Source organism: Furipterus horrens, unplaced genomic scaffold, assembly GCF_987537825.1.
Source record: "Furipterus horrens unplaced genomic scaffold, mFurHor1.1.pri manual_scaffold_5, whole genome shotgun sequence".
In the NCBI taxonomy this organism is placed as follows: domain Eukaryota; kingdom Metazoa; phylum Chordata; class Mammalia; order Chiroptera; family Furipteridae; genus Furipterus; species Furipterus horrens.
Window position 1 is genome coordinate 97,467,864 of NW_028327175.1, and position 70,919 is coordinate 97,538,782.

At 50.3% G+C, this 70,919-nt stretch overlaps 1 protein-coding gene across 3 annotated transcripts; it reads right to left on the reverse strand.

Moving 5' to 3' along the window:
* Nucleotides 1-6,141: 6,141 nt before the first annotated feature.
* On the reverse strand, nt 6,142-49,595 carry CASTOR2 (cytosolic arginine sensor for mTORC1 subunit 2). Of its 3 annotated transcripts, none has more exons than XM_090276905.1 (9): nt 49,301-49,595; nt 19,013-19,083; nt 13,137-13,330; nt 12,306-12,438; nt 11,289-11,412; nt 10,439-10,561; nt 10,007-10,089; nt 6,451-6,545; nt 6,142-6,370 (listed from the first exon to the last, which is right to left on the reverse strand). In XM_090276905.1, the coding sequence occupies exons 1-9, from the start codon at nt 49,411-49,413 to the stop codon at nt 6,305-6,307; spliced, it is 1,002 nt and encodes a 333-aa protein (XP_090133031.1). In that variant the 5' UTR covers nt 49,414-49,595; the 3' UTR covers nt 6,142-6,304. The 3 variants fall into 3 exon arrangements, with proteins under 3 accessions (XP_090133031.1, XP_090133030.1, XP_090133032.1); XM_090276904.1 differs by having other exon boundaries at nt 10,439-10,564; XM_090276906.1 differs by having other exon boundaries at nt 10,439-10,549; nt 49,301-49,515.
* Between the last annotated feature and the right edge of the window lie 21,324 nt (nt 49,596-70,919).

Consider the following 70,919-nt stretch of genomic DNA (forward strand, 5'->3'; position numbering starts at 1 on the left):
AAACATCAGCGAGGGGCCAGGGTGAAAGGTGTCCAAGATCCAGGACCTGCCGGTCTTGGGCCTCTCTCTTACCTGGGTGGTCCCAGTGCCCACCTGCCGAGAGGGCAAGAGCCAAAGGTCAGAGCACTTGTGGGACAGATGCTGATCCTCCCAATCACCAGCAAGGCCCCCTCTGCCAGAGGCTTGAGGAGGGAGGATGCAGGTTGCAGCCAGTCTCCAAAATGGCCCCAATGACCTTGGCCTCTCGGTTTTCCCACCCTTGTGTGGTCTGCTCCTGTGTCAGATCGGCTGAGAGCATGGTGGGGATGGTGTGTGGACTCAGCCTAGGGGAAGGTTTTTGGCTTTGACCTTGGCCTCTGAATCCTGTGCTCTGAGGGAAGCCAGGATCCATGCTGTGAGGACACCCCATGTGGAGAGGGCTGCAGGCCCCCTGCCAACAGCAGCCATGTGGATGAACCATCTTGGACGTGGATCCTCCCGTCCCAGCCAAGACTTCAGATGATGACAACCTTGGGAGGGGCTCTGGGCCAGAACTGCCCAAATGGCTCCCGAATTCCCCACCCACGGACACCGTGACACGTAAACAATCATTTCAAGCCATAAGTTTTGGGGAAACTTCTTCCACAGCATCTGGTAACTGATACAGCCCCTCTCGCTCTGGGGGCTGTTTCCCTGACACTGGGTGTTGGGCTGGCAGGCTTTTCTGCCCCCCGCTCCCCCCAACCAGTGCTTCCCTGGCCACGGCATGGAGAAAGGGGGATGAGAGGGGATGCTGGACCTGAACAAAATCAGACAGCTGTCAGCCAACGTCATTTTTTCCTGCATTTTAATGAACACTTTACAAAGTACAAAATATACTGTCTTTTTGGGGGAACATTAGGTACTTTTTTCTCTCCGTCATACAGTACATGAATCTCGAGGGTTTTGTTTCTTCAACAAAGAAAGTAAGCATCAGGGGCCCGGGTGCAGGGCCGCCCAGTTCTCCCCTCACCCAGGGACAGATGTAGGTGCTGCTGCTACTGCTGGTGACCTGGGGTGTGCCAGGTGGGGGCTACACTCCCCGAGATGAGGCCCTGGGCCAGGCAGAGGCCCCTCAGAGCCCCACTGTGCATCCAATGTCCACTCACCCCCGTCTCAGGATAACGGAAATGATTTTGGCATAGAGTAAGAAGAGGGCTTAGGGATTTTGTGTTAGGTGCCCCCCACCCCAGTTTTGGAGCCAACCCTGCTCAGTTCTTCCTGGACCATTTTCTGAAGAGGTTAACGGAGGCAGTGGGCAGCAAACGCAGAGCTTGGTCTCTGTCTTAGGACCTGAATTTGGCCGTTTTTTTTGTCTTTTCCCTCCCCTGGCCCCCTGCTCCCCAACTTTGCTGGACATTCTTCCCAGAGGAGCCCCAGGAGGGGAGGGGCACGGCACCCACTGCCTCTCCCTGTGAACACTGACTTCAGGACTGGATGCCTCTGAGGAGTCGGCTCGCCAGGTCTAGCCTTTCAGGCTGGCTGTGCGGACAGAGTCCCTGCAGTGGACCCGTCTGCCCCAACCACAGAGCAGTTTTAGCAAAGTCAAGGGGGCCAGGGCAGTCCTTACACACCTGCCAGCCTCCTGCCCACCCTGGCCTCCACATGTGGCCCCCAAGTTAGAATGCTGCCAAGGCCTCAAAATACTAAGTCAGGCCCTTAGCTCAGATCTGGACTCCACACACATGTGCACTCACAGCCATTCCTGTGTATGACACAACACATACACACACTGTAGGTACAAACACATGTAGCGCCACACAGAACAGTGTCCTGACTCCCAGGGCAGAGGCCACCCTGCACTCCTGCCTCAGCCTCCCAACCCCTTGAACCAAGGGCCACAAACTCCCTCACCACCGGCTGCCCATGTGTGCCATGGGCTAGGCTGCAGGCCTCTGTCACCTGTACCTGGCCTCTCCTGCTGCCACCAGCCCCAAGCACAGCAGGCTGCTGCAGGCAGGAGGCCCCATCTTTGCCTTCCCAATACAGCAGACTTCATAGGAGTGTGCGAACATCCAAGCTGAAGGCCACAGCCCACCCTGTGGCTCTCCCACGATCTATGCAAAGGTTATGAGAGATAACTAAGGTTGCCCTTTGGTTGCCTCTAATTTGAAAATGAAAAAATAAAAAGCTGGGACGAGCTCTGAGATCCAGCTATCCCAGGGATTGACTCCCTACATGACACCGGGGCCACTCTTCCCAAGCCTGCCCGCCGGTGGCCACCTTGGTTGGCTCCCCTCCCAGGTGGCCTCTTTGAGTGAAGGGCTACTGCCCACTCCAGGCCTAGCCCCTTCCTTAGCACAGTAGCTGCGACCCCCCAAAGCTCCTCTCATGCCAACACCAGCCCCGTTTCTCAGTGGCAGTGACAGCAGTAGCTGGCTGCTCCCCAACCCTGTCTTACAGCGGCACAGATATATTGGGGTATTTCCTTCCTATCCCCCACCCAGTGTTCCTTCAGGAAGTGGCATCAATAATTTCTCAGGGCAGGAGATCCCCAAGGTCTCGTCTCTCAGCTGGGGCTGGGCAAGGCCCTCATCCCCACATCCAGATCCAGAGGCTCAGAAAGGTGGTACAGGGTGACTGTGGGGCCCCTAAAGGTCTGCCTGGGACGTGGGGCCAGGAGCAGGTGGTGGTAGGCAGGCGGGTTCATCTGATTACCGGGCAAATGGTCCCATTGGCTTGAAACAGGGGTCTGGCCCTTCCCAGCTCCTCAGACCTCCATGGCATCCTGTCACCTCAGAGAGGACAAACCTCACCAGACCATACCCCGTCTTTAGGAGACTGCGCTGGTCCCTGAGGCCAGGGCCCCTGGGGGGAGGCGGGGTAGGGGGGGGCAGCTCTGGGTCACGGGGCTCCCTTCCTGCCCGCCAGGGGCCTGCGGCCTGGAGGTGGTGGAACAGGGGATTGCTGGTGCTTGGGGGCTCCGGCCCCTGGAATCTTGGGGGGTGTGTGCACCCTGAGCTGAGGGCAGTGGCATGGGTGGTGCCTCTGACGGGGCTCAGAGACCCCTGGCAGGGGAGGGGGTGCAGAGCTGGCACTGCCTGTCTTGGCTGGGTCAGGAGCCCCTGGGAACCAGGGGAGCCCAGGCTGAGGACGGAGCCAAGGCAGGCTTGTACATGGGGGGTGAGGGAGAGGGGGTGGTCATGGCCCCCCCTTTTTTGAGCTCTCCCCAGGGTGAGCAAGGGGCGAGGGTGGCCTTGAGACAGTTGGGCTTTTCTGCCCAGGGAGTGGCACTGAGGCAAAGACACAGGCCTGCCCGAGGACCCAGTTCCCTCCCCTGCCGTGTGCCCCCCAGCCAAGCAGAGGGACCCTCGGCCCCGATGGGCACATTCCTGGGCCGCCTTTCTGCTGGGTCTGGGCACGTACTCCCTCCAAGCACAGCCTGGGGTGTGGAGACCTCCACCCCCAGCAAACCTGCAGACAAGGGGCAGCTGCTGACTGGGAAAAGCACTCCCTCCCTGCCCCGCGAATGCTGGGGGAAGCACAGGCAGGCACAGACTGAGAGGGCGCGCCTGCCTGGCCTCTTGGGCCGCCGCGTCCCACAGCAGGACGGGGACAGTAACGGGCAGGGTTTCCTGGGTGGCAGCTGCCTCATCCCCTCCCTGGACACAAGACTCTTTCCTTAGACGGGGCCAGCCCCCCAGGAGGAGACCTGGGGAAAAGAACGCCAGGTTGCTAAGCTTGCAGGTGAAAACAATCAGGTAAGTCGTCAGCATAAAAACGGCCGGCAAGGGGAGCAGACCTGGATGGAGACTCAGGTGACGTCCAGCCGGCCTGGGGAACTGGGAAGGGGACTCGTCTGTTCAAAAGCAAGAGGTTCCAACTCCTCCTCTCTCTGACCTACCATCTTCCGAGCACGAGGGTATCAGGGGTCTTGGCCATGGAGATGGGGTGCAGGAGGGAGTGAATCCAGCTTTCCAGGGAGCCTGGGGAGAAGAGGGAGGGACCCTAGACACCCCGGCCCTGGGGCTCTGCTCCCAGGCTGCTGGTTCTGTTTTTCTCTCAGGTCAGGGCTGAGACAACCGGCCGGCTCCTCTCCAAGTCGTATTGCCTATATACTCGAATTAAAAACATACGGTGGCTCAAGTGCGCCTGTGTGCGCGGCAGACACGGCGGGCACGACCCTCACGCCCACACACACACAAGCGCACACAGAGTGGGGTCTGCATCCACATACCGCACACACACGCGTGTGCGTGCCCACACGGTATATATTAACATATATATTGCTCAAGTATATATGCTATTTACAGGATATATCTATATCAACATAAAACACAGGTATTTATACGTGTGTACAATAGATACGCCCTAGGGGCCTGGAGAGCACGCATTTCTGGGGTCAAGGGGCCACACACTTGCTCAGAAGGGAGAAAAGGCCCAGTAACATGACTGGGGGAACCAATAGGAAGGGGCCTGGAGAGGCACGCCCCAGAAAACCGAGGCCTTCCAAGGATAGAAAGGGGGCTCAGGGCTTCGAGTGCTGCCCTACCCACTTGGCCACCTCCATTTTGGAACCAGCAAACAATTGACACGTTTTGGTTGCTATGGAGTTTTGTGCAAAATGAATTAACTTAAGAAGAAAAAAAAAAAAAAGGTGGGTTCTTAATCAGTGTGTGGGCCCTGAGATCGGCAAGGGCCCAGATGCACAGTGCCTGAAATGGGGGCTTCCAGCAGAGTCCCCCACAGCTCCGAGAGGGCGCTCACGCAGGCCTCCAGCAGCCCAGGAGGACATCCCTTCTCCTCCGAGCTTCTCAGGGGCAGTGCGAGTCAGCAGGCGCCCGACAGAGAGCACACAAAGGGCAGGGGCCACTGCGGCCCGCGTGCTCAGAAAGCACCCCAGCTGGAGGGGAGGCGTGGGGCTCACCCCACTCTCCCTGAATCGCCTCTCGGGCAACAAGGCGCCTCAGCTGACCTGCCACCTGGCTGTCCAGCTCCCTGTGGCCCTCAGGTCCCCTCTGACACTCAGAACCACGGCTGCCTGGGTACCTGTCATCAGGCCTGGCGGGGCCACCCTGTGTGGGGCGCCCTGGGGCCCATCTAGTAACAGACCTCTGCTCCCAGTGTCCTGCTCCAAAGAGGGCCGAGGCCCCCAGTGCTCACACCTGTCCTCGGAGACACAGGGCGCCAGCTGGGTGATGCTGAGCTGCTGGGCCCCGAAAGAACCCAGTAGGCAGGCCTTGTTTCTTGAAACGGCTGCTGACCACAGCCTGGGCACAAGTACATTAAATAAGGAACTAAAACGAAGTACGGTTTTCTCTATTAAGGCTCAGATAAGCTGCCTCCCGGATCAAGTACTCATGAGTGCCACAGTCCCTGGACTGAGGGGCGGGCAGGCAGGGGAGTTGGGGGCAGAGGCCTTCCATGTCCCCCGAAGTGGAGCAAGGGAGGGGACAGGATGACAGCGGAGCCCTGTGCTGGTCTAGTCAACTGTTAGGGAGCTGGGGGTGACCTAAGAAACCTCAGGCCCAGAAGGCTGGCAATACCCCCACTTGGGGGAAGCCGAGGCTCCGCCTGCCTGAGGAAGGTCCAGGGAAAGCAGAGGGGACAGGAGCTCATGCCCTAGGCTGGTGGGAACGGCCCTCCCAGGAGTGAGAGCTTGTTTGTGGTGGGGAGGGTCTGAACAGGTCCCCCTTGGCAGTTTGCTGGGAGTTGGGGCACAGGCCCTGTGGTTGGCAGGCGAGGTTCTGGTGGCCCGGGTCATCCCCATCTTGGCGCCCCACCTGAGCTCTGTGGGAGCCTCACCAGCACACGCCCCGAGGGCCACCCACTGGCCTCCACTCTGGGAACCAGCCCCGAGCTGATGGAACCAGAGACCAGCAACCACAGTATGTAGCTCCCCACCCTCATGGGGCCTCCCCAGGCTCCATGAACTTAGTCCCATTTGGCCTGCCCCCCAAGAAAACATGTGACTTGGGACCCCAGTGTCTTGTAGGAGGTGCCAGCTTACTTCGGTGTCTGCCCCCAGCTGTGGGTAAGGCCAGATGAGGAGGTGGTTCAGCTCATATGTTCCCTGGGCCTTAGACATTTTCTGGAGTGGGGGCCAGGGGAAGAGATGGGGGTGTTCTCTGGAGGCCCTGGGGGCTTTGGGAAAGCAGGAGAGCATGGGGAGGCCCTGGTTTGGGACCCAGGCCTGGCAAAGTCAGCAAATGGGGATCTCTGAGGCCCTTTCTTTGGGGGACACAGGGACGGTTTTCCAGTCTGTTGAGAAATACTGCAAGAAGAATCTTCAGGTGGGGGCTGGGCCCAGGGCTGGGGTGTGGGCGGGGAGGAGAGAGAAACCCTTCTAATGCTTCTCTGCTTGGCTGACCTTCAGGGCACTGATGACGCCATTGATGTTTTCTTCTGGTACCTGCGAAGGGCAGGAGGCAGCAAACATATGAGCCCCAGGAACAGGCCTTCCTGCGCCAGGGGCCGGTGCCGGACACTCACCAGTGCGTGGTCGAACTTGAAAGTACTGATGTAGTAGGCGGGGATGTCTGCGGCTGCCAAGGGCTCGGAGATCTGGGCCACAATGCCACACTCATCTGGGGACAGAGGTGGGAACCGTGCTCAGCCTCCCTGTGGCCCCATTGCCCAGGTGCTGGCCAGTGCCCTCTGCCTCCCAGCCTTTCCCATCCCTCTGCCAACAGTGCCTGTCCTGCACCCACAATCTTCCCGGAGAGTCCTCACCCCTCCCTGTGAGGGCCGAGGGCAAAGGCTCCTCCACCTGGGAGCCTTCTCTGATGCCCTTAGCTGGCAATGAACTCTCCAGTCTTAGGGCTCCACCCAGTTCTGTGTAACTTTGATCACCCTCTGCCTGTTCCCATGCTCTGTAGCCCTAATTCATCTTCCCTGCCATCTTCCAAGTCCTCTAAGACAGAGCTGGAGGCAGTGTCAGCAATGGCACATTGGTTCTGGCCTGTTGTCACTGACTCTTCTCTGGCCAGATCACATCCTCTCTCTGAGCCTCAGTTTCCTCGCTGGAGTCCCCACTGGGTGATGGCCCCTGCCTGTCCTAATAGCACTGTTAGGTATTTGCTTGGGGCTGGGACGTGACTTTTTACTCGAACACTTGTAGCAGGGGTCTGTGGTGCTTTTGGGTCTCCCCAAAACCTCATCTGATAAGAAAACCTTGGGGTTGCCTGAGGCTTGTCTTAACCTCATCTGCAGTTTCCTCTCGGATTTAAATGTACCACTCAAGGCTTCCTCCTACAGGAAGACCTCCAGGATCTGAGGACTACTCTTCTTGAACACAATCCCGTGTGTTTTACTAAAAGTTACTGCTCTTATTTTGGTGACGATGCATTTCCCTAGCACTATCCCCATCGACTATGGGTGAGGTGGTGAGGGTGGAGTCCAGATCTGGTCACCAGCTTCCATGAAATTCTGGGGCTGAAACCTGAGAATTAACCTGGGCTGCACCCCCATTGCTACCACACTCAGCATACCCTCTGACTTTCTATTCCCTGGCCCTGGTCCTGCTTGCTGGCTGACCCCAGGGACCTGTGCAGCTACCCTGTAGGCCTCTCAGGTTCCTGTGTTCCCCTTGGTCTGCCGGGGCACCCGGCTGGACCCGGAGGCCCATTTGGTGGCTGTGCAGGCCTCAGGTCTACACTCCTGGGGCTGTCTTGGGCGGCTTTGGGATGGACACTGGCTGTGTCCTGAGACGGCTTCAGCTACACACACAGCTATTCCTATGAAAGGGGGAGGGGAGGAGACTGCGGGCTAGAATGGTGCATTTCAAATTCCAAGCTGTGACCCATCTGTGACATTAATTTAGAAGGCTGGTGAGCAGCGTTTATAAAATGACACAATGGGAAAGGACAGGTCAAACGCACAACATGTGGCTAGACAAGTGCAGTTTTGTGAAACTGTAGTTAACTGTTTGGGTGGGTGTGCACTGGGTTATGGCGTCAAATATATTTATTCCAACCGTGGTCAAACACACGTGGAATCCGTCAGTCTAGAACCTTTCCATGTCTAAGCTGTTTTTCTCGCAGGACTCTTTATAGCCAGAAGCGTGGCTCTAAAACCCTCTACCTCCTAGGAAGGCAGACCCAGCTGTTGCCTGCCTGGTTCACACTGGTGTCTCACACACCCCTCACCTCATCACAGCCCAGGAGGCTGAGCAAACCCTCTGAGGGCAACGTGCAGAGGTTTGCCAACACACAGGCAGTTGTTTCCTCTACTAGCCCACCGTTTTTTCTCCTTCATCCGGACTTTTTGGGTAATATTATTATACTGAGTGTATTTTGGTAAACTCAGAAGCAAAGCTGGGGATAAAAAGATAAGCAGGTGTATGTGTCTTCCTGCCTCTTTCTGTGTCTCCTCCTGGTGACTCGTGGCTGCTCCCCTCACCTGCTGAAGCTCTGCAGGAAGAAGGGTGGCAGACCCCTGGGTCTGGCATCTGGACCCTGCCCCTTTGCCTGGGATGACCTGGAAAGTTCCTTCTCCCCCCCTTTCTACCTCTGGACTCTGTCCCCAGGGCCCAGCTGCCTGGGGGACCTGGTGGGAGCAATGCTCGCACCTCCCTCCACTAGTACTGCCCTCTCTCCCTGCCAGCCCAGTGGCTACGCACTGGTCAGCTCCAGAGCCACCTCCTCCTAGAAGCCTTCCCTTCTTGAACCTTCTCCAAGCCACCTGGTCCCTAAGTGGCAGCAACTGCTGCTTGCTGAGCACACGTTGTACCTGATGCCTCATGTGGTGCTCAGAACCACCATGAGGCAGTGTCTGTCTTCATCCTTATTTTATAGATAAGGAAACTGAGGCTCAGAGGTTAAGCAACACCCCCCACAGGCACATCTCCAGCTTCCTTCCCTGGGCAGCAGATATGGGCAGGAGAAATGCTGGGGTTTGTGCAGGAGGAGGCCAGAGAGACTAGCGGGGCCCTGGGGTCAGACGAGGAGGCTTTAGTGTACATTTCCTGGCCCTCGAGAGAGGCATGCATGGTCCTGCCCCCAGGATGCCTCTGGCTTTGGCCTTGATGTGAGCAGTTAGGGGACAGTGTCCGGCCCTGCAGGTTACTGTCCATGTGTGAACTCAGGAGAAAGGTGGAGGCAGGTGGCAGAACCTGGCTTCCTCACAGACCCACTGCCCCCAGGTCAAAATGCCCTGCCACCTCCATGCCCTGTCCCAGGAGCACAGCCCTCAGGGCTGACCTGATGGCCTCCGGGGCAGTCCGAGTGTTCCTGGAAACATTCTGTACCCTGTTTGTGGGAAATGAGGGTTTGCCGGTCCCATGGGGCTTGCTGAGGATGCTCCCTGGAAATAACCACTCTGTGATTTGCCATGGGCACCTTCTGGGCTCAAGCTCTTGGGTCTAACAGTCTAGCCTGAAGAAATAATTTCTAATCAAGACAGAGCTCTAGTCCCAGGCACTCTGGAGTCGCTCTCAGAGGGGCCCGCAGCCTGCACCCAGTGTTGCTGGCGAAGTGCGTGTGGTGTGGCCCTTCTAACCGAGGGGTCTGAGGCCCGGGGCCCCATAGAAAACGCTCATGGAAAAAACTATGTATGGAGAATTGTTGAAACTGACGCTAGATGGAGTCTTAGAGATTTACTGTGAATTTTCTCCTGTGGGATTGGGTCATTGTGGTTTTAGAGGAGGAAGTGCTTCTTTCCTGAACAGAGAAGGTGAAGTGCTAGGATGTCTGAGACTTCTGGTGAGATGGTCAGTAAACACTTTTATTTATGGGAAGGAAACAGCCATTACTTGTGAGCAGTGGGACTAAGGAGTGATTTCATGTCCCTCTTCAATTTTTATCATGTCCCCAGTGTTCTAATAATAAGCAGGTATTAATTTTCTAGTGGGGGGGAAATGAGAGTGCTTTGGTTTAAGCCACTCCTCCTGCCTCCAGGGGCCTGTACCTACTGTCACTCACTGGTCAGGGACCCCAGGCTCGCATCTGTATCATCGGGTATGATGCACAGGCTGAGTGATTCCAGGTGACGTGAGGGCCCCAGCCAAGCCAGCCCCCCGCCACCCTCCAGTGCACCCCACAGGGCTTACCGAATCCTAGGGGCTGTCCTCCAATCCGCACCATCTTCCAGAGCTCTCCAGATGCGCTTGTGAACAACAAATTACTAGGAAACCTTAAAAGGGAGTGAGAGAAAAATCCCAGAGCGCTGATGTTAATGGTGCTCCCTGGCCAGCCCCCCATGGAACCTTCCCTGCCGGTGGGCGGGGCTCCACCTTCCACAGGATGGGCCCGAGGACCCACTCTCTCTGCCCCCTTCTCGCCTGGGGGTGGGGGGACAGGAAGGCAACGCTGGGACTGGGCTGTGGAGCAGCACAGGGGGCTGAGGGACAAAGGGCACTTGCATGACCTGGGGCCAGCTCACCTGCCATGAAGGGCTGCAGTGAGGATCATTAGGGACAAAGTGGGCGCTGTGCCCATCGTGGCCCACCCTGAGTCAGCCCCCACCCTGTGGCCCAGCTCACCTCTGCTGGGTCTGCACGTCCATCACCAGGGAGATGTAGCCCTCAATGAGGGAGAAGGAGAAGAAGCGGATGTGGCCACAGTCATCCCCGGCAGCCATTGGGTCCTTCACGCTGGGGACGGGGCTGCTGGTGAGGGGTGGGATGAGGGCCCACTGCACCCCGACCCCCACCTGGCTCTCTGGCCCTGCCCGCTAACCTCTGCATGAGGTGTGGGGAAGAGCACTGGCCTGGGTGAGCAGGGCCAGGTCCCAGCCCCTCCCCTGCCAGGCTGGGTTACCCTGCGCCGGCCGGCGGCATCTCCTTGGTGTTATCTGTGAGGTGCACAGGTTCCCACGGCATTCGTGGAGGTGAGCACAGCACTCCAGTGCGAGGGACCAGCTGGCCCCAGGCAGGCTATTCTTGGCCCTTTCCAGGCAGGGTTTCTCTACGCCTGTGTGGACCCACATCTCGGCACAATCTGTGGTCACTGCCAGCTCACTGGAACCTGCACCCACCCGACCTGGTGCTGGCCTAAATTTAAAATCTGTTCTGAGAAAAAATGCAAAGCCTGCCATCCTGCAAATGAAAAAAACCGAGTTCCTAGCTCCTCAAGGACTGAGCTTGCCCTTGGAGCGCAGGGAACAGTGGGTGCTGTTACACTTACACGTGCGCCTGGGCTTCACCAGGTTTTGAACGTCTCCCTTCTCAGAATGGAGCTTTTGGGTAGAGCCATGTCTCCATCCCCTAGACTAGCGTCCAGGGGGTAGCTGTGCCTCCCCCTTCGCATCAGCACCCAGGGCCGGCCTGTCACCCCTGAGACGGGGCTCCTAGGTACAGTCATGTCTCCTTTTAGCCCACCCTGTGGCCCTACCCGTTGGAGTAGAACATGACGTCCATGAGCAGTGTGGCAACAGCAGGCAGCGTGTCGGGGTCCAGGCTGGTGACACAGAACCTGTTGCTCGGGCTGGACAGTGGGTGGATGACAGGCCTCTGGACTGTGAGAGCACAAAGACGAGGGCTGCTGAGGCCGGTAAGAGAGGAGCCGCACAGGACAGGGGGAGGCCCTGGAGAGGGGTGGGGCTAGCCGGCTGGCGCACTGGGGAGGGCAGGCTACAGCCCCTGTGAGACCCGACCCCTGTCATTTCTTTAGCCTCCACCACCACCCCCAGGCCCTGGGCCTTTGCACATGCTGCATTAGCTGCCTGGAATGCTCTTTCCAACCTTCACCACCTGGCTTAGCTCCTACTTGTGTTCCAAGCTTTAGTTCAAGAGTCACTGCCCCCAGGAGGTTCGCCCCGGCCCCGCAGGCCAGGCTGGGAGTGGCCTCTGGCCATCGCTAGTTGTGTCCACATCCGTCACCCTTGCTAGACCTTGGGAACAGGGCCTAACTAGGGCTGCTGACCTGTGTTACACCTGGTGTTCAACTGATGCTCTGAGAATGGGCTATTCTGGGGCAGGACCTGGTAACTTCTTTTTTTAAAATTAGATTTGTTGGGCTGACCTTGGTTATTAAAATTATATAGGTTTCAAGTGTACAGATCTATAATACATCATCGTGCGTTTACCAGCCAAAGTCAAGTCTCCTTCCATCACCATTTACCCCCTCTTCACCCTCCCCCTCCTCCCCGTTCCCTCGGCAATCACCATACTGTTGTCTGTGCCTATTTTCTTTCTTAATCCTTTTACCTTTTCCACCCGCCCCGCAACTCCCCTCCTCTCTGACAGTCTGTTCTCTGTATCTACGAGTCTGTTTTTATTTTGTTAGTTTAATTTGTTCATTAGAGTCCACATGTAAGTGAAATCATATGGTACGTGTCTTTCTCTGACTGGCTTATTTCAAGGACATGGTACCTTCCTGAGGTCTCTTCTGAACAGACCCCTCACTCACCCATCTTGGGCTTCACAAAGCCATTGGTGATGCCAAGGCTCTCGGCTGCCACCGTCTCGCCATTGACGACCCGCAGAATGGTGAACTCTGAAGACAAGGTGTGGGTGACAAAGGGCAGGTCCCGCTCACGTACCTGGGGATGGGGAGTAGAGCACGTGAGGGTCCTGTGGTCCCTGGATCAAGTGGGCCTGGGGCAGTGACCCCTTTACTCTGAGATTCTGGCCCAGAACCAGCTTCCCTGTCCTCGCCTCCTGCCACCCCTTGGGGGACGGGAGCCTGGGCTCAGGGGCACACCTCTCCGGGGCAGCAGGAATGATGCAGCAGGAAGAGAACATCCCACTGAGGGCTGGGAGGTGCAAGTCTGCCCCCACCCCACCCCCTTGAATGCTGTGCCCGAATCTGTCCCTGCCCCTCCCCAGGCCCACTCTCCTGAGGGTGCCCATGCCCGGAGGGAGAAGAGGGTAAATGACATGGTGGCCAGGAGCTGGTGCTGGCCTGGTGACCAGACATAGATGCCATCTGGGGGAGGGGTGAGGGAGTGGGGAGAGAGGTGTCCCTGGGAGGGTATCCCACCCACACATGTGCCCTCCTTACCTCACTTCCTGGCCTCTAGGGAAAACCCAGCACGGCCCACACGAAAGGCGGTGGTGGGTGCGGGGGGACAGAGACCTAGAGCCCAGCCTGGTCACGCTAACACTTGACTGATGAGCACAAGGTGCCTGTGACCTCTCTCTGAGCTGACCAGAGAATGGGGACCACAGAGCTTCGCAGACAGTATCTGCAGGGGTTGCCCTTGCTGTCTGGGGCCCTGGGGCAGGGAGCTGTAGTTACCAGGATGAAGTCTGTCTGGTAGGTGGACAGCATGAACACAGAGATGTTCTGGTCGGCCAGTGGGGCGATGACTGACTTGGCGATTTTGGTCACCCCGATGGGCTGGGAGCTGGAAAAGCTGCCACCGCCTGACACTACATTGAGGGCCAGCCAGGTGGCATCTGCCACGCTCAGATGCTCCGAGGAGGGCAGCTCTGGAGGGCGACACAGAAGGCAGGCCTGTGACTGATGGTCCCCAGGTCCCCAGGGCAGAGAAGGTCGCCGAGGTGGGGACTGAGATGTGGGACCAGCTGTGTGACCTCAGGCAGACCCACCTTCTGGGCCTGAGTGCCCTCATCTGTCAGCAGGGGATGGGATCAGCCTCAGAGGTTCTGTCGTGGGAGGACGAGCCAGGAAGGCCCTCTGAGGACTTCAGACACGGTAGGTGGCTTAGTAGGGTGGGAAATACAGGGACATGAAGTTTATCTGTGTTGGGCCTCAGTTTCCTCAACTGTGAAATGACGAATACTCAGCAGTCAGTAACGATTTTGTTATTTTTAGACCTCACTACCCTCTGGGTGGCAGCTGCTGCCATTACCACCTCACACCACTGGAATGGGTCCTGTGGTTTTCAAACTGGGTCCCCACGAACCTCCCAGGAGGTTGGGGGCAGAGGGGAGTCCAGGAGGAGACAGGACGGGGGCCCTGGATTTCCTGCCTGCTTCAATCACACCTGCCTGTTGGGCTCCTGTGGAAGAACACACAGCTCCAGGTGGGCTCCTGAGGATGCCACCATCAGGTGGGCGGGGACTGTCACCCAAGTCCCTCCTGAGAGCCTTGGGGTTGGCAGGGGCAAGGTGGGGGAGGTTCAGAGCGACAGCAATTGCAGGGTCTCCCTGACTAGCTCATGAAGACCATTGGTTCAGATGATCCCCTTTACCCCGTCCTTCAGAGAGCCCCCAGAGGACCCTATGCACGGGATGTGGGTACACGTGTCTCCACGAACATGCAGCCACAAAGCCGGGCTCAGGACTCTCCACACATCACAGGCACCTGCTCAAACCTGCCCCACAAAGGGACTGTTAGTCCCACTGCAGATACCTCAAACCAGAGCTCTGAGAGGGCAGTGATTTGCTCAAGATCACTCAGGGAAGAATAGTGCCAGCATTCAAACCTATGTCTCATACCCTCATGCTCTGTCCTGGGCACCAAATGGGAAGAAGGGCCAGGTCCCCAGGAAGAATAGGGGCTAAGCAGAGGGGCCCAGACACATGATGATGATGATGATGATGATGATGATGATGATGATGATGCCCCAAGGAAGGCTGTGCTGGCCTCAGGCAAGATGGCTTCCAAAGAGGGGAGATTGAGTGAGGCCCCACCAGGCTCCTACCTGCCCAGCTCTGGTCGTCATGGCGACCACAGCCTAGCAAGCCCATTGGTCCTGCTGGCTGAGAAAGGCAAGTCCTTGGCCAGGCTGGCTGGAGAGGCAGGCAGCTTCCCAGAAAAGGAAAAAGGTTTGGGAGGGACAGTAGGAGAAAACATTTTAAAAGGTGCTGGATCTCAGGCAGCTGTGTCTAGTCTCTCAACTTGTTACTAAAGGGGTCAGAAAAAAAGATTTTTCAGCCCTACGACCGTCAGAGCAAACATGCTCCCCAGAGCTGGAGGTCCGGCTCAATTCTGAAATCCTCCCTGACTCTACCTCTGGCTCTAGCCCTGGACAGAAGCCCCCGAGGTTCTTCAAGCAGCAGGCCTTGAATGAGAGGGTGGTTAGCTCTGGACTAGCAGTCACCCTTCGGAGGCTTCCAGAAGAGTGAGCTCCGTCAGAGCGGCAAAAGCAGCTGGAGACCACAGCATCTGCTGCTTCTGGCCTCACGGACCCAAACGCAGCCCTGGGACTCAGACATACCCTGGGCCAGCCTCAGGGTGCCCAAGGGGCTGCTCTGGGGCAGAGCTGCCAGGAGGCGGCAAGCTGGCTCTTCCCTAGAGGGAAAGAGGAACCATTCCAAGGCTGAAACGGATGACCTCTGTCACTGTCTGTGGTCCAAGACCCTAAAAATAGCTCCTTAGAGCGGAGGATGCTCCTTGGTAGCGGAGGTACCAGTGTCTCTCCCACTCATGAAGTTGGGTGACTCTGATGCTGGGTGGAGCCCCGATCTGCCCCGGAGTCCCCAGTTCTGGCCGGGGACCTGCAGTTCCCTGTGCTACGTGGCCGCGTCCTCTGCACATAGCTTGTGTTTCTCGGGTTCCTCCTACCCTGCCTGCAGCAGGGCCAGGTGTCCTGGGGTAGGGCAGGTGGGTTTAATCTTGGCTGTACGACCTTGGGCCATTGCATTTTTTCATTTTCAAATGTGGGATGATGAGATCAGGATCTACAGGGGAAGACGCTTGGAGGATTAAATGAGATAATCCCACCAAGCGCTTGGCTGAGTGCCTGGCACCCATCCAGGTGCTCCTCCAATGCCAGAGGCTTTCTGTTATTACGTTGCTGGTGGCAGCCTTGCTGGTTCTGGATGGCAGTTGGGTAACATTATCAAGAGTTTTCAAAGTGTCCAACTTTACTGTAAAGCAGCACAGCGGACCCTTGACCAGCGTGGGTTTGAACTGCGCAGGTTCACGGAAGCGCCCTGTGTGCCGTGAGTGCGCCTCACAGAACTGAGAGGGAGGAGGTGACTGTATCTGGGAGGAGGCCAGAGGCCCCAGGGCGCTGAGCAGCTTGCCCAGAGTGATAAGCAGTGAGTAGCAGGGCTGGGTCTGAACCCGAATCTCCCATCTTAGCCCAGTGTGAAGCCAGGCACCTCTTAACAGCTTGCTCCTTCCACCTTTTGGCCAGGATGGTACAGATGCCATTGACGCAGGTGAGGGGACTATGATGGAAGGGAGCCAGTGAAGGGGTCCCAAATAGCACTGACCCCGCTTAACTGCAAACCTCAGATGCTGTCCACTACCCAGAGGTCAGGACAGGGGCTCATATTATTTTGGGTCCCTGAGAGCACCTAGCCTTGTACATGGTAAGTGCTCATTAAACATGTAAAAGATCAAATGACACACATGCACAGAAACCCCTTTTGTTTGCCACAGACACATAGCATCCATTTGAGCCAAGAGCCTTTAAAATTCCACATGACCCAGAGAGCTGTCTGGTTAATGTCACTGACAATTGGCTCACCCTCCCAGGAAAGGCTCCGCATTTTATGTTCATGTGAATGGCAGAGAGCTGCTAGTTCCTAACTGAGAAAGCCTCATGCTGACAATATTGCCAGCGAACAATAACCAAGGCACCCTGGTCAAGGGAGGCCCTTGGGTGAGAAGCAACATGTGCAGAACTGGGAGACAGGGCACCATCCGTCACCCAGCACGGCATACCCTGCCCCTGCCCCGCCCCACCCCACCGGGGCAGCCACAGACCAAACTCTCTTTCTGAAGAGGAGCCTCCTAAGAGAAACATCCCAGAGCTGAGGCAAGAAGCTAGAACTTGGTAGCCCCCACCCCAGATCCTGCCCTCTGTGGGCCTTCCCAAACTGTCCCAGCCACACACTGGCCCACCCTCCTCCCCAGCTGCTCCTGACCTTGGTCTGTGGGGAGCTACCACAGCATTTGCTGCACCAAATGGACCCCTGTCACTCAGGGACTCTGGGCACCTTAATGTCAGTCTTCCCTTTTACAAAACGATCTTTACTCTTTACCCTCGGGCCATTGGAATGATCCCAGGAGGTGATGCACTCTGCAGCTGGATATAGGTGAGTCTTATTTGGCATACCTTCCCCTGTGGCTCTACAACAGGAGTATGAGAGGTACTACTTCAAATGTACACAACTTTTTTTCTTGGGCAAAAACACTACCCAAGTAGCCTGCTTTGCTAGCCTGGAAGGGAGAAGTTACAGAGCCCAGAGGCTCCAGGGGTCAGAGATGGTCTCTTTCAATTCCAGCTCCATCTCCACAGCCCAGCAAGAGATGCTCAGTAAATTCTGCCTCCTGCAACCCTGGGGGCTGGCTCAGATAACCAGCCACTCCTCTATGGGGCATGTCCCTGGTTAGTGACAATTCCTGCACATACAGGCTTCTAGGGCCTGCGAAACCGGCTTACCAGGTCCCACGGCCTTCCTCTCTCCTTGATCATGGTGTTCACTCATTTGTTGCCTCGAGAGGAAGAGACTTTAGTCTTGGCTGGGGAGGAGGATTAGAGAGAATATCTGTTCCCAGAGAACAGCTACTCTGGAGTGTTCCTTTTCTGTCTGAGATGCCATGATTCTCAACAGTTCTGCATTAGAGGCATGAGTGCCCATAAGAAAAGAAAAAGGGCCCTAGCAGGTGTGGCTCAGTGGATTGAACGTCAGCCTGTGAACCAAAGGGTCACTGGTTCAATTCGTAGTCAGGGCACATGCCTGGGTTGCAAGCCAGGTCCTCAGTTGGGGGCATGTGAGAGGCAACCACACATTGATATTTCTCCCTCCCTTCCCCTCTCTCTAAAAATAAAATCTTTAAAAAAATAAATAAATAAACAAAGAAAGAAAAGGAAAAGGTGTATGGGTTGCCCGAGCATACAGACTTCATGTATCTGTGGCTTCTGTACTCAGAAAATGTCTGCTGAATAAATAAGTGAGTAACTCCATGGGTGCCTCCTATCCCTGTTCTGGCCACACAGACACCCCCTGAGAGATAGGGAAGGGCACTGTGTCCTTGAGACGTGGGGGCCGGGCCCACCCCCACACCGGCTTGGTGCCCTGGAGTGCCTGCGGGTAAGGATAACAGAACATAGCTGCAGAGATTGCTTCCCTGGGGGTTTCAACATGAATCAGAACCATAAAAACAGTCAACTTCTGACCCATATGCCATTGCTCAGACCTCATTTTAGGAATCAACCTGAATAAGAACAGATATTACACATTTAAAGAGTCTATAAATTTACCACTGGAGAAAAACTAAAGGAACTTCAGTTTTAACCTTCGGGCACTGGGCAAGGAAGTGGGGCTGCTGAGAGAGACTGTGATATCACGGGAAACTTTAGGCTGAACTGTTCAGTGAAAGAGTGTCTATATATAACATACTCATAAGTAAATCAGAAAGAGACAACTCGTGAACAGAGAAAAGTTGAAAAGAAAACACTAAAAATTTACTGGTTGTCTTTGGGGTGGGACTGTTTCTTACTAACGTCGAATTTGTGTTTTGAAGAACGTGGTTCAGACAGCAGCTTGGGAGGAGTCCAGCTCCATGCTGCTTGTGAGGCTGTGCACGTGGCTTCCCTCTGCCCTCAGCCGCTCATGGGCAAACCAGCCCCCCCATAAATTAACGTGCATTGGTCAGCATGAGTGAGTGTTCGTTGGTACTTTAGAGCAGGACACATATATAAAGTTCAATAATAAAACTATAAGAGCGTGGGGAGCAGGGAGAATAACTGCTAACGGGTAATGGGGTTTCTTTTAGGGGTGACAAAAATGTCCTGGAATCAGAATGGTGACAGCTGCGCGACCCTGTGGATGTCAAAACCCATGGAACTGCTGTGTATTTTCCAGGGGTGAATTTTATGGTATGTACACTGTATCTCAATTTAAAAAATGGAAAGCAGGTAAAGGAAAACCATGAAGGATGGGAACTGGGGCTTGCTCCCACGGGAACAAGGCACCTCGCTGACAACAGGCGCTCAGTGAAACGCATCCCTTCCTTCTCGGCTGCGTTACTTCTCGGCTAAGTAAGCTCTGCGTCTCACTGACCGGTTTAGCTCTGAGGCCTTTCTGGGGCAGGGGAGGGAGAGGTGTGCAGCCAGGACACAGGGAGAGACGACTCTCTGCCGCCTTTTTAACCCTCCAGCAGGAGGGGGCAGAAATGGGGAGCAGGCAGCTAGCACTGATCAGGGTGGGGCACAGTCCAGCTGAGTCCCAGATGAGAGAAGCACTCACCCAGGAAGCCCTCCTCATCAACGATGATGGTGTAATCCTCCGGGGTCTCAGTCAGACTGAAGAACTTGCACCTGCGGGGATGGACAGACAGACACAGGACAGTGTTAGTTCGCCTTAGTCCTGGCAGGACATTGTGGTGACCCAGCAGATGACTCTGTTTACCCAGTGCTTGGACCCTAGGCAGCTGGGGACCTCCAGGATGCTGCTTATCTCTCCCTCCATCCCCCACCTCCCCAGCTGTAACTCAGGAGGTCTCAGACAGGCCTGTTGAAGGTGATCAACCACTGTGCACCCCCAATCTTGGGGGAACCCTTAGTCAGCCAGCCTCTAGGATCCATATAGGCCTGTGGGTCTCAGATCCTACTTTTTTAGGGAGGAAGTGGCTGAAGGGCAGCTCTGGCAGGGGTCATGCAAATGAGCTGTCTTTTCCATGGGCTCCCCACATTCTGACCTCTAGGCCTCTGTCGCTCTCTCCCTACCCCAACCATCCTGGCCCCTCTCCTCACCAACTGGAGAGCTGCCCCTGTCATTTAAGGTCTAATTCACATCACCCAACTGACAGCCCAGCCTTCAGGTACATTTCTTCCCTGCATCAGAGGGGTGTGGCTGTCTCTGTGGTTTTGGGGTACAGATCCCTGAACTGCCAACTTTGGTAATACTGCTTAGCCTGGGGTGTACAATGCTCATCCCCCCACCCCTCACCCCAAAGACCATCAATTTCCCAAGGCCAGGGACTGGCAATCACTCTGGTCACTCTGGCCCTCTTCACCTCGTCCCGGCGGGTCTTGGATCTACGCACACTCTTGTGCCTGGCAGACACACCGGGCTCCGTGTCTAGGCTTTCCGTCATGGGGCGAGCGGGTCACCACCTCTCAATGCCTGTCTCTGTCCCCCATCCAGCCCAAATGGCCCCTGAACACTCTGCGGCACGCAGGAAATGTGGCCATTTTCCCGGCCTCACTGCTCTCAAGCATGAGCCCAGCATGGGCTCCATGCCCAACGTGTAAAACCCATCAGTCACGGGAGCCGAAACAGAAAGAGGCTCAATGAATGACCCCAACAAGGGCCTGAAGATCATTTCTACAATGATTAAAATGGAAAAGGAATCTCGAAAGGGGTGTGGTGGTGCAGGGTACTGGGAGGCCGGAATGTCCATGGACCTCTCTGCTCCTGGTCCCCATCTCCAGTCGGCCACCTGCAACACTGAGCCTTATCTATAGGACTGCTGCAGCACCTTTTACTTTATTCTTTAAATTGTTCCAAAGGAATGAGAAGAACTGGAATTGGTAGGAATGCAAAATGATGCAGCCATTTGGAAAACAGTTTGGTGGCTTCTTATAAAGTTAAACACACTCTGACCACATGAATCAGCAATCCCACTCCTGGGAATTTACTCGAGAGAATGAAAACACACGCACATGCAAAGACCTGCATGCAAAGGTTTACAGCCTTTATTTGTAATTACCCCAAACTGGAAACAACCCAAGTGTCCTCCCTTCAATTAGAGAATCAGATGACCTGCAGCACATTCATACCATGGGTACCGGTTGGCAATAAAAAGAAACGAATTAGTGATTTGTGCAATAATGTGGGTGAATCGCAAATGCGTTTTGCTAAGTTAAAGCCAGACTCAAAAGGTTCCAATGCTATATGATTCCATTTACATGACATGTGCAAGAAACATAACTGTAAGGACAAAGGACAAAGTCGTGGCTGCCAGAGGCTGGGCTGGGGTTGACTTTAGAGGGGAGCCTGGGAACTTTTGGGGGGTGGTGGGAGTGTTTAGTATCTCACTGTGGTGGTAGTTACAGGATCATATACATTTTTCAAAATTCAAAGAACTATACCCAAAAAAGGGTGAATTTTACAGCATGTGAATTATACCTCAGTGAACCTGGCCATAAAAGAAATGCTTTGCCAGCATGGTAAACAAGGTGTCGTTTCTTCTCTTCCCCTCTGACATTCTGCCCAACCCACAGCACACTCCTCCACTTCCTTCCAGATCTCTGGTTTTCAAATGACATCTCTGTCCCAGCCTGTCGCACATGTAATTTGCAACTATGGCCTGGACAAATGAAATCTATAATTGCTCAGGACAACGGCAAATTATCACCTTAGTAAGTGGCAATCATTGGTCTGGCCTAGCTCCTTCTTGGGGACTCCTGTGCACACAGAAAGACCTTGGAAGCCCCCTGTCACCGGCCTGCCAGGACCCGCTGGGTGGGGGGAGTGGCCACCCAGCATTTGAGTATGCCCTGTGAAGGCAAACAGATGTGGCATCTGCTCCCAATGCCCTCTTGGCTGTGAGGGACACTCCAGAAATAGACCACATAAATCATCTTGGAGGCACAAACACCAGCAAAAGGCAACACCGGCCTCTGTGTTAATGGGGTATAAACATGTCACTGATGTGACTGTCTCACCCTTCAAGATCCAGTATAAGCATCTTTCTTTCTTTTTTTTTAACAAAGATTTATTTATAGAGAGAGGGGAAAGAGAAAGAGAGGGAGAAAAACACCAATGTGCGAGAGAAACATTGATAGGTTGCCTCTTGCACGCCTGAACTAGGGACCTGGCCCTCAACCCGGGCATGTGTCCTGACTGGGAATCGAACCAGCGACCTTTTGGTTTGCGGGATGATGTCCAACCCATTGAGCCACACCAGCCAGGGCCCAGTATAAGCATCCTTTTTGGGGTAAAACCTTTTGTGACTGGCACCAGCCACCCTCTCTCCTTCACCTTCCAGCATAGGGGTGGGTCCTTCCTTGACAGCCTATAGCCTTACACTGTGTCTACAGGTTAAGGCCACTGTGGGCTGCTGGGGTGGTGGTACATCCCAACTCTAGGGGAGACTTCATTCATCTCACAGTGTAAGTGAAGTGTGCCCTTAGAAGTGGGCAGTGCACAGTGTGAGCAACAGTGCATGACGAGTACTTTCCACAACCCATTATGAATAATACTAGTTTCCCCCAGCAGACCATAAACTCTCATAGGCAAGGACTATGGGTTCTCTATACACACACCTGGGATGAACACTGGCTGGGAACAGAATCAACACAGACAGAGAAGCCCTAATCAGAACAAGCCCTGCTTGCCCTGGCATGGCACTGCCTTGACGTACCCTCCTCTGGGAAACACTCCAGTCTCTAGTCTCAACTCTGCGCTCTCTAATGAGTCATGGCTAAATCCGCACCCTAGATGCCAGCCTCTGCTGTCTGTGGCCTCTCTGTACTTGGTCTACAAGGAGCTTGAAAGAGGACCAAAACCCAGCAATTAGCCAGACTGTTAGGAAGCCAGAGGAGAAGATCTGTTTGCCCTCTAGATGCCCTCACAATACTCAGAGACAGGATGAAACAACAGCAGAGGAGAGAGCAGCCTGGGAGAACGAGAAAAAGACGACGGTCCTGGAGTCGAGTGGCCTGGGTTCTAGTCCCAACCTGGTATCTGGGGGTGGTGAGCCCTGGGCTGCTTCCTTCCTCTGTACAATGAGCAGCAGCTTCAAGGTGGACTAGTTCCCATCTAATTCCAACTTGGGCAGTGCACGGGGCACCTGGAACCCTGCCAGCTCCATAGCAGGTTGGATCTCAAGGGTCCTGGCCAACAAGGCGTGGAGACACAATTCCAGAACCATTGAGTGTCTGGAAAAGACCTTTCAAGGGGAGGCAAAAACTCAGACGAGTTCTAGTCAGAACCCAAGACAGATCTGCTGCCTCGGGACCTGGGCAAGTGGCGCATCATACATAACTGTGGGGAGAGGGCTCGTTCATTCCGCAGCCTGTATGAGGAGTGCCCGTGGAGCTGGGCAGTACACACCTAGTGCGACTGTGTGTAATGGGACTTGGCAGATCCTGCAGGAGCATTCAGGTAGATGGGATATAGAACTTTAGAGCTCTGACCAATGAAGGAGGGAGCCTGGAAAGCAGCAGCTCTGGGAGAGCCCTGGCCAACTGTGGTTCAGGACACACCCCAAGAACCATGCAAGTCCCCTGTCTAGGGGGTGCCAATGCATCCCTGGGCTCTGTGAACCAAGCATGGGTACTGGACAAGTGAAGGTCACACCAGGAAGCCTGTGTCTGTTCGGAGCCTCATGGCCAGCATGGAGCATACCCAGAGAGACTGAGGGGACCCTAGACTGTTTCCCTTTGGCCTAGAGGAGACTCTAGTCACCACCTTTAAATCTTTGTGATTATTGTGGACCATGGACAGAAGCAATGTTGCTGTTTATGGCTGTGTGACTGTAGGCAAGTTACTTAATCTCTCTGTGCCCCAGTTTCCTCACGTGTACATTGGGGATAATAATAGTATCTATCTACTTCACAGAATTATTGTTAAAGAATAAATGATGAGTAGCTGGTATGACTATGGTAATCACTGAATACATTGGCTCTTTCGTCTTAGTGGGCAGACAGAGCTAAAGGTGAGGCCAGCTTGTGTTCTGAGTAAAGAAAAGCTCTAAAGCCAGCTGACTACAGAGACCAGTGGGCTGGTTTGGGAGGCAGTGAGTTGTCAGTTCTTTGAGGGGCTGCTCCCCAGGCAGACAGGCCGCAGGGGTCATGCTACCTCAACAGGGAGATGGCCTAAGCTGAGTCTCTGATCCTTTGAAATACCTGGTTCCTACACACTGACCCCAAGCAACAAGCTTTGGCTGAAAAGTCTCCATTCAACTCCCCAGTAGCTCAGGTCTCAGCAGGTAGCCAGTGAAGAAATGATGATTTATGATGGAAGAGACAGACCTAGCCTGTCATTGCCAGTGAATCTGTGTTGGACCCTAACCTGCAGCCCTGGGCCTGACTCTGCTCCCTGACATACCACCCTGAGGCCTCCGCAATCTTCACAGACATTTGGCGTGTCCGAGGACAGGGACCATCCAGATTGGGGCACCAGGGGGTGGCCTGACAAGTCAACATTGGGTGGAAGGAAGCTGCTATCAGCATCCGTCTGCCTTCTCTGTTCCCCCACTGGCTGTGCTCACTTCCTCTTGGTTTCTAGACACCACAAAGACCCCTTATGTAGTCAGGGCTCGGCAAAGGCTGCCTGTATGTGGAATCTCATGCAGAGGACCCAGGTCTCTGGGAAGCGGGAACTAGCTTTGTTGGACTGGGGCCCGCTTCCTACAGGGTCACAATGCCCTGTGCCAGCCAGACCCTGCTGAGGGCACCTGTCCGTTCCTCACAGAACAAGTCCAGACCTTTGCAGTTTCAGCCTGACCCGCCGGGCTTTGAAATGAACCCAGAGCCTTCACATGGAACCTGCAAATAGGCTTCCAGCTCGTTCCAGGTACCTGTTTACAAACTGTTCTCATTTTTTCATTCAGGTAGAGCCTCTGAATGCCCACGAGCCCATTTTGAATTTCAGCACCAGCTTGGAAAGCCAGGAGTCCTTCTCACAAAGTGCAGCCCACTCAGCCTGAGAGGAGGGAGGTTCAGCCACATCTTCCTCGGCAGCACGGCACAGCGGGGACATGCAGGGGCCACAGGCCCTGCCCCGCTACCCTGGATGCCGGCCCCTGCTGCCGCTTCTGCAGTGCAGCACGGCAGCCTTGCACAATAGGTGCTGAGTGACAGAAGTACTTTGGGGCCTCCTCAGGGTGCTGGCCTCACTTGTTCTGGGGGCTTTTCCTTCCCAAGGATGGCGAGCATCAGCCTTTGTTCTCCTAACCAGCAGCAGCATTTTCATCTGTTCGCCCTGATTCCTCTATAGGTCTCTTGTGCTATTTACACTTCATTTGTACTGTCTTTAACGACTGCAGGTGACCGTGGCTGCGTTGCTTCTGTGATTAGAAGGGCAATCCTGAAGCGGAGGTTCTTTTCCATTAAGACAGAGAAGAATCTGCTTCTGTCGCAGGCAGCCAGGAGAATCAGACTGTGTGGGCAGCATGGCTTGCAAATTCTAGGGGGACATGTATAAGGAGAACTACAAAAAGGGGCCGGTAGGGCAGAAGGAATTAGTAGGGTCTGGATAAAGCCCCCGAGACCCAGACTACAGCCGAAAGCAGTAGCTAGATCTTTCAGTCATTCAACAAACTAGTCAGATGCCATTTCTGGTGCTATGGACACACCTTAAGTAAGATAGTCGGAGTTTATATGTGGTGGGGGAATAAATAAAATACATAGTGGGTCAGATGATGGTGGGTACTGCAGAGCAAAAAAAGTGCAGGGAGGGAAAGGGCTGGCAGAATAGGAGTTTACAATTTAAAAACAAAGCAGGGCCCTGGCTGGTGTGGCTCAGTGAATTGAGTGTTGGCCTGTGAACCAGGGGTCGCCGGTTTGATTCCCGGTCAGGGTATATGCCGCGGTTGCGGGCCAGGTCTCCCAGTTGGGAAAGCCTGAGAGGCAACCATACAATGATGTTTCTCTCTCACTCTCTTTCTCCCACCCTTCCCCTCTCTCTAAAAATAAATAAATAAAATCTTTTTAAAAAAGAAACAAAACAGAGCAGGAAGTGATTGCCAGGGGTTGGGGGGAAGGAGAAAGGAGGAGCGACTGTTTAATGGACAGAGTTTCCATTTGAGATGATGAAAATGTTCTGGAGACGAATGGTGGTGATGGTTCCGCAAACAATGTGACTGTACTTGATGCCACTGAGGCATGCACTTAAAACTGGTTAAGATGGTAAGTTTTGTTATGTATATCTGGCCACAGTAAAAAAAAAAAAAAATGTGGAGCAGGGAAGGGAAGGCCCCATAAGACCTGGAAGAGGTAGAAGAGCGGGCATGTTGCTGTCCCAGGGAGGCCACAGCTCAGAGACTATGCAGAGCCCCGTGGGGGGCAACTGCCAGGAGTGACAGAGGCCAGAGTGGCTGAGGGTTGGGGGCAGGGGAATGCCAGGCAATGGCATCAGAGGTCATGGGGGAGGGATGATGCCTTGTGGCCACTGTGAGGACCGGGCGAGGGCCCTGAGACCTGTGAGGAGACTATTCGTCAAGAAGCTGGCAAGAGCGGATGGTGGTTTGGACCAGGCTGACGGTGGTTGGGGGGTTGTCCATTTGTGGCCAGGAAATAATATTCAACAAATTGGGGAAGAAACATGGGGCCAAGGCAGGACACAACTGTCTCCCATGGCCAGTGTTCTGGTTGGAGGCACCAGGTAGAAGTGTTAAATGCAGTAAATTCTGAATTGGCAGAACTGACTCACCTTTAAATCTGGCCCCAGCTGCTTCAGTTCTTTCCCCTGTGGAGATGTGGGGCAGGACTGGAACCTGGGGCTGTGGGGCTGCCCTTGCCCTGCCCCACGGCCCGAAGCACAGACCTCTGGAGGGTGGCTGAATGGCAGCCAGGCAGGGTCGGAAGGGTCCCGCGAGGCGAGGAACACAGCCTGGGAAAGGCCAGCCTCTCGCTTTGCGAGCTCACACCCAAGTGCAGGGCACACAGGAAGTGAGCACGGTGGTTTCCTTTCCTCCTTGGGGGCGCCAGGATGGAAAAGGTGCAAGTGTGGACCTTGGCCTGACCACCTACCCGAGATGAACTGGAACGACTCACTGGCCCTCAATTCGGCCCAGGTTCCTTACCTGTGGACAAGGTTTGGAAATAGCTCCCTTGTGGTTTAGGGTTTAAGGAGGCACTGGATGTATATGGATGTGCTCAAGACTGCTGAAGTGTGGTCACTCGATGCAGCCGAGTGGAGCAGCTGGCCTGCGAGCGAGGGGAACTGGATGTCCCTGGCAGCCTTCCTGCCTGGGGGGTGCTCAGGCCTGCAGACAGGAGCATACCTTCTGCTTCCAGGGGCTTGGCTTCTCTGGGTTCAATGGTCTCTTACTGTGAGTCTCACGAGGGACCAATGAGCCCAGCCCAGCTCCCATCCCAGTGCACTTTCACGGCCACCAGTCCGTCTCCCCAGCCAGGGGAGCATCCAGTGTGGGCATGTTGCTGAGTGATTACTCACTCAGGTTTGTCTTCGCTAGTGGGGCTGAGTCTTCCTCCTCTAGGTCCCCCACGCCTACCACAGGACTCAGCACAGCCGGGCATAGTCAGTGCTGAGTGAGTGTGTAGTATCATTAATTAGTGTCATTTTTCAGACTCAGGAAAAGTGATGCTCTGCTAGGTTAAGGCAGTTTCTGCCTCGGGTCCACCGAGCTGTACAATCTCTAAGGTGAGGGCACCTGGAGGCACAGTCCCTGCCACTCAACTCTTCCACGTGAGCGTGCCACCTTCTTTCACATGTAAGACTTTATAATAGCCTGTTCCCAGGTACAAAAACCTGGCTTCAACCCAGATGTCCATCACTGGAAGAGGGAACAATGACAGGAGAAAATTACCCAATAGTCAAAACGAACAATCTACAATGACTTGCAGAAATCTGAATTTGTCTTAGCAATGTAATAGTGGATGGAAAAGTCCCCAAATATTACATACAGCATGGTACTCTTTTTAGAGTTTAAAATAGCTAAAACAAAAACCAACGAACCACCTTTAAGACTCCATGTAGTTGCAATATAACTATACAAAAAGGAAGCAAAGGAATGAAGAACACAGGTTCATGTGTGTGTGGGTGGGGGACCGGGGAGACCTTTGGTTAAATGTAGGGTATTGTCTAGATCCTATTTCTGCTCTGCCTTAACACGAGCTGATTACATTATTAACACTGATTCGTTAGATAAATGAAAAAGGCGGGTCATGCAAGGATGCTCCAGGGGCAAGGGTCATGAACCTGAGCTGAGGTCCTCTGGGGTAAAGGAGACAGGTCTCTGGGAACCTGGCTCAGGTGGAAGTTTAGGCAGCAGGCAAATGGGCCTGGGGTACAGGAGAAGAGCATGGAGGACCCAGCCACAGCACTGAAGCTGGGGCAGGCTGCCAGGCTGAAAACGGGGGTAGGAAACTCGGCACAAGAGCCACCAGAGGCAGTGGCCTGACAGGGTCCAGGTGCCAGAATCGGGCAAGGGTCCCAGGATGAATGTGAGGACTGGTTCCAAGGCTACAATTCCAGCCATTTGGGTCATTCCATTTGACTTTGGTCTGTCAGTGACGTGGGGGTTCACTTTGGTTCCACAGATCTATCTTTACCCCTCAACTTGGTCCTCACAGTTCAGCCTCTATTTGACCCTCTGCTGGTGCTATGGTAATGGTGATGCTGTGGAAAAAGCAGTGCTCTGGAGTCAGGGGGCCTGGGTCGGAGTCCCAGTGACGGCATCAGCTTCACGGCCTCAGACAGTTACACAGTCTGAAGCCCTTCTCCCCCCTCATAAAGAGGGGCACAGCCCCGCCAATCGCTGGGCCGGGGGTGAGGTCAGCCTCTCTTTGTAGATCAGAGCACCAGGCACATGTGGATACTCCAACAGCACCAGTTTCTTTCCTTCTTTCCATTTGGATAATGGCACTAATGCTCCCCTGGTTGGTTTTCTCCTGATGTAACTGGAAGCTTATTCCACTTCCTCTGTTGTGCACGCTACGCTGAGGACAGAGACACACCACCTTCTACCCTTCCAAGGAGGCAAACTGCATCTGTCAGCGCGCTGAAAACAGTAATCAAAACACACGACCCTAAAGCTATCTGTAGTCCTTGTCCCCAACCTCCACCCTCCAAGTCCCTGACACTATTAATTGGGAACTGACAGTCCCTGGAGGGCTGCTATTACAGGACTTTGGAGCCAAGCGGGGGTACTGCGAGGAGTTGTTGTCCTGTTGCCTAGCAACTCTGAGTGTCCCTGGCTCTTGGGTCACCTGAGTGCCTCTCATCTCCTGTGGCCACTCCAATTCTGTATTGGCTTTGGGGCAGGGTGTCCTGGATGGCCCCTTGGCTGATCCTAATCCTTAGATGACCCCTGTCCAGCACCTTCCTCCTCAGCAATGACCTCCAGTTCAGAAATCCCCGCAGGCCCTGGCTCCTACCCGCCACCCCACAACACACACAGGATCTGCTCAACTCTGTCTCACATCTCACGGTCGGGCACCATCTGAACCCCAACCTGCACCTCCAGTTTCCCAACATTGGGTCAAGTGGTGAGACACCCTCTCAAAACATCTCTACTTTGTTATCCAGCTTAGCCTTTCTCTCTGGCCTCAGGAAAACAGTACCCAGGCAACCTTCTTTTCCTTTCTCCATTCCCACAGGCACCCCACTCATACTTGGCTTCCTAGTCTTACCGACAAGCAGGCTCAAGTTTCCTTCCTCCTAAAAAAAGTCTCCCGCATCCCCATCTCCTCCTCAGGCCGCTGCCTTCCCCCTCCCCTTTTCCACCACCAACCCTCCAGCCGTTGCCACTGGCCGGCCTCAACCCTCATTGGATCCGGCTCGGCTCACCAATGAGCTCTGCCAGACCCACCTGACAGCCTCCTCCCTCGTGCCCTCCTGTCCTTGCCCTCCTGGCTGGACCCCACATGGCTGGCCCAGGCCATCCCCCGGACACCAGAATCTACCACATGGCCCCCTCCAACTTCTGACAAACACTCCTCTTTGGTTTCCTGTAGTGACTGCTCTTCTCCCCACGTAGATGGCTGTCAAGGGGCTCTCACATGACACCCTCCCCCCGAGTCTCACTGGGTTGCGGCAACTGTGACCCCGGCTTTTGCCCCGAGCTTCCGGCTTGTACTTCTCTGACACCACTGGCTGGAATGGTCTTGGATTCATTTCTCACACCTGCCCTCTGAGACAGGAATGGGCGTCCCCATTTCACAGATGAGGAAACTGAGGGTGGCAACCTGTCACATAACGGAGACTGCAGCTCGTGCCCTCATCCTGACAGGGCAGACCGCAATTGCAGACCACTCACTCCCTCTAAAACCCTCTGCTGCTCCCTTTGGGCTTGGCCTGCAGCCGACCACCTGGGCAGAGCCAAGGCCGGGGGCTGCCCCTGCCCCGAGGCTGAGGCTGAGTCATCTCAGAGAACATTCTCATTTTCAATGGCTGTGGCCAGCTGACACTAGAAACTCGATCTGTTTACTCTCAGATTCCTAACCCAGCAGAGCCAGGCCCTCGCAGGGGCCTCTCCTTGGGCATCCTGGGCGACAAGCCCCTGCCAGTCAGAGCCCTGTTCTAACAACAGACCAGAGGGGGGAGGAGAGTCAGGGAGGGCCGTCTCCAAGTAAACTCGTCCAGCAAACCCACTCTGAGATTTCAGATTTATGAACCAGATAAATTGCACAGGGAAAAGAACTGCAAGAGTTTGTTTAATTTGTGGAACAGTTTACCGCAGGTTCCCCATCAAAACCACAAATGGGGGACCTTCCTGGAATCACCCAGACAGGAAGGCGGAGTACAGGGAGGCCTGGAACCAAGGCAGGAGCCCACTGTGTGCTGCCTCCTTCAGCAGTGGAACCTGCACAGGTGGAGACCCAGCCTAAGCCTGGGGAGGGGAGCTCACTCCTCTGCAAAGCAGTTTATTCCATTCTGGGGTAGCTTATTTCTAGAAACTATTAATGTAGACACCTGGCTAGTCTTAATTCTGCCCCTCAGGGACCTGTGGATTTTCACTCCATCTGGAAAAATGACAGGGGAGAAGTCCAGCAGGACTGTCACTCTTCCCACCGTGGGAACAGGGCTTGTGGGCAAAAACACTGCATCAAACCCAGCTCTTTACTGCTTAAAGCACTGGTTCTCAACCTTGGCTGCACTCACCTGCTGAACCCTAAAAAGTACCCAGTGGGCCTGCTGAGGGTGCCTGGCTGAAGCTGGAAAACCAAGACTGCTCAGCCAGCCTCCCTTGCCGGAAGCCTCGGCCTTCCTGGCTAGGAGAGGATCTCGGCAAGCTGCCTAAGCAGGAGCTTTAGCACAGTGACTGCCACCACGTTCTGGTGGCCCAACCTGGGCGAGTGGCTGACTGCTGGCCCCTCTGAGCCCTCTGAGTCCCAGACAAACCCCCTCCCCTCATCAATGTCAGCACCCATGTGGCATGTTTACACTGGGCACAGCAATGCCTGTTCACCTCAGTGCCAATGGGGAGATAACTGGGGGACCAACCTTCTTGGTTTGCCGGGGACTGTCCCGGTTTTGGCACCAAAAATGCTTCAAAAACAGGCAGAATCATATGGAGGCAACAGAAGTCGGGATAGCATGCAGGAGTGGGATGGTGGCTGGAACGGGTGGCAGGAAGCTTCTGGAATCCAGGGAACCTTCTCTTCTGGGTCTTGCCTGGGTGCTGGTTCCCTGGGTCTGTTCAGACTGTGGGACTCACTGGCCATACCTGCACCCCCTGTGTACTCCCCACGTGGCTGCTGCTTCTCTAGCCTTTCTTCCTGTCCCCCTTGGGTCTTTTCCACATCACAATCGAGTGGACATGCTGCGTGGCCTGCTTGGAGGTGGCCACATGGCTCACGCTCCAGGGTGGGCCTCGAGGGTCCCCAGAACAAGGGTTTGAGGGCGGAGCTGGTGAAGCGAAGAAGACGGGTGAGGAGAAAGGGTACTCAGCCACCCCCTGGGCGACACCCTGCTCTCTAGACCAGGGCTGCTTTCTGCAGCTCTGAGAGGCGCATGTCGCTGTAGGCAAGAAATGCTTCTCAAGAGATCAAGTCTGGGCTTGGATCATTCTTCATTCCAGATAACATTTTTTTCTCCCCAAAACTTTTTATTTAAAACTCTAGCATGTTTGACCATAATAAAATGTACAGGTTTTAGGTGGACGGTTCGATGAGTTTTGACAACTGCATACCCCCTTTAACCACCGCTGCAATCAAGACAGGGCACATGCCCTCCAGGCAGCCTCCTCTGCCCCTTTCCTGACAGTCCCTCCCCCCAGCCGCTACCCTGCAGGCTCAGTATGCTTGTTTTAACGCTTCCAGCCCTGAAGTGTGTGCTGTTTTGTGCCTGGTCTCCTTTGTTCCATGTACTGATTCTGAGATTAATCAGTTATATGTTATGTATTGTAGTGGATTTTGTTGATGAATATGTGTATGTTTATATATATATATATTCATAATGTAGTATAACATATTCTTATTTATCCTTTCTCTTGTTGATGATATTTGGTTGCTTTTAGCTTTAGGCTATTATGAATAAAGCTGCTATCAACATCCTTCTTAAGAAAAATCTCCCGGCTGGCTCCCTATGCCCTCAATTCCTGTAATTTCACAAAAGCAGCTCAAGCTCGCCCCACAGAACTGCTTTGCACACCTCAGCCCATCCAAGCCCGCCCAGGCCTTTCGACACCCTGTGCTGGGGCTGAGTTCCTGCTGAGAGGGGACGGGAACCTACTAGTATGGGCGCTGGCAAAAAAACAGCACACAAAGCATTATCCCAGTCTATTATGGTAAGTGCTGTGGAACAAGGAAAGGTCTGGACAGGGAGCAGTGTAGGCCTCTCTTGGATCGGGTGTCTGGGAAGGGCTTGGGAGGGATGTGTAAGCTGAAGTCTGGAGGAAGAGATCCAGACAGGGGAGACACCTAACTCAAGGAAGAGAACGATTCCATGGCAGTGTGGATGAATCGTCCACAGCCACGGAAACACTGAGTATCTTCTACACTTAGTAATGTAACGAGAAGTGGAAAAAAGCCAGCCCAGAGATGACACACAGCCAGATACCATTTTCAGGTATATACATGGTACAAAACCATTTGTAAAAGTCAAGGAAAAGGTAAGCGTGGGTGGATGGCAGTTATCGTCAATGTCATGGGTGCAGTGGGGTTACAGTTTACTCAAAGAATAAACAAAAGGAAAATAAAGGCAGCATCAGTAAGTATGTCACACACTAAGGATGAAGAATAATCAAATTCTGTGCATCTCAGATGCATTAATAACAACAACAAAAGGCTTTGAAATGTCTGAGCAACAGATCCGGTATCTGTTTTAAGCAGCTCACTTTGCCTGAGCACAGGAGAGCTGGTCCTGTATCTCTCACAGGATCCTGCTGTTTGACCTCTGCATGCCCCTCTCTGCACACCCTCTCTGCTCACCCCTCTCTGCTCCTGCTGGGGCCCCATCTGCTCTCAGGTGGTGGAAACTGGGCTCAGGCTCCATCCACTGTGGTCCACAAGGGGCCCCAGGGGATGCTGGGACGCAGGACCCAGAAACCGAAGCCCGTGTCTATGGCCATGTCTGCACCGACATAGCCTCCAGACCCCATGTCCCTCCAGCCGGGAGCCTGGAAGGACGGTCAGGAGAGCCAAGGGCAGCTGTGCCCAGCCGCCACTGTCTTTACCGGGCATTTGCCCGGGGGACAGAGCTGTGTTTCTGCAGAGGTTCCAGAGGAAACAAAAGGGGGTGGGAGGGAGGATGGGAGAAGGACTCAATCAAAGGACTGCAAAGTACTTGGGTGAAGAGAACCAGGAGCAAGACACGCATTCCATTTTAAATACCCAGGAACATTCTTCATCTGCACCAAGAAACGTGTGGCCCTCTCAGTCTGCTTTTCATCCTTGTGTTTTTGGGAAAGAATAGCAGTGAGAAACAGGCCAGTAAAAGCATGACAACTAGTGGGCCTGGTACCTGGTCTCAGTGTGCAGGGACCCTGGGAGTGGAAGGGACTGAGGCTACCAGGGGCGGGGGCTCCCTCCCTGCTGCAATGAGGGCAGCTGCCACTCAGCTCTGAGAAGCTATAACCATGTGGGTCCTGGACTGTAAGAGCTTCCCATTTTTCAAGGAAAAATGGAAATCTAGATTTTTGCGATCTATGTTAATGTTGAAATGTTGGTGTAATTTTTAAAAAACACACTTGGTGGGCCAAAGGGAACACTTCTGGCCTACAGATACCCTGTTTTCCTTTCCCAGACTCCCCAAAGTTCTCAACTGTCTTGAGTTTTAGGAGCAGTCAATTTCCCGAATGTAAGAGGTATTTGTGCGTGTGACTATTCGTGAGGCCAGTGCGTGGAACACCGGGGATGAGGGTGTGGGCTAAGAGCCTGTGGGACTCCTCAGAGCTTCTTGGGCTGCCTGTGAGGTCAGGAGTAGGTTAAGCAAACGTAAACCTGCCAGTAGCAGTGACATCTGCCAGCTCTAGACACTAACCTGAAAGTCCCTGCCCCACAGGGCTGCAGCCTGACTCCTGGAATTTCCCTGAGGCCCAAGCCCAGAGCATGGGCAGCAGCACCTGAAGTCCTGGCCTGGCCTGGTCAGCCCTGCCTGGCATGTCAGGCCTCCCTGTCCCTCTCCTGGAAGGGCCTTTCGCTGTGAGTTAGGAAGGAGGGTGAGTCTCAACTCTCAGCAAACTGGGTGATCCTGGGCATGTCCTGTGCGCTCTGTACTTTGGGCTGGCACCTTGTCACTCCTGTGCCAGAACATGTGGCCTGGGATGGAAGAACTGTGGTCTCAGCTCTGTCAAGCCAGCACCCTGTCCACCATAGTTCCAGGGCCCAGCACTGTGCTAGCTGGTGAGGCCCATGTGATGAAGCATTTATACAAGGGGGCTGATGTAGGGAATGAGCAAACAGGGGCAACTGGGGAGTGTTGGGGGTCTTGGGTTTGGGGAGGGCATCCTGGGTAGAAAGTTGAAGAGCTAAGGCTGTGAGTCGTTGGGGTTTCAGAATGGAGCCAATTCCTGCCAGCCCTGCCAGCGCAGGCTCAACCACATCCCACTACACCACACACGGCTGCTTGGCCCACAGAGGGTATCCCCAGCACCTGCCCTTGAATGGCAAAGATGGCCAGGTGTGACTCCACTCTGCCCAACTCTGAGTTAGGACAGCCATTGCCAGAATGAACCTGGCATCCTCTCTGAGTCCAAACAACCTCCTAACCCAGTGCTGTTCAGCAGAGCTTCCTGGAATGACGGAAATGGTCTACACTCACGTTGCCCAGTTGGACAGCCACTAGCCATATGCAGCTATTGAGCAATGTGGCTTGTGAGCCCAAAGAACTGAATTTTTTATTTTATTTAAATTTAAGTAGCCATATGTGGCAAGAGGCTACCAATTTGGGCAGTGAGGTTCTAGAGCTTTCCAACCCATTCTTTACTCAATGCAAGCAATCCCAATCTGAAACAGAGCCCAGGTCCCATCCCCAGCCTGCAGCTCCAGGACCCACCCCCCCTGCCCATCTGACTGTGGTTCACCCCAAGCCATTGGCACTGAGACTATTTCAGGCTCCAAGGCCATCTCTGGCTCCATGGTTTTGGAAACTTCAACAAGGTCCTCAAGAGTGGAATGAACAGCTGCAGGCATGAGGTGGGGTCTCGAGTTTGATGTCCACATTATCCCACTTTTCCTAGGAAAAGTCCCCTTGTTGTTTGCTTAGCTCACAGGAGGAAATGTTTAGCATAGACACCGAGCACACTTAATGAGCTCAACCCTGAGCCAGGAAGAAAGGGCAGGAAAACTGTTATTGTGCCAATGAATAGCTCATCTATTGGCCCCTCTCTTTACCCTCCCATTACTAAGATGGGCACACTGAGGCTTGGGACAGAGTCTCATCAGTGGGAGGAAGAGGTCTGAACAAGTGCAGATCCTGTGCTCTTTCCACTGCTTCTCACTGAACTACTAGGGGCCCAGGAGGGCTGGGGTGGTGGGCAGACAGAGCAGCAAAAACCAGGGCTGCCCAAACAAAGTACCAGACACTGGGCAGCTTAAACAGAAATTGATTTCCTTATAGTCCTGGAAGCTGGAAGTAGATCAAGGCGCCAGTAGTTTCTAGAGAGGGCTCTCTTCCTGGCTTGCAGACGGCCACCTTCTCACTGTGCCCTTCTTTCCGTGTGCACACACAGAGAGTGGACAGACATGCTCTCTGCTGTCTCTTCTCAGAAGGAAGCTAATCCTATGGTATCAGGACCCCAACCTTATGACCTCATTTAACCTTGATCATCTCCTAAAGGTCTGATCTCCAAATGCAGCCCCACTGGGCATTAGGGCTTTTTAGCACATGAGTTCTGGGGGGGACACACATTCAGTCCATAGTACCCTTAAAGGCGTCAAAAATACTTGTGAAGCAACTGGAAGTAAAGATGAGAGATCATGGATAAAGGGCTAAAATGAATATAAGGCCATGAAAAGCTGCATGGGACTGCTCCTAACCCGAAGAAAAAGAGGGATAATATTAATAGTCCAACAGATGGGGGAGGTAGAAGGCTCAGGAAGGTTCCCAAAGGGGACCCCCTCTATGGGGCCTTGGTTTGGGGTCCATGGGACAGAGCGGACAGAAAGAGAGAAGGCAGGGCCTTCCAGGGAAGGGCCCAACACAGACAGTGTGCCGTGGGGACAACATAAGGGAGAAGAGCCGGGTCCACGCCCCAACCCCTTCCCCGTCTCAGGCGCCACAGACCTGATCTCACAGTCTTCCCGACAACACTATGAGTAAATGCCACCTGCAGGGCCCAAAGCTGGGCCTGGGAACAGCATTAGCTGACCAGCTGTGTGGGTCCCCAGGGCCTGTCTGCACCCAGGGGGGACCGCCGTGACTGCTGTGTGCCACGGCAAATCCTTTCCTTCTAGGATTCAGTTCCAAATCCATGAACTGAAAGAGCTGAGCTAAAGATGTCAGGCTTGGTCAAGCCCAGAGGGGCCAAGAATTGGGTGTTACCCCAACCGCACTGTCCCATACCTCAGGGCTAGGGCAGGACAGGGCTGTAACAACCACTTTGTCCCCAGCCGTCAGTGCTGCATGTCCTGCCCTGCTGCAGAGAACTCATGGGTCCACTCTCCCCAACATGCTCCAGGTTCCCCAAGGCCAGGGCAGGCTCAGCCCACAGAGAGCCCTGTTTACTACCCAGACTGGGGTCAGGGGACCCTGCTCCTTCCAAAGTGCTCAGGCACCTGGCCTGCAGGTCAAGCGATGGCTTCACATACCTGCAAACTCCAAACCTGAGCCTCATGCTCCCAACTAATAGTGGCACTCATTGCCTGCAGTCAGGACTGGAGCCTAAACTCTACATAGACTCCCCTAGGCTGGTTCAGCCCTTCCCAACCCAACTGCTTACCAACTGTTTTGTTCTGCTTGGTTTACACCTGCCACCACCTCTCCGAGTTGCCCAGAGTAGCCTGGTGACAGTCCAGCAGCCAACTGGCCTTGCCCCACATGTGAGAAGGGCCAGGCCCCAAGGACCTTCCATGGACTTTGGGCCAAATATTGCACTTTTATTAAAATTCTCACATGGCTATGGCTAACATCCCTGGGGCCATGTCCAATTTGCTGAAGTCACTGAGCCAGAGAAAGTAAGGAAGGCAGTGGTGTTAGAAAAAAAGAGAGAATTCTGACAAGCTGGCCATGGCAGCGTTACCAGCCCACTTTGCAGATGAAGAAACTGAGGCTCAGAGAGGTCAACACCCTGCCAAAGGGCGCAAGCTGCTACGTGGACAGAATGTGTGCGTGTGACTGGTAAGGGGATGAAAATCTCTGGGCCCCAGAGGCGCCAGTGTCTTCTCTGCCCACCCAGGAGCCGGGAGACCTTGGGTCATCATCACCTTCTGCAGCTGTGCGGAGCCTTTTCAAGAGCCTTCTGAGGGTAGAAGGGGCCAGGGCTGCCTACTCCCCACCGTGAGGGGGGAAGATGTTTTCCTGGGGCCTGGCACACTACCTCTGGGACAGCTGTCAGCTCCATGTTCCAGCGGCCTGCAAACCCTGGGGAGGGCAATGCTCAGGCCCAGCTGATCCCAGAACCTGGAGCCTCCCAATCAGGTATGCACAGCAAGAGGGTGAAAAGGCAGGGAGGCAGGGGGACTGGGACCTGGGAAGGGACAGTTCCTGGTGAAGGAGAACCAGCTTCAAGAGTTAGGCACACTGGGGATGGTTAAGTGTAGGTCTGGCTACCTGGGTCAAAGGACCTGGCTGCCTGCACCTGCACGTGGGGGGCTGGCCATACAGATGGGCAAATACCCAGATGAAAGAGCAAAGAAAAGCAGGGCCTTAAGATGGTGGGCTGACTACAGGCTGGGTGGGTACTCTGGAAGAGAAAGACTCTTAAGACCCTTGTAGCCCACTGAGGACTGGTAAGCTGGCTGGAGAGATAAGATGAAGAGTGACAAAGAGTCCTAACCAAGAAGACCACCGAATGCCTCAGGGCTGGCACACGCATGCACACACACACACACACACACACACCCAGACAGAAGGTGCCATAAGGGGGTTCTTTCACCTCCCAGGCTTTCTGATGACCTGCTGGGTGGTGAGGTGGTAGGAAGCAGGCCCAAGCCACCCTGAAAGAAGTGTAAACTGTCACCCCTCCCTGGAGGCAGCAGGTGAGGGCTTTACCAACACACATGCTTCTAGGCATTCACTACAAACATGTTCCCACACACGCAAAATGATGCCTGCGCATCAGGTTATATGTTACAGCATTAACTGTTGCCAGCAAAAAAGGTTGGCAACAAATGTCCACCAGTGGGAGACAGGTTAAAGATACGATGGCCTTCTGCTCCGTGGAAAACTACACAGCAGTTAAAATATGAGTAAGTCAGCCAAAAAAGCCATGGTGCAGAACAAGAAGAGTGAGCACGGTTTAACAGTAATGTATGTAAAAAAAAAAAAAAAGTAAAGAAAGAAAGAAAGAAAGAGGAAAAATAATACATACGAATATTTGCATACACACAAACAGGAAATGTCACCAAGAATTCCCATGACTCCTCGGGTCTGTGGGGGCAGGAACTGTGTAGCTGAAGAACAGAGGTGGGAGGGAGCTTTCACTGGGCAACTTTGTATATCTTTGAAATTCTAATGAATTGTAAATTTATTAGCTGTTCAAAAATTAAAAATGAGAAAACAAAATAAAACAAAACAGAGAGTCGGGGTGGCCTTCCTGCAAAGGCAGGGGAGCCGGGTAAGAGTGCGGTATGCTGAGAAGGTGCAGGAGGCAGGGGTGTAGTGGTTAGGGGCATGGAGTGGGGAGCAAGACAGCCCTGGAGCCAAGCAGTCACCAACCCTCTTCTCCTTCTTGTGCAGGGCCTGGGCTGGCTGGGGTGTGTGTGGGGGGAGGAGGTGCAGGGAGGGGGAGGGCATCCCAGCCATAGCCTGCCACCAGGAGAATGGAGGAGCCTCAAAGGATGATAGGGTTCCCTGCCTCTCCCACCCACCTGCAACCCTCTATTTGGTGGGCACGGTGGGGGCAGGGGCACTGACCCTGACCCATCTAACAGGCAAGGTGAACTGGCACTCTAAAGCTGACCTTAGTGCTCTGCCTTCTCTCCATGCACGGCTCCCAGTAGAAGGTGCTGGATCCCTTCTAGTAAGCCTGGACCTTGCAGGGGTGTGTAAACAGTGGGTGGGGGTGGTCTCCCAAGATCTCCAGACTCAACATGAAGACAAACAGCTGGCTGAAGCCTTCCTGAGGCCTGACCCATGCTTAGCCTCTGCTTAAAGACCAGAGTACCAGGCCCAGTTGGAGAGGCTCCACACCACATCCCCTAAAGCCCCAGACCACCCTGGGGCTCCTGAGGGTTGTGGAGTCTGCCAGATGCTCAGGGAAGCCTTGCTGGTGATGGCTGGTGTCTCCTGAGTACCTCCCGGACGCCGGACCCCGAACACACACAAGCACATGAGATTCCCACAATACCCCAGGGCCAGCAGTACCACCCCCTGTTTCCAGATGAGAAAATTCAGACGTACTGAAGTGAAATAACTCTCCAAAGGTGGTATTATGGACTGAATATTGGTGCCCTCTAAACTCATATGTTGGGTGTCAAGACACCCTTGTGAACCAGTGGAGAAGGAAGCCTTGAGAGCCAAGGACCCACGTCAGGTGTAAGAAAACAGCAGACAGATAGAACCTTGCCCACTGCGCAGCCTCTGCCTGCTGCAGCCACCACGGATGGGTCCGCCACCCCTGCAGGGGAAGGATCAGCCCTTGGAGGACTGGATGCAGTTTCCCTGGTTCACAGTCTCACCAGAACTGCTCCCTTGGGTCCTCCTCAACCTGCACCTATGTGCTCGGACTCTGGACCAGGTACAGACCTAAGCACCTTGTCACTTTATCTATGTGATCTCATTTAATCCTTGGGACAGCCTGATGGTGTGGGTGCTGCCACCTTCTCTGTTTTCCAGTGGAAAATGACAGCTAAAGGCAGTTCAAGTTCACCTGGATAATTTGGACCGAAGCACTGGGGGAGGGAAATGGCTAGAGGGAAGCTGAGGGGGGGGAATCTCTGAAGAGTATTCAAAGAAGAGCAGATTAAAAAAAAAAAAAACACCTGGGCCACACCAGGGCCCCTGCTTGGGGCCAAGCCTTGAGTAGCTGAGACAGTTCACCTGGAAGCCCAGGGGCCAAATGGGGAGGAAGGGGATCCCTGCAGGGAAGGGGAGAAATGAATCAGACAGGTCCCAGCCCCTGGTTGTTGGGTAGGGCAGGGGAGGGGGTAATCTCCTGTACCTGGGAGCCCTGACCCAGGTTCACCCCTAATTCAGGTAAGGGAGGTAGAGTCCAAGGACCATTCTCAATCTTTCAGTGTTCCAGATCCTACTGCAGGCTCCCAATTCCAACTCTGAAAAGAATGGGGTGGGGTGGGGTTTTTCCGACTTCTATGGCTCACTGCATCACAGCACACTGCTGGGTGACAACTCTGTACCTGTCCTGAGGCCTCCGATGCCCCGTTTAAACTCCCACAGAAAGCACAGTGTGGACACCATTTCGATGTCCTGAGGACCACAGAGAAGGGCCATTCTCCGCAGGACCCCTGGGAGGAGTGAACGTGCCAGAGTCCCTGATGCTCAAGCCCACTGAGAGGGCAGTCACAGCCCCACCCCTGTCAGGCTTGGCCTTTGGAGACACTCATTGTCCCTGGGCCAAACCTTCCAGGCTGCGCAAACACCACTGCCTCGCACCAGCACTGACCGGTCTCAGACAGGACAGCAGGGCTCAGCATGGGAAGTGACCAGTCCAGCCTGGACAGCTCGCACATGGCACAGCCAGGGCACCGGACACAGACAACAGGGACGCTGGGGGCAAATTGGAGGGTGTCCTGGTCAGAGAAGAAGGTAGGGGGCAGTGCAGGGAGAGGGGTAGCCAGATGAAGTATGAAAGGAGAGAAGGCAGCGAGGGACTTGGGGAGGCAGGGTCCACAGGGCAGGGCCTCAGGGGCTCCCCTCAGGGCCTGGACTTCATCCTGGAGCAGTTCACGTGTGGGTAGGATGGCCCTGGATTTCTGTGCAAATCAAAGCTGCCCTTATGCTGAGAAGGAGGCCTAGGGTGCAGAGATCCTCCTCCTGCAGGCCAGAGGGTCAGGGGAGGGGCCTGAATGAAGCAAGACAGGGGAAAGCGGGTCAAGGCACTGAGAAAGGGGAATTACAGAAAGGGCCTGGAGCTAGGCTGGATGTGGGGGAGACGGATGTGGGGACACAGAGAAGGGTGGGCGCAGGCGCAGGTCTGGTGGGAGCATCATTTGGGACATGCCAAGTCTGGGGTGTACAAGCATCCATCAGGCAGAGCTTCCAAGTGTGGGGTGCAGAGAACGGCCCCCAAGGCCTTGATGGGGGCAGATGGCTCATACCATTAAAGGCCAAATGGAGGACACCAGAGCTCTTGGTTCTTACAGCGGGCCACCTGCAGAAACCACACCCCTCTGCCTACATCCATGCCCACAGCTCCCCTAAATCTGAAAAAGCTCCCCTCATCAAATAAAAACCTGAATTAGTCATTCCCTTCTGCAACTATCAGATTGACCTTTTGGATGGATGGTTCTGAAGCAGAACAAACTGTGAGCGCGGTGGGGACAGAGGCCGCCCCTGCTTCCTTGCTGACACTTGCCATTCAGCCAACGAAGCAGCCTGGCCAGGGCTGAACTGTAAACTCTAAGAAGGTGAATTGTATGACAGGTGCCTTATCTCAAGAAAGCTGTTGTTAAAAACAAACCAACCAACCCACTCTCCATGTAGCGTTTGAGCGAACTGGGGCAAGGTACTGAACTATTTAGTGCCTCAGTTTCCTCATCTGTGAAATGGGGCTGGGGTGGCACCTGTGTGACAAGAGGATTAAATGAGTTAATACATAACATGCTCAGAGCCACGGTCTCGCTGGCCTTAATCCATCACCATGCTGCCCTATCTCACTGGCCCTCACTTGCCATACTGCCCCTTGGTTCCCCACGCTTGCTAGGCTCCCCCACTTTTTTTTTCGTTTTGTAAAACGTACATAATATAAAATTTGTCATCTTAACCAATTCTAAGTGTATATAGTCCAGTAGTGCACACAGCACACTGTTGTGCAACCAATGTCCAGGATTCCTTTCATTTTGCAAAACAGAGACCCTGTAACATTCAACAACTCCTCATTACTCACACCTTTTACCAGCTCCTATTATCCACCATTCGGCTTTCTGTCTCTGTGATTTTAATTACTCTTGGTACCTTGTGTAAGTGGAATCATACAGTATTTTTCCCTTTATGACTGACTAATTTCACTTAGCATGATGTTCTGAAGGATAACCCATACTGTAGCATGTGTCAGAACTTCCTTCCTCTTTAAGGGTGAGTAATATTCCATCGCATGTGCACATCACATTTTGCTTACCTATTCATCTACCGATGGACACTTGAGTTATTTCCACTTTTTGGCTGCTGTGAGTGCTGCTGCTATGAACACACATGGACAGGTAAGACCTAAGCTCTTACGCACTTATCTCAGAGAGCAGGGTGTGTCCAATATGATATATTTAAGGCAAGGACAAACGTAAGGCATCTAGAGGCGAGTTTCCCTCTAGAAGTTTTAAGTTAACACATGTACACCAAACTGAGTGGCTAAAATTTTGGGTAAACTGTCAGTTGGAGAGCTCAGTGGGCCTACCTGCCTGTGCCAAGGTACGACACAGGGTCTGGTGGGACTAGGCTGGTTTATTCGGGGCTAGTTCTTCATCCAAGAGGCCTGTTATAAGAAAAAACCTTGCCAGCTGTGGGAAAGCTCAAAAGAGACCAATTCAGTCCTTCACAATGGTCTCTTGTGATCCACAGGAGGCAAGTCAGTGCCATGGAGCACTGGTCCTGAAACCTGGCCATGTACTTTACCTGGGGTAAAGAGAGAGGAGGACCAGCCCTCCAACCTGCACCCCAAGGCATGGGTGATTTGAGGAAGCCACTCCCCCAGCCCCAGGGTGGCTTCCTGTAGGAGGTGATGCTTATACCAACTCCAGGAAGAGTCTGTGTTAGGTTAGAGGACTCGTGAGAGCTGTCTGGCTGGACCAGAGCTAGGGCGAGCCCACATTCCGGCTTGCCCTGTGGCCCAGGGCAATTGTTTTCAGTGCTCCCTGTTATTCTCAAAAGTGTCCCCCATGATGATAATCAGTCACTGTATTAGCTATCTATTGCATCGCAAATGACCCGAAAACTTAGTGGCTTGAGACAACAAACTCTTATCTCTCTCATGGTTTCCATGGATTATGAACTCGGTTGGGCATGGCTCAGCTGGTTGAGGATCTCTTCTGAGGTCGCATCAAGCTGCTGACAGGGGCTGTGGCCATTGGACGGCTTCCCTGAGGGGCAGGATCTGTTTTCACGTGGCTTCCTCACAGGCCGGCTGTTGGAGGAACAGCCTCAGCTCCTTTCCATGGTGGGCCTCTCCACAGCACTGCCTGAGTGTCCTCATAGCATGGCAGCTGGCCTCCCCCAGAGCGAGGGATCAGAGAGAGAGAGAGAGAGAGAGAGAGAGAGAGAGAGAGAGAGAGAGAGAGAGAGAGAGAGAGAGAGAGAGAGAGAAAGAGACAGAGACACGAGGCAGCAGCTATCCTTTAATGCCCTTGCCTTGGAAGCCTTGCAGCTTCGCTTGTCACCATCTACCAGTTAGAAGAAAGTCACTAATCCAGACTTCACTTAGAGACAGGGGGGTTCCAGCTTTTGAAGGGAATAGTGTCAATGAATTTGGGATATTTAAAAACTAACGAGCTACTCTAAAAATAGGGCACGTGTGGTATAGGGACAAGACAAAGCCAGCGAGGACACAAGACGTTAGATCAAGAAACATTCACAATGCCAGGTAAGGCAAGCAGATCAGGAGCAGGGCGCAGTTTGAGAAGGGCTTTGAGTGGGGTGAACTGTGGTCAGGAATTCAAGGTGAACTCTGATATCCTCCAGGTTGGGCCCCATGGCCTCTACTCAGCTCCCAAAGCTGACTCCTCCATCTGGACCTTTAGGTCTCTCACCCTCCAGCTTTGGGAGAGAACTGCCACCCCCACAATCTGCCATGGGACAGAAGCTCCTTTTGTGTTTCCCATTGGGTTCTGCACATAGCAGGTACATGACGCAGGGTTTCTGCATGAAGAAAATATACTGTTTGCACCAACTGCATGCAGTGATCACAGTGGGTCACAGTCTGCAGTCTGCACACACCTTTCTCTTTCCAGCCTCCAGGTTTTTGCTTATGCTGCCTACAGGGCTCTTGCTGTGCTAGGTATTTGCACTGCCCCAGAGACAGACAGATAGGAGACCCACAGGCTTGGTATTTCAGTGGGTACATGCTTACTGCACACGCATCCTGGGGACTTTAAGCTACTTGCACCTGAATACATTTCAGGATAATGATTTTGCCCCCACCCTCCACTTCCTTGCTGTGGGGAGTGGCGCTATGGCCTCTTGGTGATACATCTGTTGAGTGGTCCCTGGGGAAGTTGTGCCCAAACCTGTGTGCTTTTAGGCCTGGCCTAGCAGTCATGAGGATAGGTTCTACAACCAGACTTCCTGGGTTTGAATCGCAGCTCTGCCACTTCTGGGTGTCCTGAGGCACTCAAGTTACTTGGTTTCCTTATCTGTAAAAGGGGGACAATCTGGCCAACATGGAGTTGTCATCGTTGCTTTCACTGTATGCTTATTAATTGCTCCCAGTTTTGCCTTACAGGGTTGCAGAGAACAAATCCAAGTCCCAGAAGGGTGGCACTAGCTGCCACCTCCCAGTGACCACAAGCCCCAGCTGCAGTAGTGAATCCTGACTGGTCTGTGATGGTCTCACTCCCTATGCATGTGATTGGTGCAGGCATGCTCATGTGATGCAGTCTGATCAGTGACAGGAGGAAGTCTGTGTGGGAGCGGAGTGTGTTCCTGGAAAGGATTTATCAGGGATACCTCAAGTCAACCGACATTTCCCTTTACCAGGTTTCCTCCTGCCCTCAAGGCCTGGAGTTGCCCCTGCTGTTCCACAGGGAACCACACCATCAAGCCAAGGATGGCTAAATAGAAAGATAGGAAGACTGGGGTCCTTGGTTACATCATCAAGTCTTTAAGTTACCAACCCTAGAGCAGCCCGATTTATAACCTATCATACAAAATTCAAACTTCTTATTGTTTAAGCCAGCTAAGTAATTGCTTTTTGTTATTTGAAGCCCAAGACATCCTGCTGATATTACATAGTGGGTCACGTTTCATTTTCTTGAGATTAAGCCCATCATACCATAGTAAAAATCTGAGCTCAGCTATGTATTCAGGAAGACTTCCTGGAGGTGGTGGGGCTAAAATGTTACCTAAAAGAATGAGCAGGTAGACAAAGGAGGTAGGGCAAAGAGTAACATTTGAGGCAGACAGAACAAAGGCATGAGGCTAGAGACACTATAACGTGTGTGTGTGTGGGGGTGTGGGTCTGTATGGCTGGGAGCCATGAGAGATGAGGCTGTAGAGAAGGGTGGATTGGAATGCAGTGGGTCTTTAGCCAGGCTACATAACCTTAGTTGGTCACAAAGATCAAGGGGAAGCTCTGTGGACAGCCTTGATTTTGGTCACCTAGGGTCTTGCCATCAAGCTTTGAGCTGGCCTCTGCCCCCTATTCTGGTCATACCCAGGTGCTGCCCTGAGTGGGGGCAAAGAGCCAGGGCAGGGGCACTGGGCCTTGCTCCTCCAGGTGTGATCTGCCTGCCATGCTTCTTCCAGCCCCCAGGGCACTCATAAGAGGCTCTGGCTGAAATCTGGGTCACTCTGTGCCCGAGTGGAACATCCATCAAACAGGCAGTTACCTAAGTGCCTACAAAGCACTGTGCTAAGCACAGTAGAGAGAGGACCTGGTTCAAATCCCAATTTTGTTTCTTCCCAGTGGTGTGACCTTGAGCAAGGCACGTTACTTCTTCAAGCCCAGTGTCTTTACTTGTTAGTGATAGATGGTGATGGTGATATCAATTGCAGGGGGAGGGGGTAAGAGTGGATACAAAGAAGCACAAAAAGCTCCCTGAGCATAAAGTTTGTAACCTACGTGGGAGAATAAGACAAGCAAACAATATGCTGCTACAGTCCAAAGTTGAGAAGTGATGAAAGGTTAAGTAGAGGGAGCATCTGAGCTGGGCCATCAGGAAGTAGAAAGTCTTGATGAGAGGTGATGAGGGACAAACATTCCTTTTGGAAGATGAGACCCACAAAGGGAGGGCAGAAGGGATACAGAAAGTATGCAGGTGCCACCCTGTGCTCCTAAAGCCTTTGGAACAGTACTCTGCAAATACAAGGGCTGGACTTAACTGTTGCATATGGGTATCATTTGCAACCTGTAATAGCAAACCTCTGAGCTTATGCCAGAAAGATGCAGATTCAAGTCCTGGCTCTACCACTTACTGTGTGACCTTGAGCAAGTCACTTAACCTTTGAGCCTCAGAGTTCTTTGCAAAACAGGTGTAAAACCCAATTCAAAGAGTTGTACCAGGGTCTATGCAGAATCTGGGACAAGGATCCCCTTTCCCACCTAGCTAATTCCTATTTTAAAGCCCTAAGGTCCAGTGCCACCCCTTGCAGGAAGTCTATCTGCTTCCCTCAGGCAGTCCCCAACACCCCCCACCCAGCACTACCCCAGTGGACCCTCCCCTTCCCTGACTCCACCTACTGTATTATGATCACTTCTGTCCTCACCAGCCAGGTTCTGGGCTTCCAAGAGGGAGGGGCATTTTTGGGCTCAGCTGCACCCCCACACAGAGTAGACATCCACCAATGCCATATTTCCTCCTCAAGCCTCCACCCAGGTAGACACCAGAGGAGAAAGTGACTAAGTCTTTTGGGGTGAAGGGAAGGGGCTTTCAGGAAAGTTTCATAGTGATATTACCAGATCTAGAGGGTTGAACAGAAATTTACTGGGAAGGGGGTTCCAGGCAGAGATGGAAGCACCAAAGCACAGAGGTGTGAAGGGAAGGATAAAATTGTGAGTCACCAGAATGTTTGTCAGAGAGTGGCTGAAAAGAAGGATTCTGGATCCAGATCCGGAAAGGTCTCAAATGCCATGGCAAGGGATTGAGAGCTTGTAAACAGGCAGCACAGAGACCCTGTGGGGGAGGATGCTGTACTAATTTGATCTGAATTTAGGTTGGGGGTGGGATGAGGAAAATGACAGGGCTATGGGCCACCACTAGGGGGGAGGTACTGATGGAAAAATCAAAGAGGACCAAAAGTCTATCTGGATGACCAATTTAGAATAGCTTAAACAGTATATTCACATTCCACTACACCTTAAATGTGATAAAAAGGATTTCCACAATTACTCCATGCTACACACACACAGCCGCTCTCCGAAAACTTGCTGTCCAAGGGGTGCTGTCTTCACCACAAAGTGACAGTCAGAGAAGTAATGGGACCTCGCCACTCTCAAGCAGGCTTTGAGGGGGCTAGTCACAACCTGAAACCAGTGTCCTGGCCAGGAGTGCCAGGAGTCAGCTTTCAGCCATTTGAAAATGAACTTAGCATCTTTTCAAACCAGACTCTGGGGACTGGAGATGACCTTTGACCTCTAAGACATCTTGAGACTGCATGGGTCACCTGGGCCTTAGACCAGCTGCCTCCTGCAGGAGAGTGAGAAGCAGGACCCACTGAGGGTAGGCTTTCTATGGTTGGACAGGTGGGCAGGACATGCCTATCTATCTATGAGTCTTCCAAACTGGACCATGGGGTGGGGCTGGAAGAGAGTCAGTCCCTCCACAAAGGGAAAGGGACAGAGAGATTGGACCTTTTTGGCCTTTTCAAGAAGCCCTCTAGTGCCCCCTCCTCCAGCACCCAGGCCCCGCACAGCCGCAGCCTGAGTCATCATCCCAGTTTGAATGGTAGCCGAGAAATCAGCCAGGGGGCTGCCTGGGGCTGAGGGCCAAGGGTTGGAAAAACAAGGCCGCTTTCTCTTTACTCCAGCCTTGGAACTCAAGACAGGGTAGGGGGGTGGGGGACAGAGGGCAGGTAGATGCAGGATGGTGGGTGTCAACAGCCAGAGGGGGAGGTGGTGGAGGGAGGGAAGGAGAGATTCAGAATCTGAGCTGTGGGCTTTTGCTTTTAAATGACCTGTTTAATAATTACCTTTGCAATCAAAGGAGCCAGGGCTCAGCAAAGACAAGGATTTCAACCCTTCAGACCCCATCGGGCAGCCTGAGAAAGAAAGTAAACAAGATGCCACTGGCAGATCTCGTTCCATCTCGCAAACAATGGCGGGACTGAGCTCCCCGCTCAGACACAAACATCAAAGTGAGATTTCCAGGCAAGAACTTTACCAGGCAGATAAGAGGCTCGGATTGAATTATTTCCTTGCATCCCCGCAGCTCCCCTGAGCTCAGCGCCCAAGGGGGCAGCTTAGGGGTCGTCATTTTAACATTAACCTTGACCTGTAATTTATTCATTCATTTTGCAGCGAGAGAGAACCAACTCCACCCAGCCTCTGAAAAATCAACCAGCAACAACTTCATCCCTTTGAACAGTCACAATGGTGGGCAAACAAGGGACTTAAGTTACAGAGGCTAGCTCAGCTCGTACTCACACTCCACTGGGCTCGGGCTCCTTAAAACAAACCAAAACAAAAAACCCTAATCCAAGCACCCACCGGGGCTCACAAAGTCAGACCTGACCTGGCACTAAGAAAATCCAACTTGTTTTTCTTCAACCTCCCAAGGCCTTCAACTATTTTTCCCTCTGCAGCATCCAAGCCCAGCCTCAAGGCAGAGCCATAAACACGCCTGCTCCTCCCCCTTCCACGGTTCGGCAAAACACCCCCCTCCCACCTTCCCGGACCCCAAGGATTAAGAACCACCGCGACCGTCACCCGCAGCCCCCCTCCTGCCCTCCCCCAGCCCCCCACAACGTCAGCAACCGCCGCAGCACCTTGAGATAAACACCCACTAATGATTTCATGCTACCCGCCGCACTCAGCAGAATCCCTACCCCCCCACCCTCCCAGCCCCGTCGACGGGGGCCGGCCCAACCGAGGGATTGGGGGATGGGGAGGGTGGTAGTTTGTTTTTTCCACTGCCGCGTCCCCACACCTGTTTTTCATTCATTCATTCGTTCGTTCATTCATTCACGGATTCGTCACTGCAGCCTCCCCGGCCCTCCGGATCTCGGGGAGGGGCTCCGAGGGAGGGGGCTGAGATGGGGGAAGACAGCGACGCGGGTGCATTTGCGGGGGGCGTCGGGGTGGAAGGACCCCCGTTTGAAGGCAGATTGAGTGCCTTTGTCAAAAGCAAGGCGAACTGCGGGGCGGGGGAGCTTCCCGGGGCTGGAAGTTGTTTTCCGAGCGGCGGCGGCGAGGACAGCCGCCCGGGTGCGCCTCTTTGTCTCTCCCCGGCCAGCGCCGCGTCCCCGCGCGCTCACCTGGTCTTGGAGGACAGGAAGGCAAGTTTGATCAGCCCGTAGGTGAAGAGCGGGATACTCTCCTTGGCGACGCTGGCAACTTGCAGCCGGTGCTCTAGGATGTGGAGTTCCATCGTCCGCCCGCGCTCCGCTGCGGCTCATCCGCGGGGAGCGAGCCGCGGCCCCCGCCCCCTGCGCGCCCAGCCGGCACCGAGCGCCGCGGGCAGCCGGCCCGGGGACCGGGAGCTCGGCGGCGGGCGGGCCCGAGCGGACAAAGGAGAGGCCCGCCAAGCCGCGAGGGGCCACGGGCTGCGGGCTGCGGGCGGCGGGCGAGGGCGGCAGCGCTGTCGGAGCGGCGGCGCACGGCGCCCGGCGCGGAGAGCAGCTGGTGTTCGCTGTAACAAACAACTTGCCACTCAAACGCCGGCCCGCTGGGCATGCGCGGCCGCGGCGGGGCGTGCCGGGACTTGTAGTCGCGCTGTGCCCGGCGCTGCCCGCTGCTGATGTCAGGGGCTGGGCGGCCGCGCGAGGGGTCAGCCTGGTGCTCGGGAAATGCACGAGTGCGAGCCCCCGCGGGACCACCGGATAGGCGGAGGGCAGAAATGGGGACTTTCGAGCCAGCCTGAGCCTAGGTGCAAGCTCTGTCACTCAGCGCTCGGAACTGGTCGCTTTTGGGTCAAAGCTAGTATCCAACGCAGCTGCAGCGCTGGAGGAGGCCCGAGTCTGGGAGGGGGAGAGATGAGGAGAAACTGGTAATTACAGTGCAGAGAAGCAAAACAGAGAGGGATGCTGGAGACAGAGATGGGGCCGAGGAGTGTAAGGGGTTTTCTTGGAGGAGGGGACATCCAGGCTGGGTTCTGAAGGATGAACGGGAGCTCGCTGGGGAGGGGGGCGGGAGCGCGTGGGGATCCAGGCCAGGGGCCTGCCAGGCAGAAGGAACAGCGTGTCCAAAGGCACAGAAGCGTGAAAGCCTCCACCGTGTTGTGTTTGGCTTTGTTGGAGCGGAAAATGTGAGAGAGGAAAGTCAGAGATAAGGCAGGCGCAGTCACCAGGAATCCAGCCGAGAGGGTTTATGTGTGCAGAGCTAATGAGGGGGCCCTTTATCCCGCAGGAGAGGGGGTGATGGTGACTTCGAAGGCTGATTGGGGAAACGTGTGAAATACATTCTCAAGGCTTCCCACCTCAGGGCCTATGTGTCAGTGACCATATCCCTCAGTGGTTCCCTTCAATGGCTGGCCGGTTTTGAAATTTTCTAGGTTCAAGTTACTGGTGCTTTGCCATTTGGTAAAGTAATTTGGAGATGGGATGGGCAGACTGGAACTCTCTTTTTGAGGGAAGTTCTGGCTGTGCTCCTTCACACTCTTTCTCACCCCTTCTCTGTTAGGTAGGAGCATTTCCACAAAAAAGTGAGTGAAGCCTGCATGCTGGTTGTAGAGCATGCAGATCCCCTTACTGTTTTATTGTCGCTAGAGAGTGTATTACCCTCTAATAAAGAGTATATTTACTTTCCTTTGGTTTTCTGTCTCCCCCTTCTAGAATCTCAACTCCATTAAGGCAGTGATTTTTGTGTGTTACCTGCTGTATTCCCAGTGCTTGCAATGTGACTGGCATGTGCGAGACATGCATTTAATGTTTTTGAAATGCATAAATGCACGCATCTATTCCTCTAGAATCTGGAGGGCTAGAAGGCCTGAAAAGTAATGCACTCAGGGCAGGCAAGTAGCATAAATGTGTGAAGCAGTTGGGTATCAGACAGTTGGAAATGGTACAGGAGAAGGGAGGCCTGCCTGAAGGCATAAAATTCAATTTTTAAATAAACAACCAACAGGTGAAACCAAACAAGGCTAGAGGCAGGAATCAGCCAGCTTTCTAACTGGCTCTGGATGGCCAAGTCAGTATTTTCCAATCTGTAGGCCATGACCCATGAGTACATGGTGAAATTAATTTAGTAAGGCATGACTAGCATTAAAATTGAATAGAGAATGGCAGAGAGCTTTGCATGTAGTAAGGGTAAATTTATTATTATTTTTTCTTTGTTTCAGGAAACTTTCATTTTGCCCATGTGTGTACATGCATGCATGTGTGCTCCAGATCTTGATGTAAAGGTATTCCTTACTGTGAATCTTGGTCCAAAAACATTTGAAAACAGTGGGATTTCCATTTGATTTGTGCAATGGCTTTTGTGTTTGGAGTTATATTTGATGCTTAAGATTTTTGTGAAATTGACTACTGAAATTAATGTTGGGAAATTAAAGAAACTGGCCTCTGGGTTGCCAAATCCAGATAGTTTCAGGTTGGGACTAGGGTGACACGTTCACTCCCAAGGTCATGCGAGCTCTGGCTTGGCACTTTGCCAGTGGAATTCACTCCCCTCTTGATTCCTTAGCACTGTTCTCTTCTGGTCCTTCTCTGGTTCTTCTGGGTTTCCCCCTGCCCAACCTTTCCATAGTATGTTTTTGCAGTAATAGCTGCTAGTGAAACATGCCCCCTGGTAAGGCATCCCACATTGACTTTGAGTTTGGTCATGTGATTTTCTTTGGCCAATGAGGTATTAGCAAATGTGGTTGCTAAGTCTTGTGAATTAGGACTGCCCACTTAAACGCTACCCTGAGACCATCATGCTGTAAAGAAGACCAGATGAAAGAACACATGGAGAGAGAGGTCCAAGTGTTCCAGTTGTTCCAGTTGTCCCATTTGAGCCCAGCCCCCTTTTGAGAGCTGGAACCAACTACCAGATGTGTGAGACCATCTTGGACCCTCCAGCTTAGTGTTTAGCTGCATGTAGCCACATAAGTGAGCCAGGTAAAACCAGAAGAACTACCCGGTCAGTCTATAGAAACATGAAAAATAATAAATCATTGTTTTTAGCCACTGAAATTAGGAGTGGTTTATTATATAGCAATAGATAGCTGATATATTCCCTCTACCCTTATCTTCTCTCATTCAATGGGTGTATCCAGTCTCTGGTTTCTGATATGTTGATGGCCACCAAATTGACACTTTTAGCTTAGAACATATTTCTTTGGCCCTGATTTGCATATTTAGCTTCCTAGTGGTTGACTATATCCACCTAAATGTTCACAGGCTTGGCTAACCCAACCTGTTTAAATCTTACCTCATCATCTAGCCCACCTTAGACCATCGACTTTTACGCTTGTAATCTCTGTCTGGTTAGTGACACCATTCCCAGTCCCTCCAGTTACCAACCTGTTATGGCACACTATATTTCCCAAGATTGCCCCAATAAGATCTTATATTCTACATGCTCTTCTCACCACATGACATTGATAATCATCCCATTAGGAAATGGGTCTATGTTCCATCCCCTTGGATCTGAGCAGGCCTGTGACTACAGAGGAAACGACCCCACCTGACTTCAGAAGCTAGGTCATAGGTGATATTGCTTCCACCTGGTCTTCTTGGGACACTCACCTTGGAATCCATCTGCCATGCTGTGAGGAAGCATGAACCACACAGAACCACCACAGGTGGGTATTTGCATGGTTTTCTAGAGCTGCATAACAAAGTACCACAGACTAGGGCACTTAAACAGCAATTTATTTTCTCAGAATTCTGGAGGCTAGAGGTCCAAGATCAAGGTGTTGGCAGGGTTAGTTCCTTCCAAGGTCTCTTTCTTTGGCTTGTAGGTGGCCATCCTCTTCCTGTGTCCTCACATGGTCTTCCCTTTATGCATATCTGTGTCCTAATTTCCTCTCCTTAAAAAATTTTTTTTTAATCTTTACCTGAAAACATTTTTTTCATTGCTTTCAGAGAGAAAGAGAGAGAAATGTTGATGTGAGAGAGAAACATCAATTGGCTGCCTTCTCATATGTGCCCCAACAGGGGATCAAACCCACAACCTGGGTATGTGCCCTGACCGGGAATCAAACCCATGACCTTTCAGTCCACGGGACGATGCTCCAACCAACTGGGCCACACCAGCCACGGCCTCATCTCTTATTATAAGGAAACAAATCCTATTGGATTAGGGCCCACCCTAATGACCTCGTTTTAACTTAATTACCCCTTTATAGACCCTATGTCCAAATATAGTCACATTTTTAGGTACTGGGGGTTAAGGCTTTAATATATGAATTTGGGGGTGGGGTGTGTGGACACAGTGTGGCCCATAGCAGTACTCCAGCCAACAGCCTCAGCTGAGGTTCCAGCTGACAGCCAGCATCACCAACAGGCATGAGGTTAGAAAGCCTTTGTCAGAAACCCATGAGAGGCCCTGAACAAGAACTACTTTGCTGAGCTTAATCAGCTTCTAGAACCATGAAAGATAATAATAAAATACTTATTGTTTTAGGCCACTACATTTTGGGATGGGTTTTTAAACAGCAATAGATAACTGGAACACTGTGGAATCAACTTGGTGGTGGCGGCAGGTGACAGGGAAGGTTGACCAGTGAATCATCCCAGATTGCTGCGTCTTGCTTCCTGGTCACCCCCAGCCCCACTATCTAATCAGTCACCAAGTCTTACTGATTATATATATTACACAGCTCTGTAATCGAGTTTCTCTTTCAATCTTGACCATCATGATCCCATGTCAGGACATAACTTTCCTATCCTAGATGGTTACAGTGGCCTCGTAATGCCCAATCTGTGGTCATGTTGCCATGGTTGCTCTTCATTGATGTGGTCCTATTTCTATAACTCCTCTGGTTAATGCCCTCTAGGGATCATGAAGAAACCACAACCCTCTTAAAAAAACCAAGCCCAGGTCCTCCATGGCTGGTCATATGTAAAGAGGAACCGGCTTCCTGACTCCATTATGGTAATAACCATTAGCCAAACGTGGCTATTGAGCTCTTGAAATATAGCCAGTATCATGAGAAACAAGTTTTAATTTTACTTAATTTAAATTTTAAAACTGATATTTGATTCTATGTTTGGAATAGGGTGACCAACTGTCTTGATTTTCCTGGGATTAAGGATTTATTTAAAAAAATTTTTTATCCTCATCTAAGGACATGTTTATCGATTTTAGAAAGAGAGAAAGGGAGGGAGAGAGAGAAGCAGATAAACATTGATGTGAGAGAGAAACATCATCAATCTTGCCTCTTGAAGGTACCTCAATTGGGACCGAACCTGCAACCCAGACATGAGCCCTGACTGGGAATGAAACCTGTGATCTCTAGGTTTATGGAATGATGCTCCAACCAACTGAGTCACACTGGCCAGGGCATGGCGCTGAGGTTTTTAAAACCATAAATTGGGTAAACTGGGCTGAGCTGGTCATACTACTTTGAAAAAACTTGGTTAGGGAAATCTATGAAACCTGAATACAGATTAAATATTGTGGATGAGAATAAAGTGTTCAAATGGCAATGAGCTAGAAATGTCAAATACACCCTAGCTTTCAAAGACTTGGTGTGTAAAAAAGAATGTAAAATATCTCATTAATATCTCATTAATCTTTTTTATATTGGTTGCATGTTGAAATGATATTTTGGATATTGGGTTAAGTAAAATATATTATTAAAATTAAGTTCATCTGTTTCTTTCTACTTTTTAAAATGCAAGATGACATGTGGCTCGCATTATATTTTTATTGGACAGAACAGCTGTAGAGTGGTGGCTCTCAAATTGTGGTTGGTGTTGAATGACCGGGGACACTGGTAAGAATACCCAGGCCCGGACCTTATCCTGCTTCTGGGGTCCTGGGCCTCTCTTTTTCATCGGCTCTCCAGGCCTCAATCACCCTGCTGGGGTGGGAGAGTGTGGAGTCCAGAAACCCCTTTCCACTTAAGCCGGGAGTCTCTGGGCCCAGTAAAGCAACACCCAGAGAGAGGCAGGACTTCTCTGCCTGGCTGAGGCCTAGGATGGGCTTTACCAGCATGGGCTGCTCAGACAGGGAGGGAGTAGAAAAAAGAAGAGAGAAGGGAGGGAGGGTCAGAAGAACTCTATTTGGTCAAGGGGCGTCTTGTTCTGGGGCTCAGGTTTTTTTTCTGGATCCTGATCTAGTCCTAGGTGAGCAGACCTTGAATCTCCTCTCTTAAGTTTGACAAACAACAGTGAGGGCCATGGGGAGTCTCTGAAGGTTCTTGAGAGAGGGAGAAACCTGATGAAATAGATGCCCTGTTGGTCTATTCTGAGGGATCTCAGGCCTCAGTCACCTGCTTTTCCCACACTTTTCCACAGGGCTGTAGGAAGAGATTTTCCTGATCCCTTGCTAGAAACACCCCTCCCACATGCTTCTCTGTACCCCCACAGGAAAGGGCTACTGGTCCCCAAAATATAGTGGTCTGGTTTAATGTAAGTAGTCATAGCTTTATCCCCATCAGCCATTATCCTGATCTCCAGGACAGGGTCTTTCTTCCCTGCCCAGCCTTGTCAGGAGCTCCCAGGCATCAGATGCCAGCCTCTCTGCTGCAGATCCACACTTAGACACAGACACTAGGCATCACATGGCTCTTCTATGATAAGACAGTGTGGGTTATGGGAAACCAACCAACCAGCCAACCAACCAACCAACCAGCCCTGCATCCTAGAGCTCCAGACCCGGTCTGAATTTGGCCTCTGTCCCCTTCCATACTGTGCAACTTAAGTCTTCTTTCTCTGTCTGGGTTTCCTTATATGTTAAATGGGCATCATAGGGTGCATGTGCGTGTGCCTCTGTGTGCATGTGCAGAAGTGCATGCATGTGCTCATGTACACGTGTCTTTGCGTGGGAATTAAAAGAAAGAATGCCTTTGGGAAAACATCCAATGTTGTTCCTGGCACACAGTAAGCAGATGCTCAGTAAATATTTATCCAGTGACTGAATGAATGAATGAGCAGTTCTTTGGTAGTCTGGCCTTAAGGGCAGGCTCCCCGTGTGCCTCCTATTCTGGCTTGCATGGTTGCCCTCACTGAAGGAAGAAAAGAAGGAAATGGGTGTGTCCTGGCCTTTTCCTTGGTGCCAGCATGTATGTTGTTGCGTCTGATCTTCAGGAGAGGTTGGGATTCGTATGCCTGTACTAAAGATTGGGAGACTGAGGCCGGGGACCCTAAGAGAAGAGGAGCCAGTGAACACAGCTTTTCTTGGGTCTCCCAAGGCATATGCAAAGGCTGAGCATGCAGAGGTACTTAAGGAACACCCATCAGTTGAATCAGTGAGTGAGTGCCATGTGACAGCAGGAGCCCTGTCCCCTTTCTTGTGCCATCCTTGGGCAGGGCTAGGGCAGGACAGAGGCCACCGAATCTTCCCCTCTTTTCTCTCTCTCCATCTTGAATCATATTCTTTCATATCTTCTTCCTGTCTCCTCCTCCTTCCTACATACTTCTTAGCCTGTGATGTTTTAATATTGTGTGTGTGTGTGTGTGTGTGTGTGTGTGTGTGTGTGTGTGTGACAGTCTGTGTCTGAGGACCAGCCTGTGTAGCCTCTAAGAACCAAAAGGTTGACATGGAAGATAGAGGCTGATGGGCCTCCACACATCTACCGCTCGCACTCCTGTGCCTCAGTTTTCTCATCTGTAAATTGAGGTGGCTGTAAGGATTCAGGGTGGTGTGTGTAGGTGCTGAGCACAGGCCTGATCAATGGGAAGTGCCCGATGGACGTGAGCTGTTGCTGTTGTTATTCTGCTTGTTCCTAAGGCTGGACCTACTGCAGTCCTTTAATACCCTGGGAACTAATTCTGGAGAGGCTCAGGGCCTGAGATTCTGAAGGTGTGATCACTAAAAATGCTAGTCTCTGGATGACTGCCTCCCAGGAGGGTGGTGAGCTGTTGGTCATTAACTCTTGGGGGCAGGAAGACCATAACTGAATCCTGTGGAACTAACACACAGCTTAGTTTGAATGGTAGGCCCTGGGAGGGCAGAGCTGGGACGACTTGTGGCCTTCCCTGCAGTGGTTTTCATTCAGGGTTGTGGAGTGACTCACGGTGCACCTGTAGTGAGTGGCAACTGGCAGGTGGGGTATCTTGGGGTCCTGAGTGACCCCAGCCCCGAAGCAGCCCCAGAGTTCCTTCTCAGCAGGTCATAGGAGAGGGAGCTGTGGCTGGGGTGTCTCTTTGGGCATTGCAAAGATGATTCGCTCTCTTGGGAAGCAATTTAGTCTCTTTAAAATCCTTTGTGAAGATACAAAACAGGTGCAGTGGACACTGCTGAGATCGCTTATGACATATTAACCACATCTTGGTGAAAAGAGCCGTTTATCAGGGGACATTCCTTCCAGTGATGAAGAACCTTTCAGAACTTGATTGCAGTTAATACACCAGCCTTTCCAAAGTGTTTTATTCTACTCTCAGTGAGATAATGAAGCCCTTTTATTTACTGTTCAACTTCCATACAGAGTAAGAGGATCGGGCATTGTCCACGCCCCAGGCCTGAGTAGATGGAAGGCTTAATCCAGCTCAGGAGGCCGAGTGGCAGTTGTCATTGACTAGTGAAATTGAGCCCCGAGACCCAAAGTTCTCAGAGAAAATGTACTTGCTGCTGGTCCTGGGAACACTCCCACCCATGGCTTTACTCTGGAAGCACAACACAGCACCAGGTAAAACAGCCTTTGGGCCTTCACCTCCTGCTCACCTGTCTATCCTATCTTTATCATTTCAATGGAGGCTGCCCACTTGACAAATAGATGATAGATGGATGGATGTCAACACCCAGCCATGACAGCATCAGACCCCATCTCTGGACCTTGTCCAAGCCTCCACCAGCCTCCCATTTGGACCTGGGAGCTCCTCGAGCTCATGCTCGCTGGTTCTCACGCCCTATTGGACACACATATTGTGTAACACATATGGTGGTGCAGGCTCTGGGTCCATCTAAGGGGCACCATTAGATCTGTGTTACTTACAATACTGTCCCAACGAAACAGTAAAGTTGTTTGCTCTTACAAAATCAGTATATTACGATAATTTTCCAAAGATGGAAGTAATTTGTCCAAAGTTGGTATGCGTGGATGGCTCTTTCAGCCTTCCCCACTGCTCCAGTAGCCTTCCCCTTACTCTCTTGTGGTAGGATTCTTCTTCCTGCTCTGTTCCTGTGGTGGGGGATGACCAGCTACTGGGGCCTCTTGCTCCACAGTTTGTTCTGTTGGCCCCATCTCAGTTTGGCTTCCCAATCTGCTCTTGTCTTCTTGATTCTTGACCCCAGACTGGTTGCTGTGGACATCTCCTCACTCTCTACATATAGCTCTCCACCTTCCTCCTTCTGCTCTGAGCTTAGCCTCCCTCCTGATCATCATTCAGACTTACCCCTGTGTCTGTGCTTTGGTGGTTGATAACAGCCCCAAAGATATCCAAGTCCAACACGCCTTGGAACCTGTTCATATTACCTTCTATGGACAAGGGTCTTTGTAGATGTGCTTAAGTGAAGGCTCTTGAGATGAGGACATTAGCCTGGATTCTCCAAATGGTCCCAAAGTAATCACAGTAACTTTACAAAAGAGAGGCAGAGGAAGATTGGACAGAGATAGAAGAGGCAAAGGTGAGAGGATCACAGAGGTGTAGATTGGAATGATATGACCACAGCCAAGGAACCCCAGCAGCCCTCAGAATCTGGCCACAAGAATTCTCTACTGGAGCTTTGATTTCAGCCCAATTATTCTGATTTTGGACTTCTTCCCTTCATACCTGTGAGACAATAACTTTCTGTTGTGTTAAGACACCAAATTTGCAGCCATTTTTTATAACAGCCACAGGAAACTAATACAGTGTTCTTCGGGAAAATCCCTTGCCTGGTCATTGGCTCTTAAGACTGACCCTGTTCTGGTACCCATGGTCCTGGCCTTGATGGGTGCTCACAAGCTCTTCAGATGTGGCCAGACACTTGATGCTGCAGTGCCATATCTCAGTCCTGATGGTGATTTGGGGACCTTTGTATCAGCCACATGTGCATTATCTGCTGGCGATCAGTCACAGGGCCCATTGGGTGGTGGACCCTAAAGACCCCTGAAGCCTAGCTTTCATCCCCTGTAATAGAATAATCAAGCCTCATTGTGGGTAACAGTTCAGAAGAGCAATTGCTGAAGTCTTACCATGTGCTAAGCTATGGGATGAACGCTTGACATACATTCTCTCTTGTAAGTTACCTTTCTCCAGGCTGGGGATAAAAATGTGGTTATATCAATGGCAATAAAAAGTATTCCTCTGGCTTATTTCCTTTCTGCTATAATGGGGCCTCTATGCCTTTCAAAGTTTCTGCTGTTTATTTCCAGGAGCCCCCTCCTACTGTGATTGACTTCAAGCTGGGATGGCTGCTTTCAAGCTTTCTGCTGAGCCCAAAGCAGATGGGCTGTAGCTGGAGTCTCTTTCCCCTGCTGTGGCCCAGACTTCTGGGAAGGCTGAAGACCTCCCCCGTGTGAAGTGCGGCCTGGCCGCAGCCTAGGCCTCTGAGCTGCACCCCCCACCCAAACAGGCAGTTCCTCTTCTCACTTGTCCCTCTAGGCTGGCCCTCTGTGGTCACACAACTGCAAAATATGCCACATCAGCTCTCAGAATTGTGCAGAGGTTTTGGGGAAAGGGCTTCCAGCAAATGTTGTATTTTACAAAAAAAGCTCCCATCCCGCATGGTCTTCATGCAGTGTGACTTTGACATTTCTCCCTCTCCTTGAATCTGTACAGTGTTCCCTCACTTATCGCAGGTATTGTATTCTAGATCCCCCCGCAATAGGTGAAAATCCACAAAGTAACCTTATATTTATTTTAGTATTTATATATATTTTAAGGCTTTATAAACCCTTCCCAGATCCTTATAAACCATTTGCAGTCCCTTATTAACCTTTCCCACTCCCTTATTAACCTTTCCCCCACTTTTATAAACACTACTTATGTTCTTAAACGTATTTTACACTCTTAAACCTACGTCACTTTAACAACATAGGTATACAGTACTGCAAAATCCTGCGATATAGTAAAAAATCCGCGACAAATAATTAAATATAATATTTTTAAAAATCCTGTGATACAGTGAACCATGATATAGAGAGGGGCTACTATCGTCGGCAGCCGTCCGTCTCGAGAGACGATGGTGTAGCTTCTTAAGTGTCTATCTGCACCGCCGAGAATGGCTGTGCAGTCCGACTCGGGAGTGACACGGTATCTGTCTCCTCCCGTGTTGAATCGACATCTTGCGATGACGCTGGAGTGTCCTCTCCAGTGAAGCTGAAGCTACAGAGCCTGGGCAGGGTGATATGGAGGGTCTGCTGTTGCCCATGCACCAGACCCCCCCTCTCTTCGCAGCTGAAGGGTCCAAGGGAAAGACGGAGTCAATACAGCTTGGTTTCAGGTGCGCCGCAGGAGTTGCCGGTGTTGACTACAACGTCAAACCGCCTTAGGGACTCCGGCTCCGGATTTTCTGTCGGGGTTTACTCCCTTAGCCTTTCCCCTGAAGAGGTATGCCGCAAGGCAGCGGAGTTTTTTTGGAGTCAGAGTTTTCCTTCTCTGATGTGCCCTGACTGGAAGATCGAACCAGCGACACTTAGCTCGCAGGCCGACGCTCAATCCACTGAGCCAAACCAGCCAGGGATAAGGGGGGGGGGGGGGGGGCTACTATAGACTGTGACTATAGCAGAAGTGACACAATGGGTCATGGAAAGTGATGTAGCTCCCACTGGTTTTCTTGCTCTTGGAACCTAGCCATCATGCTGTGAGGAAGCCCAAACAGCATGTGGGGAGGATCTGACGTTCCCTGCCTACAGCCGTACTTACCTTCCAGCCATGTGAGTGCACCACCTTGGAAAGGAGATTGTTTTGCCTCAGCTACCCCAGCCAATGGCCAATGCTGCTTGGAGCAGAGATGAGTTGTCCCCACTGAGCTTTGCCTAGACTTATGGACTCATGGGTAAAATAAATATTTGTTGTTTTTTTAAGTCACTAAGTGTGGCATGGTTTCTTTCACTGCAATAGACCACGGATGCAGAATTCTTCCACTTCTCTCTTGCATTCTTCTTCCGGGGGACTCAGACATAGATCCATGGAGCTGAGCTCAGGGTCAGCTTGAAGGACTGATCTTCGATCCACTTGGGCCTTACATTTCTCTCCTGCCGAATGAGTCTCTTCCTGGGAAGCTCTTGGCTCTGTCTTGCAAACTGACGCATGTGAGCAAGTTCACTGGTCCTGTGGATTAACTGGATGTTTTTAAATCTCCAAGTACCAGAGTTTAGATTAAAGCCAGGACATCTTCCCTTCTTCCTTCTCCTCCACACCTAATTACAATCCCAGTTATTTTATGAAGGATAAACCGAAGCTCAGAGAAGCTGAATTACTCCTTGGTGCATACAGCCAAAACAGGGAAGACTGAGATTTGGACCCAGCTCTGTCTGGCTTTCCACTGCCCTGGAGGTTGCTTCCTTGTGCTATTTGCATAGAGGCCCATGCTACAGAGGGGTCACCATGTGTCTTGGTAAGGCCCCAAGACACTCTATCACCCTCTCAGGGACTCCATTAAAAAAAGGATATACATTCAAATGACCAATAAGCATGTACAAAAAGGCACTTAACTTCTTTAGTAGAGGGCAGATGCAAATTAAAACCCAAAGTCATACCCCTACTGTGATTGACTCTAAAGGTGTATTGCTCAGACAGTCTTCCATGGATTTGTGACCCTACCAGCCAGTTGTTTTAAATTAAAAAAAAAAAATCTAATAATCTAATTATTAGTTTTAGGTGTATGTACAACATAGTGGTTAGACATTTATATAACTTACAATATGTTTCCTCAATAAATATAGTACCCACCTGACACCATACATAGTTATTGCAATATCATTGACTCTATTCCCTAGGCTGTATTTTATACCCCGTGACTACTTGCAACTGCCAACTTGCACTTCTTAATCCTTTCACCTTTTTCACCCAGCACTCCAACCCTTTTCCCATCTGGCAACCATCGGTTTGTTTTTTGTATCTATGAGTTTGTTTCTGCTTTGTTGGTTCATTTATTTTGCTTTTTGGATTCCACATATAAGTGAAATCCTATGGTATTTGTCCTTCTCTGTCTGACTTATTTCACTTAGCATAATACTCTTTAGGTCCATCCATGTTGTTGCAAATGGTAAGATTTCATTCTTTTCTATGGCCCAGTAATATTCCTTTGTATATATTCATCACTTCTTTATCCATTTGTCTGTCGATGGACACTTCGGTTGCTTCCCTATCTTGGATATTGTAAATAATGTTGCAATGAATATAGAGATGCATATATTTTTTCAAATTAGTGTTTTGCATTTCTTTGGATAAATACCCAGAGGTGGGGTTGTTGGGTGATATCATAGTTCTAATTTTAATTTTTTGGAGGCATCTCCATACTTTTCTTCCATAGTGGCTGCACCAATTTGCAGTCCAACAACAGTCTACGAGTGTTCCCTTTTCTCCACATCCTCTCTAACACTTGTTGTTTGTTGATTTATTGATGATAGCTATTCAGACAGGTGTGAGGTGATTTCTCATTATGATTTTAATTTGCATTTCTCTGCTTATTAATGATGTTGAACATTTTTTCATAGGTCTATTGGCCATCTGTATGTCCTTTTCTGAGACATGTCTATTCAGGTCCTCTGCCCATTTTTAAACATATTTTTAAAATATTTTTTATGGTGTTAAATTCCATGAGTTCTTTATATATTTTGGATACTAACCCCTTACCAAATGTGTAATTGGTGAATATCTTTTCTCATCCAGTGGGTTGTCTTATTGTTTTGTTGAAAGTTTCCTTTGCTGTACAGAACTTTTTAGTTTGATGTAGTCTCACTTGTTTATTTTTTCTATTGTTTCCCCTGCCTAAGGAGACACATAAAAAATATTTCTAAGATTGATGTCAAAGGGTTTACTGCCTATGTTTTCTTGTAGGAGTTGTATGGTTTCGGGTCTTAAATTTAAGTCTTTAATCAATTTTGAGTTTATTCTTGTTTGCGGTGTAAGAAAATGGTCTAGTTTTATTTTATTTTTGCATATATTTTTCCAGTTCTTCCAACACCATTTATAGAAAAGATTTTCTTTATTCTGTGCATATTCTTGCCTCCTTTGTCATAAATTAGTTTACCATATAGGCATGGGTTTATATCTGGGCTTTTTATTCTATTCTATTGATTTATGTGTCTTTTTTTATGCTAGTACCACGATGTTTTGACTATTATAGCCTTGTAATATAGGTTGATATCAGGGAGCGTAATACATCCAGCTCCTCTGCCCCCCGCCCCCCACCTCAAGATTTCTTTGGCTATTTGGGCTCTTTTGTGGCTTCATATAGATTTCAGTATTATTTGTTCTAGTTCATTAAGAAATCTCATTTGTATTTTGATAAGTACTTAATTGAATGTGTAGATTGTTTTGGGTAGTATGAACATTTTAATAATGTTGATTTTTCTTATCTATGAGCATGATGTATGCTTTTATTTATTTGTGTCTTCTTAAGTTTTTCAAGCACAGCTCTTTTATCACCTTGGTTAAATTTATTCCTAGATATTTTTTTTTTTGAGGCAATTGTAAATGGGATTGTTTTCTTAATTTCTCCTTGTAGTTTGTTATTGGTGTATAAAAATATGACAGAGTTCTGAATGTTTATTTTGTATCCTACTATGTTACTCATTTCATTTATCAGTTCTTATAGATATTTTTTTTGTGTGTGTGTATGTGTGGAATTGTTAGGGTTCTCTCGTGTCATCTGCAAATAACAACAGTTTTACCGTTTGCTTTCCAATTTGGATGCCTTTTATTTCTTTTCCTTGTCTTATTGCTTTGGCTAGGACTTCCAATACTATGTTGAATAAAAGTGGCAAAAGTGGACATCCTTGTCTTGTCCTGACCTTAAGGAAAACAGTTTTAGCTTTTTACTGTTAAGTATGATGTTAGCTGTGGGTTTGTCATATATGGTCTTTCTTATGTTGTGGTATGTTTCCTCTATTACCATTTCACTGAGAGATGTTTTTTAAAGTATGTTTTATTGATTATGTTGTTACAGTTGTTCCAATTTCTTTTCCCTTTGCTGCCCTCTTCCCAGTACCCCCCTTCCCTCCAGTAATCCCCCCCCCCTTAGTTTATGTCCATACATTGTGCATATAAGTTCTTTGGCTTCACCCTTTCCTATATTATTCTTAACTTTCCCCTGTCTATTCTGTACCAACCAATTATGCTTCTTAATCCCTGCACCATTTCCCCATTTCTCCCCCTTCTCTTTCCCAGCTGATAACCCTCCAAATGATCCCCATACCTATGATTCTGTTCCCATTCTGGTTTGCTTAGTTGGATTTTGTTTTTATTTTTTAGATTCAGTTGTTGATAGTTGTGAGTTTGTTGTCATTTTAATTTTCATGGTTTTGATTGAGAGTTTTTTTAATCATAAAAAGATGTTGGATTTTGTCAAATGCTTTATATGCATTCAGTAATACATTCTTCTCCTCCTCCTCCTCCTCCTTCTTCTTCTTTTCTTTCTCCTTCTACTTCTTCTCTTTCTCCTCCTCCTCTTCCTCCTCCTCCCCCTCCCCCTCCCCTCCCCTCCCCCTCCCCCTCCTCCTTCCCCTCCCCCTCCTCCTCCTCCTCCTCCTTCCTTTGTGGTGTATCACATAATGGAATTTTGGCTATTGAACCAACCTTGCATCCCAGAATAAATCCAACTTGATCATGTTATATGATCTTTTTAATGTATTGCTGAATTTTATTTGCTAATATTTTGCTGAGGATTTTTGCATCTATGTTCATTAGGGATATTAGCCTATCATTTTCTTTTTTTATAATGTCTTAGTCCGGTTTTGGTATCACAACAAACACTCGCCTTATAAAATGAGCTTGGAAGTCTTTCCTCCACTTGAATTTCTTTGGAATCATTTGAGAAAGATAGGTATTAGTTCCTCTTTGAATGTTTGGTAGAATTTACCTGTGAAGTCATCTAGTCCAGCACTTTTGTTTGTTGGGAGTTTTTTGATGACTGATTTGATTTCATTGGTAGTAATTGGTCTGTTCATATTTTCTGTTTCTTCTTGATTCAGTTTCAGAAGATTGTGTTTTTCTAGGAATTTATCCATTTCTTCCAGGTTGTTCAATTTGTTGGCATATAATTGTTTGTAGTATTTTCTTAAAATCCTTTATATTTCTGTGGTGTCAGTTGTTACTTCTCTTTTTAAAAAAAGATTTTATTTATTTTATTTTTAGAGAGAGCAAAAAGGGGGAGAAGAGGGAGATAAACACTGATGTGAGAGACAATCATTGACTGCCTCTCATGCACATCCCAACCAGGGACAAAACCTGTAAACTGGGTGTGGGCCTCCACTCGGAATCAAACCAGTGACCTTTTGCTTTGTGGGATGATGCCCATCAAACTGAGCCACATTGGTCAAGGCAGTTGTTACTTCTCTTTCATTTCTGATTTTATTAACTTGGATCCTCTCTTTCTTTCTTTCTTTCTTTCTTCTTCTATTTTTTTTTTTTTTTTGATGAGTCTGGTTAAGTGTTTATCAATTTTTTTTATCTTTTCAAAGAATCAGTTCTTGGTTTTATTGATCTTTTGTATTTTTTAGACTATTTAATTGATTTCTACTCTGATCTTTATTATTCCCTTTCTTTTACTCACTTTGAGGTTTGTTTGTTATTCTTTTTCTAGTTTCTTTAGGTGTAAGGCTGGATTCTTTATTTAAAATTTTTCTTGTTTCTTGAGGTAGGCTTGTATTGCGATGAATTTTCCTCTTAAGACTACTATGGTAGTGTCTCATAGATTTTTTTTTTTTTTTTTGGGTATTGTCGTGTTTTCTTTATTTGTCTTACATTATCCTTTGCTTTCTTCCTTAATCTTGTTATTAACCCATTCATAGTTTTTTCCTCTTTCAGTCATTTCTTTTTATTTACTGTTTATGTTCAATATAAATCAATTTTATAACACGAGAAAACCACTTGTTGTGAAGTAGCACGTTATTGAGCCTCTATGTTTGTGTATTTTTCAGTCTCCTTCTTGTAATTGATTTCTAGTTTTATACCATTGTGATTGGAGAAGATGCTCTATGATTTGAAGTTTCTTAATATTATTGGAACTTGTTTCATGGCTGGATGTGACCTATCCGGGAAAATGTTCTATATGCACTTGAAAATAATGTATATTCTGCTGCTTTTTGGTGAAATATTCTAAAAATATCAATTACATTTATCTGGTCTAATATGTCATTTAAGGCCACTATTTATTTGTTGATTTCCTGGTGTTAAATTCCTCTACTATTATTGTATTATTGTTGATATGTCTATCAATATTTGCTTTATATATTTAGATGCTCCTATGTTGAATGTGTAAATGTTTACAGGGTTTATATCCTCTTGTTGGGTGGATACCTTTATCATTATGAAATGTCCTTCTTTGTCTCTTGTTATACCCTTTGTTTTAAAGTCTATTTTGTCTGATATAAGTATTGTTAGCCCAGCTTGTTTATCATTTCTATTTGCATAAAATATCTTTTTCCATCCCTTTATTTTCAATCTGTGTGTGCCTTTCAGTCTGATGTGGGTCTCTGGTAAAGAGTATATGTATGGATCTTGTTCTCTTATTCACTCAGCCACCCTATGTCTCTTTATTTTTTTAATTTTTTTAAGTATATTTTATTGATTATATTGTTACAATAGTTCCAATTTTTTCTGCTTTGCTCCCCTACGCCCAGCACACCCCCTCCCCCAATAATCTCCCCCAAGTCCATGCCCATGGGTCGTACATACAAGCTCTCCTGCCTCACCCTTTCATATCTTCTTCTTCTTTGTTAATTAATTAATTAATTAATTAATTAATTATTTTAACAATAAAAAATAACAATCTCTCCCTCTCAGACTTAAGACCCTTTATAATCTTACAAAGGACCATGGGCAAAGGTCTCAAGCTCCTCCAGCTGCTTCAAGCTGGACATGGTCATCGTCCTACCTACCCTTGGGTCCAGAAATCCCTAATAAGAGTGGGGGTGTGGAGGGGAGGGTGGCCTTCCCACATGGGGAAGGATCGTGCAGACTCCAGGTCATATGGCTGTCCCTGGACAACGGCATGCTTGATTTAACAGGCTGGCATCCTTGTCATATTCTGGAGGCAACAGATTTGGCAACAGGGCTAAAAGATATCTTTCAATCCGTAACCACTAGATGACAAAAGACAGGTATTAATTTTTCAATGTCCCACATTAGGGAAAAGAAGGGCTTCTTTGGAGGAAGGTGTGCCATGTACTTCTCACCTGTCCAAAACCCTTTTGCCAATTATACTTAGTTTGGGCTGAGGGAAATATTTTAGTTTTCCCCTCTCAAACCTCTGGGCTTCTTCTGTCCAAGCCATTAGGACAGAAAAGAGAAACCAGTTTTAGAGTGAAGCCCACAGACCACCCCATTCTTCACCAACCCAGCCACTTAGTTCAGCCAAACCATTGAATCTCAGGAGGCAGCGATGCAGACAGGATTAAGTGAGGCCTATATGTACAGACAATCACTCAGGTAATGAGATCATAGGCTTATGCCCTTTGAAAACAGAAAACACATGTTAATTTATGTAACATAACCCACAAACAAGTCTCCAAATCTGCAAGACTGTCTTATTGGAAAGACATCCAATTGCAAGGCATTTGACATTCTTCTTGCCTGTAAATTAAACATCTTTGATGATACCACAGACATAGTTTAACTTTCAAATGAAAACAAATTTTAAATGAAAAGAAACTTTAAAGACGGTTAGATGCACTACTTTATAGTCTACCATTGAGCATTGTGATTTTCCTTGAATCACGATTTTTCTCCCTAAGGTTACCCTCCTTGTCATTAAAGGGACTGCATTAAGCAGCTTGTTTATCATTTCCATTTGCATAAAATATCTTTTCCTATCCCTTTATTTTCAATCTGTGTGTGTCTTTCAATCTGATGTGGGTCTCTGGTAAAGAGTATATGTATGGATCTTGTTCTCTTATCCACTCAGCCACCCTATGTCTCTTTATTTTTTGTATGTTTGTTGTAGATTTTTGGTTTGTGGTTACCATGTACTTCCTATGTTCCAGGCTATGCTTATAGAAGTCTATTTTAGGTTGATGATTACTTAAGTGCAAACACATTTAAAAACTGTTACCATTTTAATCACCTCCTCCATGTTTATGCTTATGTTATTATTTTTTACTTCTTATGTGTGTATTTGTGTGTATTCCTTAATTTACTGTTGTAATTACACATGATATTTCTAGTTTTGCCTTTTAACCTTTGTACTAGCTTTATAGTTGGTTGATCCACTGCTTTTATTAGGTGTTTGCCTTTGTCAGTGAGAGATATTTTCTTATTCATATTTTAATCATTTTTCTTCTTCTTTCAAAAGAAGTCACTTTAACATTTCTTATAAAATTGGGTTGGTGGTGCTGAATTCCTTTAGCTTTTTCTTGTCTGGGAAGCTTTTTATCTGTCCTTCAGTTCTAAATAATTAACCTTGCTGTGTAGAGTAATTTTGATTGTAGGTCCTTGCTTTTCATCACTTTGAGTATTTTGTGCCAATCCCACCTGGTCAGCAAAGTTTCTCTTGAGAGATCAGCTGACAGTCTTATAGGTAACTAACTGCTTTTCTCTTGTGGCTTTTAAGATTCTCTCTTTGTCTTTAACCTTTGGCATTTTTATCATGATGTGTCTTGATGTGGACCTCTTTGGTTTCATCTTGTTTGAGACTCGCTGAACTTCCTGGACTTGTATGTCTATTTCCTTTGTCAGGTTAGGGAAGTTTTCAGTCATCATCTCTTTTTTACAGTCATTATTTCTTCAAATAGATTCTCAATCCCTTACTCTCTCTTTTCTCCTTCTGGTACCCTCTATGATGCAAATGTGATTTTGATTGATGTTGTTCTAAAGGTCCTTTAAACTAGCCTCAATTTTTTTTTTTTTTCTGTTCCAATTGGGTGTTTCCCACTACTTTGTCTTCCAAATCACTTATTTAATCCTCTTCTTCATCTAATCTGCTTTTGAGCCTGTCTAATGTATTCTTTATTTTAGTTATTGTATTTTTAAAATTTCCAATTGCTTCTTTTTTATGGTTTCTATCTCTTTGTGTAAGTTCTCACTGAGTTAATCTATTCTTCCTCAAAGTTTATTAAACATCCTTATAACCAATGTTTTGAAGTCTGTATCTGGTAGCTTGCTTGCCTCCATTTAATTTAGTTCATTTCCTGAAGTTTTTTCCTGTTTTTCTTTTTCTTTCTTTCTTTTTTTGAACATGTTTCTTTGTCTCCTCATTGGCTGCCTTCCTGTGTTTATCTCTAGGCATTAAGTAGATCTGCTATGTCTCCTAGTCTTTGCAGATTGGCTTTATGTAGTAGGTGTCCTGTGGGCCCAGTGACAAAATCTCCCTGGTCATCTGAGCCATGTGCTCAAGGGGTGTCCCTTGTGTGGGTTGTGTGTGTCTTCTTGTTATAATTGAACCTTGATTGCTGTTGGCATGTCAGTGGGTGGGATTGACCTGCATGCTGACTGGCTATGACTACTGGCCATGACTACAGCTGATAATCTGTTGTGTGTGGGCTGAATTTATGGAGCAGGAGTTACTTTAGTGGGGCTCTAGTGCCCACTGAGTCCACCCTTTTGGTGTGTTATTTGTGGAGGTTGTTAGGTGGTGCTCTAGTGTAATCTGAAGCCAGCTACCAGGTGTGTTCATTCTGGGACCTCTTGGGAGGTCCTCAGGTGTAGGTCTAGGTCAGTTACTGCCTGTGCCTGGCCTGGAGCCTCCTCCCACCAGCCATTTTGGCCAACTCTGATGACTGTGAAGAGCCACTCTATCTTCCTCTGGGCCCAAGACAGTGGAAGCATAACTTCTTCCTCTGCTTGCTTCTGCTTTTCTTCTGGCCACAGGTGCTTATCTCAAGAGTACTTCCTAATAAACATCCACCATACTAAACTCCATCTCTGAGTCTGTTTCCTGGGAACTTCACTGCTGACAGCTATACATCCAGTAGGAGAGCTAGAATATTTTGAAGAAAATGGCACAATTTTATCTGTCTAACGTCCTCTTTTTTCCTTCCTAAAATGTAAAGCTCTCACTTGTTTTTTACATTTTAAAAGTTTATAAACTGGAAATAGACCCACACATATATTGTTAGTAAATTTTCTGAAAAAGGCACAAAAGTAGTTCAATGGAGAGAGGGTAGTCATCTCAACAAATGGTGCTGGAACAACTGAACATCCATATTAAGAAAAGAAAGAAAAGAAAAAGAAAAAAAAAAAAAGAAGCTTGACCACCTATACCTCACAACTTATACAAAAATTAACTCAAAATGGATCACAGACCTAAATGTAAAACCTCAAATTAAAATACTATCAGAAGAAAACAGGTGAAAATCTTTGAGAATTTAAGTAAAATTTTCTTAGATATAGCTTCTACATCCAGGAACTATAAGAGAAAAATATGCTAAATTAGCTTTTATCAAAATCACATTTTCAAAAGACACTTGAAAATGGAAAGACATACTGCAAACTGGGAGAAAATATTTGTAAAACATGGGTGGTAAAGTATTTGTATCCATAATATAAATAATCCCCAAAACTCGATAATAAGAAAACAAAATAGCCAATTAAAAGTAGTCAAAAGATTTAAACAAATTGTGCAACCAGGAAGATATATGGATGGCAAATAAGCACATGGCAGGACACTGACCATCATTAGCTATTAGATAAATGCAAATTAAAACCACAGCATGATACTATTAGATACCAATTACAATTATTAAAAAATGTGAGCAAA

Coding starts and splice junctions, on each gene's coding strand:
- CASTOR2 (XM_090276904.1), bottom strand. CDS start 49,413: ATGGAACTCCACATCCTAGAGCACCGGCTGCAAGTTGCCAGCGTCGCC. Junction 13,331..19,012: donor TGATGAGGAGGGCTTCCTGG/GTGAGTGCTTCT, acceptor GTCGCCCTCCAG/AGCTGCCCTCCTCGGAGCAT. Junction 12,439..13,136: donor ACCAGACAGACTTCATCCTG/GTAACTACAGCT, acceptor CCCCATCCCCAG/GTACGTGAGCGGGACCTGCC.